The sequence below is a fragment of the Clavelina lepadiformis genome, chromosome 4 (genome assembly GCF_947623445.1).
Source record: "Clavelina lepadiformis chromosome 4, kaClaLepa1.1, whole genome shotgun sequence".
Classification (NCBI taxonomy): domain Eukaryota; kingdom Metazoa; phylum Chordata; class Ascidiacea; order Aplousobranchia; family Clavelinidae; genus Clavelina; species Clavelina lepadiformis.
Window position 1 is genome coordinate 1,008,955 of NC_135243.1, and position 72,089 is coordinate 1,081,043.

Below are 72,089 nucleotides of genomic sequence, written 5' to 3' on the forward strand. Positions count from 1 at the left end.
TTGTCACATAACTCTCCACCCGAGACCGGAACGTGACGTAGGAACGTTTTTGCAGAGGGAGCAGGCGACCGAAGCAAAAGGTCGAAATAAACAATGAATGGCGCAAGAGAAGAAATATCGCTCTGGAATCAGGGTTCCTTCACGATGTAGATGAACATTTAGGATACAATGTCTGAAACTCAAAAGCATATCGATTAATAATATCACAAACACAAGCAGATAATTACAGGTATAATACATAAGTGGAATATGATTAAAGTAATAAGACACGACATGATACATATTTGTGGAGTAACGTGAGCCGAGATCACAGCAATATACAAGCATAAGCAAAGTATGTACATCACATTTAATTGTCAGACAAGTTCAGAGTTCGTTTAAAACGAGAAAACGTAGTGCATGCCAATTTCACCAAAAAATGGATTGACAATTTGGAAAAGCCAAACAGTCCAAAGAATGGTTCAAACAAGTGATAAAATAAGCAAGATTGATAAAATGCCACTGATGACTGGGGAGTATATACTAAAAATCATTTGTAAAAAGGTGTGTTTAAAGGTATTAGAGACAGGATTCTGAATATAGGATAAATCGGCTTGGGTATTAGCTTGGGCCTGGGGTGTGCCGCCAAGAAAAGTGTAAAACTTAACCCGTATGAGGCGAGGTTGACTGACTGCTTCCAGGATGCCATTGAGATCATCATGTCCACCAATGTTGCCAGGAAACAAGTTAATGAGTGAAGAGAAATTAAGGGTGAACATTGGAGCTTCTACATTCACCAAGGACGAAGTAATGGAGTGAGGGTCATTATGACGTCTGGTCAGAGTGGAGTTATCGTATACATAGAAATTTCCATTAATAACAAAAGGAACTGTTTTTCCAGGAATATAATTTTCAACAAAACGCACATCTTTGTGTACAAATTCAAATTGCGCATGCTGGACGTCCAAGTAGATGGCTGAGGACTTCACTAGGGAACAAAGGGCCTATGACGTAGAAAATGTCAGCCAGAAATGATTGGATCTGGCATTCTAAGTAATGGATATCACTCGTCAGGTGATGAATTGTTTCTTTAGTGAGATCTGTTGCGTCATTCAACAAATAAGCTTCTGCAGCGTACATAGAAAAACTATGTAAAGGAAATGCAGTTGTTAAAGAATCCCAAGCAACTTGCAATGTGTTGATGCGATTGCAATTGAAAAGGGACAAGTGTAAGACCACCAGGTGTGCATTTTGCTGTGTCATGGAGGCATATCCTTACCGGTAGAGGACATGTCACCCGTTTGTGGATGGACACACCTAGTGACTTAATTTCAAGACGAAAAAGTTCATTGCGCTTATTGAAATGCATTAAAAGTGTCTCATTGTCTTGCCCTATGCGTTTGTATCGGCAATTTATTTTGCTACTTATGTAGTCCCATATGTAGCAACTTGTGCCCGAAACACAGGAGCCTTGAGTGATTTTGGCAAGAGGACATCGATCCGATTGGACTGCTCATTTTACCTCTCGCATGATCATAAATAGCTAAGTATTTAATAAGAATGACGTGGTATACAGTATTGGAAGATTCGGTAGGCCATTTGTAAGTTGTAACGTTTCTGGTGGAAGTCGTCCAAGTAATGCCATCGGTCGTCGCTAGTGGTCCGCAGCCAGCTGCGTGTTTTGTTCTTGCCCATTCTGCACATGCAGCAGGACTGGGCGCTGGTTCTATACGCGTTTGCGCATTATGGGTTTTCGCTCCAAAAAAGAAAAATGCAGACTTAACCGTGCTGCTGACAAGGTAACATTTGTGTATCGGGATGTGTACAGTATGGGGTGTGGGAAGGTTTCTTCATAAAATACTCATTGATAATAACATTGCGGTGACAGAGGTTCAGAGAAAAGGGATAATATTGCTCCTGGTAATGTCATGAGAATCACATATGAAATAAAATGCATGACTAACGATATCGGTGTGGTTTGCGGATTATTCTGCCTCGTCTAGTAGTATAGGTATCGGCCGGTAATTCATCAATGTCTTGAGGAATATCACTACTAGGAATATCCTCTTCTGTGTCTGACTCTGAGATATCGACAAAGTCAGTGAGCTGAAATGGAAGATTGGATTGTAAGTTGTCATTGAGAGAGGAAGGCATTTGCTCCTCTTGTTCAGTATTATGATCAGCGAAATCTAGGCCTGGTAAATAAGCTTGCTTTAAACGATCCAAAGAAACATTTGCAGGTTTGTTCTTAATTAATAGAGTGAAATATTTGTCTGATCGATCTAATACAAGGAATGGACCATCATAAAAGCGTGAAAGGGGCTTCCTATGCGCATCATGTCTCACAAAAACGTGAGAACAAGTCCAAAGGTCTTTGTGAACATACGTTTTAATGGGGTAGGGCTCACGCGGAGGAATGTATCTAAGTTTTTCCATGTCTTTACTGAGGGTAGTGACATACCTAGACAGGGGAAGGTAATCTTCAGCTGGTGGTTCAAAGAATTCTCCTGGGAGACGAATAGTGGTTCCAAAAGTTAATTCGGCAGGAGAAGTTTGTATATCAGCTTTCATCGTTGCGTGTAAGCCGAGTACAACCCAACCAAGGTTGTTTATCCAATCAGAATCTTGTGTGTGAGCTCTAAGAGCTCTCTTCAGTGTTTGTATTTTTCTTTCAACAGCGCCGTCACTACTCGCATGATAAGCTGTAGTGTGAATCAGATGAGTGCCCATGAAAGCCGCTAGATCGCGAAAAAGTACGGAGGTAAATTGGGAACCGCGATCAGTTGTTAATTTCATAGGAACACCAAAGTACGAGACCCAATTTAAAATCAATGCATTGGCAACCTCTTTAGCAGTGATATCTCGTAATGGAGCTGCAACCATAAACCTGGTAAATCTATCAGTGATCATCAGAATATAAGAGTAACCGTTACTGGGCGGTAAAGGGCCAAGTATATCAACGTGAATATGGGAAAACCTTCCATCTGGCTTCTTGAATTTCTGCAAAGGAGTTACGGCATGTCTATGTATTTTAGATTGTTGACAAGGTATACATCTTCGAACCCAATCTCTACAATCAAGAAGAAGTTGAGGCCACACGTATCGTGTGGACATCAATTTTTGCGTTGCTTTTATACCACCATGAGAAAGTCCGTGGATTTTATCAAATACCTGTCGACGAAACGACTGCGGCAGAAGGGGCCTAGGCTGACCTGTACTGATATCACATAAAATTGAAATATTCTGATTAGTCATTGGTATCTGACGAAGTTGTAATGACGTATCGCCTGCAATCAAATCTTGTAGTGTGGGGTCTGTGAATTGTTCAGACGCGATTCGCTTAAAATCAAGCGTTGGAGAATCTTCAACCATTCCAGCAATAGTTTGGTAGTGTTCTTCAGATTGTTCGTGCTGTTTGTCATCTGAAACAGGAGAGGCATCTTCAGCTGGATCAGTCACGGGCGAACGCGATAAGAGATCTGCAGTTAGGTTCTGATCCCCAGGTATGTATTGAAAGTCCGCTGTGAATTCTAAAACAAATGACAAGTATCTATACAAACGTGGGGATACTGATGACAAGTCACGCTTAACCATAGCCACTAAAGGCTTGTGGTCAGTCAAAAGAACAAAGTTTCTTCCCTCTAAATAATAGCGGAAATGACGTACAGCCATTGAAGCTGCTAAAGCTTCTCTCTCAATAGTGCTGTATTTCGATTGGCATTGGTTAAAATTCTTTGAGAAAAATGCAAGTGGCCGCTCAGTGTCGTCAACGATCTGTGTCAGTAAACCACCTGCTGCATATAGTGAGGCGTCAGTGTATAGGCGTGTCATTGAATTCCTGACAGGAAAATCCAAGGTCACAGTGTTTGCAAGCTCATCCTTCACTTTGTCGAAGGCTTCATTGGCTTCTGTTATCCAATCGATGGGCTTCTTTCCTCTTTGACTGGGTTTGATCATCTTATTTAATGGCGCTAAAAGAGTTGAGCATTTAGGAATAAATCTGCGATAAAAATTAATCATTCCCAAGAATCGGCGAAGATCTCTCATATTGGTTGGTTTTGGAAAATCAATAATAGCCTTGACCTTCGATTCCAGAGGCTGAACTCCATGTTTGGAAAGTTTGTGACCAAGAAATGTTAAAGAATCAGCTCCCAATATGCACTTATCTTTATTCACGATCATATCAAACTGCAAAAGCCTATCAAAAACTGCTGCGAGATGGGCTTTGTGATCTTTAGCTGAACTGGAAAAGATTATGATGTCATCACAATATACAAAACAGTTAGATAAACCTTGTAACACATGATCTATTGCTCGTTGGAAAGTGGCCATAGAATTTCGAAGTCCAAATGGCATTCGTTGGAAGCAATAAGTAGCTCCCTTAAAACTAAAGGCAGTTTTGGGGATATCTTCTGGAGCTACTTTAATTAGCCAATAAGCACTTTTCAAATCAAGGCGGGAATAAATACAACTCCCAGCCATGTGGTTAACAAAATCAGACAAAAACGGGGTAGAATAAGTATCCGGTGATGTGATAGCGTTCAAAAAACGATAATCAATACAAAGTCGGAATTCCCCTGGGGTTGACTTCTGTACTAACACAATATTGGAACGAAATGGGCTTGAGCTGGGAATTATTACACCCAAATCTAACATCCGGTCTAATTCCTTACGAATAATTGCTTCTTTTTCTGGCGAGAAACGAAACATTTTCTGCTTGATTGGTGCAGCTTGGGGATCGGTAACAATATGGTGAGTTACGCCCGGTATTGCACGTTGAGAAAATTTAGTGACGTCAAATACTTGAGAATATTTCTGATAAACAAAATCGAATTCAGTATTCGGTTGGCTCTGTTCAGCATCCGTAGAAAAATGCGAAATTTGTGACAAAAAGCTGTCTGGTGTACAGTAAGCCGTATTTGAGGCTTTTGTCAAACGCCTAAGACATAAATCCACAAGCAAACGTTTAGACGCTAAGAAATCACAGCCAATTATATTAGACGTAATGTTTTCGGCTACCAAAAATTCCCAAGTGAAATCATCCTCTAAACCCAAAGAAATAGTTAAACATTTCTTTCCAACAACTCTAATAGTAGAGCCATTTATTGCTTGAAAATTGTAATAACTCCCTTTTGTAAAATCAGAGCAATGTTTTGCACACACAAAAGATTTAGGCGATCCGGTATCAATCATAAAGTCAAGCTTAGTTTTATCATCATATATGTACATCAAAGAATTTGATTTTACGCCGCCGATAACTTGTGATGGACCTGTCGGCGGCGCTAGGCGTTTTTTGCCAATGAATCACGCCTCCAACCACAAGGTGATTGACATTTGAAAGCATTTCGGCCATATCTGCTATGATAAAAGCATAAATTGGGAGCATTCGATGTGCGATTAGGCGGATTACAATTGCGCCTAGTTCTTTGAGCCGAATCTATGGAACCAGGAAAGAAGCGTGGTCTTTCATTGTTAAAAGCTCTGCCTGAATATTCAGCACCTCGGCTATTAGGAGAAAAATTCGGCCGAAATTGATTGCTGTAAAAGCGGTCACGCTGGGGTGATCGACTCGATCGGCTGGGTCGGGCGAACGAGCGTTGGTTTGTATCAGGCTTATTATTGCTAATATGACGTTGCATTCGCAGCCTTGCGAGTTCGGTTTCTAACATGTCCACACGTTTGGTAAGAACTGCATTCATGGAAGAAAGATTGGAATTGACATTTTGGAGGCTGACTTCTGTTGGGTGAGTTTGATCAGAGTGCGACATGATTTCGTCCGCGCGCCAAGCAAGGACATCTAAATCAGCCTCTAAAGAGCCAGCAAGAATTTGACGGCAATGTAATGGCAATTTGTCAAGAAATAACTTTTTCAACAAAGACGTAACAACTGGATTATCATCAGAAAAGTTTCCAAGTAACTTTTTCATTTGAAATAAAAGTTCGGTAGGTTTTAAGTCACCCAGTTGGACATTATACAATAACTGATTTAACCTCTGAGATTCATCAAGTTCGAATTCCTTTAATAACGCTTCCTTCAACGCAGTATATGGCTTATCTTCTGGTTTATGACAAATAATATGTTCAACACGAGTCATATGTCTTGAATTTAGCGCACAAAGCACAAGGTCATACTTTTCATACTCAGAAATTATTCCGTTCTGTCTAAAGACTCCATCCGCTGATTGAAACCATACGCGCGGGGCGTCTGACCAAAATGGCGGTAAAGAAACTTTAATTCCAACGCGAGGAGGATAATAATCTAGAGTCGATTGGAAGAGATTGAAATCAGGATTTCGACTGCTAGTAGGGTAATCAGTGCCAAATTTCACTCGAGACGTTCGAGACGGTCCAATGCCATACATAAAAGAGTCAGTTTTAACACCTTCCGAGACTGGCGACGTGTTCGAGGAAGGGGTTAAAGTTTCTGAGGTTACTAGGTCATTATCAGTGGCAATATCGCTCATGGTTATTGGAGCACTTGTGGACATAACGCTCGATTGCGGTAATGTTTCAGGGGAAAAATGACTATCAATAACGTGTTCTAATGTGTTAAGAAAATTCAATTTTGAAAACATAAGAGAAGTTTAACATAAAGCCATTAACCATCAATGATAATATACAATAAAAAACACAGTACCAGTTAGAAGTATGAAGGGTGAAGTTCCGTAAAAATTAACAGCTGTAGAAAGTTGGATACAGGTATGACGAAATTCCGCTGAAGTCCCACGTTGTTAAGTTATTGCATACAAACTCTCACGTTGAAGGTCTTGGGTTCGAGTTATCGGGGCACCACTTATGACGTTTAGCTTATGACGTTTCGTCACTTCTAACTATTGATAAATCGCCTTATTCAAATAGAATACTCCGGCAGCAACAGAATACACTTTTTTATTCTTCTTCAGTCGCCCAACAACTCAAATTTTTGGTAAATCACGTTTTTTATGCACTCGTTTTTTTTACTGTCTCTCCATCCACTCTCCCAGATTCGCAACCAAACCATCCGCTTTTTTTTAGCATAAATCCTTTTTTCGTTCGTTGTTCTCTTCAAACGTTGCATCAGCCTGGCCAAGTTTGACCTCTGACATATTTGTTTTTCAATTTCCAACCAGTTCAATCAAGGTCATCATATTATCATTTCTGATGCAGATGTTTTTCTGCACGTATGCTATGACGTGACACAGAGTCACGTGGTTTGGTTGTCACAAGGCAACCCAAATTACTTTCCTCGAAATGTAAAAAGGTTTCTTTTTAATAATTTGGGAATACCAACGCGCACAAGTGCTACGATTATTTGATTCACTTTTCAAATACAAATACGACATTTATGCTAACAATCACAATAAATATCTTCAAAATAACATAAATTTAAGCTAAAATATGTGGTTCCTAACTATATACAGTCGAATCCGCTTAATTCGGACACCGGATAACCCGGACAACCGCTTTATTCGGCCAAAATGCTCGGGAACGGAACAAAAGTATAAATTGAACGTAAAAAACTCCTGTTAATTCGGACAATTCTCCGCTTAATTCTGACACATGTTCGCAATTCCATCGTTAGGTTATGACACAATAAACAGTACTTCGTTCGTTTTAAGACAAGATGCAATTGCATTATGAGCGATTATGGTGAAACAATGACGATCGATGCAGTAACAATCGACAATAAACTCATATAAGGCCGTGCCAGCTTCATAGTCGCTTTTACTTCGGTACAATCGCGTCCATCTTGTAGGACAAAATAATTGTGCAGAAAAGTTTAGGACAAAAAGTGAAATTGCTCACTAAAGTAAACGAAGACGTTTTATGCGATCAGTGCCAGTTACTGCAGTATAGCGCAGCTGCAATTCATTTATTACGCAACAGTACAGTATTTTAAATGCGTTGTTTGCCTTTATGCATTACCATGAAACGAACAATTGATTTTCCGCTTAAATCGGACCAAGCCGTTACTCCGCTTAATTCGGCCAAAAGTGAGCGGAACCAAAGTGTCCGAATTAAGCGGATTTGACTGTAATAACAAATGTTATGTACTTTGTTAGAACAAATTCAAACAGAAATAAAATCAAACAAACCCACTAAAATTGATTATTTGAGGTATTAAAAGTTTACTGTTCAACTTATAACATGAAAAACCTGTGGACTCACAATATGTGAATATTTAATTTCAAGCAGTTCATTTTGGCAATTTCGTAGCGTAAGTATTTAAGACCTCGTCCTCTGGAATCACTATACATACTTTCTAACAAGAGACACGTACATAGTTTCACACAACATTACCAATTCTAGTCTCCCAAAATCAGGAAGACCATCTTGAACATATGTAGCCACAAAACACCGAATGTTACATTATGTACCGTAAATTTCTATCCATCGAAAGTACGAACGATTGTGTGGCATGACGCTGAGAAAAGTCAACACATCGGCAGAAAAATTGTTAAACAGAAGAACTTTTGGTCCCAGAGTATACTTGGACGCAAATAAATTTTCGTCTTGCAACAACATACAGAGGTGGCGTTGGTGCTTTTCTGCCAAAAACTTTTGAGTGTTTTTGAATGAGGTTCTGCAAGTTAAAGACTTGAAAAGAGAGTGCTTCGCTTCAAACCACCGAAAGAGCTTTTTTTCGTTTACATTATAACCTAGAAAGTAAAGGAATTGTGGAGCAGCAACTGACAAGGGAATCCTGAGCATGGCAGAGGTAAGAAATTGAAGCTGCGTGAGGCCATTTGCTTTAAACGTTGATATAACCCTATGGCAGAATACGTTTTTATATTTATTGTAGTTCAGGTACTTGCTTATCTACTGTGTCTACCTAACCATGAGGTCTGAGAACACGACAGGGTAACGCAGCAAGAACGCGTAAGAAAATCGTGGCCTCATCCGGATCCTGTAAAACCCACCCAGCGCCACAGACATCGCCATTGACTCGAGAGTTTTACGTAGTTTTAATTCAGTAGTTTAATAGTACTGGTTTGCTGCCATGCTGGCGATGTAAGTTTGAATTTATTTCAACTTTTATCCATTGTTCTCCATTCTCTTTTGTCCAAATTGACGATATTTGTTTGAATCTGTTTCACGACTTTTCTCCATTGATGGCTGCCGGTCGACAGGATTGGAATCCGGTTGTTATTGTTGGAAAACAGCTTTTTTAACGCTTTTCCTTGGTTGGATTGTACCTTGGTCGCCTTTGGCAGGTTTATGTTGTTTTGTTGACTATACCTTGTGGAAAGGTGAGAGTTGGAGTACGCTTCCTTTGTTAATTGGCAAACAGACGTTCGCATGTTTTTTGTAGCTACCTAGTGCAGTGTATATCGTCTTGGTTGGAAACCTTTAAGTGTGCCTACCAATGAAGACGATTACCTTTGATTTTTTTGCTTCTTGTCCTTTTTTTGTTGGAGTAAAGGATCATCTCCTGATCAGTGAGCACAGCCCAGTTGTACCAGTCCTTGTCATCTAAGCCAATAGGATCAGGTTTATTTGTGTTAGCCTGGTGGCGTTATCAAGATGTTTCTTGTCTAGCATTAAGCTTTCCAACATCACTTACTTGAAAACAGAGGTAGTTATAAGGATGGTGTATTCTATATCTGACATCTGCTTAACGAAGATGGCTCGTGATAATAAATTACTTTATAACACGTTGTCTCTTTGCTTTATTGCATTTATGTTGCCCATGCACTTTAAATTGTAATTTGATTTTTATGTAGTCTACACAATTTTGTGAACTCGTGTCATGCCATATATTCTGGTGACTCCGACGACAAGTTGTTGAAGATGTCCTATCTCCAAGATATGCAAAACAACTTTTCAATTTTATCTCAAGGCCACGCCCAGGTTGCTCTTTCGCCGCTTGCCCTGGCCATAATTTTACCTGTGATTTGGCTTTTCGCGTGTCTGAGCCACCTCGGGCTGATAGATCTTGAAATCCTTTTGTTTGGTTTCTGCGGTGATTCCTTGCTTGATTTGCCGCAAAATTTAATTCACCCTCCTACACAGCGTCACTCTGTCCAGTTTTCATCCGAGAACCCGTTTCTTCTAGACGTTCAGTTCAACCCACTCAGTCATTTTCCGGAAACCAAAACCGTGAAACTCCCGTCGTTCTGACCAGAGCGCTTTCATTTCTTCTCCTTCGAAGAAATTTGCTGAAAACTAAGGTCATTTGCAAGATATTTCATCCTAGATACAGCATCTTGGATTTTTGTCCTATGTCGGTAGGCTTTTAGCTTTGAAACGCCTGATTTTCGATGGAATATTTTTAAAGCGGTAACACGGTGATTGTGACGAACAGCGCACGCAAAGCGTCGTTCAACAAGATGACAGTGGCTACACTACATTCAATCAAGATAACTGTAAAAGCATAAGCTATCATGCTATTTTAAGTAAAGTTCGTCCATTTAAATGCAGTTACTAATGTAGGCCTAATGTTCATTTTGTTTTTGAGTGTTTTCATTTTTAATTACAACTGTTACAACATAAGGTGTTACAACTTTACATTGGTTTACTTTACATTGCTGTTTCAGAGTGTAAAGCGTAGACATCTTACATTGCGGGATCACTCCTTATGCAAGTGATTTTGTTGGGTTTTGGTAAATATAAATGCCATTGCAGTTGTCTGAACAATCGTAATTCTCTCCATGGAGCAGAAATATTGATGAAAGGGAGCTAAGAACGGTGCAAAAATTCAACATCTATCAAGTTGAAAACTAAAGAAATTTTTAAAAAGTAATGAAATTGTTAAGTCGAAGTTTTTAAAAGGTATTTGTTGTCTGATTCAGAATTTTTAGGGGTGGTCCTAAACGTTTGGCCACGACTGTAAAGTAAGATTTAGGTTAGAAGGTAGATTTAGGTTAGGCTTATTATGTTTTAAATCTAAGTTTATAGGTTAACAAGAATCTGTGAAAAAGAGCAAAGCTTCGAACACACGATTTTTTCCGATGAAATAGCGGCAGCCAAGCTTTTTTCACAAAGGGCCAGATAAGCAGAGAACTGACGATCGCGCGCCGGATTGCCACTTTGTTTTAATAGACTTCAAAACAATAAGCTCTATTTTGCCACTATTTTGCAACAAGGTCCGCAGGTTGGAGCATAGTCGAATGTTCATTCTACATTACGTTAATTATGTTGTGCTAATTGTCATATAATTAGCTTTTATTCCTACGGAATTCTCCTGCAGATCTGATGATATATAACGTTATTTGTGTTCTATTTCGTGTGTTTACTAACAAGCGCTGTACTATATTTTGGCCATGTTTAGTATACAAGACTCAGTTTTGATTACTTCTGAATTACGTCATTCGCACTACAGCGCTCAATGCGTTAGTTCTGATATTTTCAGTCTGTTTTTGGACAGTCTGTTATTTGCAGTCTACCGAATACAGCTAGATTCTATGCTCTGAAAACAGTAAATATTTCGTTGAGAACCTATAATAAATTATTATTCATGACATTAACAGTTTGGTTCTGGTACTGTGATGCTTAACTGGCTATCACGGGTTAATGAACGCGATATCAATGGAGTCAGATTAGCGAACAATCGATCAGGAAATAATTAACAACAGTTCACAACCCTCAACAATACGTCCAGTTAGCAGAACGTCATAATCGCTTGGCGTAACAATAGAAGCTTTAGGAATCACTGTCTGGGTGGAATGTACTAAAAGTAATTCAGTTGGTATCTGCTGCCACATTTGTCTATTTTTTAAACTTTTGCTTAAAATACAAGGCAAAGTTACATGAATGCAGCGCCGTAGGTACCACGTAAAATTTGACGCATTTCACGTCACATGCGTAACGCTTCGAGATGTGTGCTGCATTACTGGGGATATTGCAATAACATCCGTCAATGCTACGTACTGAGTTGCGGATTTTATCATTCCTTTACCCGCACGTGATGGATGGTGAAGTTTGACGCTGTTTCAAGGTATTCCTCTGTCATTCCGGTAACTGAGCAAGAAGAACAGTATTCCTCGATGCTAACGAACCTCATCTCAATATGTGAATAATGCTAATTAGTAACTGTCCTAGGAGTGACTTGCATACGATCAGATGAACACATAATAACTTTTAGGTTGTTTTATTATTTCGACCGTCTGTGCTATAATAGCCCGACATTTTAGGTGGTCGTTAAAGCGAATACTACATCTGCATTAACTCTTCAACACTAGGTGTGTCAAGGCAGAGGTATGGTCATGTGTTCATAAAAATTGGCCTAGAGTAACTAGTGAACTAAGCAATAAATGTGGCGGTTACGTCACAGTCCGTTGAGAATTGTAATAATATTTTGACAATGTACAGTACAACGTGAAATATACAAATACAATTGAAAATTTGTAATATACATGCAAGCTCTACACTAAAGTAAAGAGTACCATGCTATAACGAATAAAGAGATTAAATAGTATTACTATTATTGTATTATTATTAGTACTGGCATTGACTAAGTATATATGTCGAGCTTTAATGCTCGAGCTCTGACAGATAATTACGGTTTATAGAAAATTGGTATAATTTGATGTAAATGCCTTGTCAAAATTAAAATGTATTTGAATTTTTTTAAGCCCTGCCAACTCATGGTCGACGAGTATCGACAACGAATTGTGAGAAATTTTGCTGTCGATGGTGACAACGTCGGAAATAAAGCCCACACTACAAAGCATGGCCGATGGGTTGATGAAGCGATGTGCGAAGGCCGGTGAGAGTCTTCTTAGCTTTTGTTTATCGGTGGAGATTGTTGCAGTCCAAAAAGATCTGTCAAAGCACAAATTACTTTTAGCTCAGCGGTCTGACCTTGCAGAATACTGGAGTGAGAATGCCATTGCAAGTGGCCGTCAGCAAAGCCATCACCAAAGCCGAGATGGCTTGGAATTGTCGTCGCAAAACCAGAGGCATCTCTGTCACGACTTCAAAGGTGGAAGCTTTGGTCGATCCTCCAGCTCCGCGATGGATGTCTTTGAAATTCTCATCCAGAAAGAGGAAATCTTTGAGATCTTACAAAAGCAAAAGGGGCAAATATTATGAAAAAGGGGGTTCCCCAACTCTTGAACAAGAGGGGCTAAAAGCAGGACAACAAGAGATAAATTGACACGGTCGTTGAGTGTAAAAGAATTCTGGTCCTGAGTAGGTTTATAAAGCGGTGACTACGTATGGTGCAAATATCTATTAAAAACCAAACAACAAGTAATTTCTCACATCAGCACAATGAACATGAAATATAATAACCTACGTTGGCTGGCTGCTGGCGAGACTCTGATGAATGGTTTCTGGTAGCCTATGCAGTTTCTAACTGCAATTTTGTAAAGCCTGGCAATCGTCCCTAATGTAATGGCGGAAAACTGGAATGATCTGTTGGTAGAGGTGCCATTTTGTTTGTTATATTTGTAATCTTTACAAATTTTCTGTCTGAATACTAGCAAGTAGACGACCAAAGTACGGGTACTAACTTATATTTCGATATCTCTATCACAAACAATGTGTCTATGTAAATGGTGTGTAAACTGGGTAGTCACAAAGGTTTTAACTGTGTCTGTATCAGGTCTAACAAGTGTGTTGGTAAACTCTGGGCTATCTTTTGATGACAAACCACTAAATATAAACAAAAAAATTTAACAAAATAAAAAGCTTAATACGTTTACTCAGAAATAAAGCTACACAAAGTACCCAGGACAACATAATAAATATAAAAATTACTTTCAAAGTAACCTTCAAATCAATTCAAACAAACCATAAACCATTTGCATCATGAACAAAACCAATAACACAACCCTGGTCTGGTAGGATATTATTCTCTTTAAATCTTGTAAAACTTCTATTGACTTTCTACGGATGCCAATAAGCTATCCACTTTTCCTTCATCGAACGTTACTTTTCTGAACAAACTTCTAACATTATCTAATCTATATTATTGTACAAAATCTCAACCCAGTGGTTCTCTCTAACTACAACACATATTTCTGCAATGTAGATATAAATTTGAAATTACATTATTAAATTTGGGTAATCTTAAACTGATCACTTTTGTTAAGAGTTTTAATGTAAAAATAGCGATGGTTGAAATTACCAGTACAATTCACATAGATCAGAGTCAAACTTATGACATTTCATAATTGCGTTACACTTATCTCAAAGTGAAATAGAATCAAGCATAATCAAGCATATAGAAAAACATAGGCCTATATACCGACACGCAATGAACATCAACTAACCTGTTGGCGACAGACCTTTCATGGAAAATGTGCTTCTTGTCTGCATGTTTGTTGACGACACTGGACCTCTGCCATGACAATCTTAAAGATGGACCAGTTAAAACATGTTACGCTAATACAATAACAGAACAAGTTTGCTATAAAGAAAGAAAACGATGTTTTTTTGTTGTAGAGTTGGCCAAAACATCAAGAATCAACGAATGTGTTCAGGAACTTCATTGATTTTAATTTATGAATCACCTACTTCTAAAGCAGATGTGTAATTGCTGAGCAACAGCAAATTATCAGCTAGTGCTTAAGATGACCAGTTTAATAAAGTGGACATACCTCGGAGCATATCTATTAACAAGCCACAAATGAATCGTCGAATGACTGACCACTTCTCATCAGCAAAAGCCTCGTTTGTAACAAAAATCTGAAATTCAGCCAGCGACATTTGGCTAATGAAGTACCAAGCCGTGAAACACTCTTGGAACATTTGATGTGAGAAGAAGTACTTCTGGTCGCCATCAAAAACGCGTTGTGACAATCCACTATAAGCACGAAGTGCCACTATGATATCCTGGACATCATCAGTTGAAAGACCTTCTTCTTCCATTTCGGTTGGTGTAATGACAACCGTTGACTTTTTAGTGGCATTGTAAGCCAACCTGCTAATCTGCAATGCAATAAAGACACATTATGATGAATACTTGCAACAAGCTTTGAATGACCAGTTATAATCTGAAAACCTGCAGTATGAGCGCAGTGATATCAGGGTGCCGTGTGCTATCACTACGTCTCAAACCCTCCAAAACGGTAGCAAAAACACGAGTTGTTGTGGTGATTTCTCCAACATCTTTTGAAGGATTTAGAGAAGCTGTGATAACTAACTGAAGCAATAACGGATTGTAACACAATGAAAACACAGCAGGAGCGTTTTGAGAAAGTTGAAACCACAAACTTTTAGCACGTGTACCAGTGTAAGCGTAAAATAGTGATTTCATGTTATCATAAGACAAATCACGAATAAAAATGGTATGGTTTGGTTGCAAGGTGTGAGAAAGATTAAGCATGCTATGAGGTCGTGAAGTAATTATGATTTTAACACCAGCAAGGTATTTTTCATTAAAAAGGCCAGCAATGATATTTTGCACAGATTGTTTAGTGTCATAAGTGCGTCTAGCAAACTTCTTAAATGTGAAATCGGCCTGGTCCAGCCCGTCAAAAACCAGTAGACACTGGCTTTGATTGTTTTTAACCCACTCAAATGCGTTTTTCCAGGTTTCCTCATCTAAATTAGGATAATTAATGTTAATTAGCATCTCAGGTAAAGTGAGCTTGTCATCATCGGGTAAATCCATTAAGTTGATGTGAAAGGTAGTGAACTCCTCAGTTTTCGCAAGACGCTTGGACAGGGTCGATTTCCCTGCACCGGGGTTCCCGATCACACCGGTGTAGCGTTTGTCTGACTTCACCAGGTCATCGAAGTCAATACTTCTTTCATGTGATATACCCTTTAAGTGATCAGTAGATGCAACAAATGTTTCTTGCTCAGGTGCTGCTCCTCCTTGATAAAACTTCACTTCGGCAAGGTTAAGATGCACCACAGGAAAGTTTTGTAGTGGTACGTTGATGCCAGCTTGGGGCCGAAGATCAGCTTCTCGGTGTTTCTTTTGCTCCTGCCTGACTTTTTCAATGGCTTCTTGTTCTTTAATCCTTCTTTCTGTGTCCTTTCTTTGTTCTAATAAATAACACAATAGAAAAAGTTTTATTGAACAATCAGCAACTACTTCGATAAAGCTGAAATAACTTACAAAGTTCCAAGCATTGTTTCCTAAAACCAAACTTTGATTTAATATTGTGCAAATTGGCAAATCATAAGGTATAGCGATTAAAATACTAAGTAAAGTAGCGTTATGTTTCAAAGGAATTATCACTAAATGTTTCTGTGCAATTAGGCCTACCGATTACTTTTCGGCCGGGACCTAAGAAAAAATGTTTCAACAGAAATGTCATTTAAATGGAGCTTTCTCGAAGCAAACTTTGGATGCATACTTGAGTTTTGGCCATGCAGTCAGCATAAATAGGGAAATCACATCTCTTTACTAGATCACTAAATCACTAGCTTCACTAGACATGGTTACATGGTTACATGGTTAGATGGTGACGGTGCGGTTAGAGCGCTTGACTCGTTGTACTTTAACCAGTGTTCGATACCCATTGCACTTTCGTTGTAATGCCATTGCATTTGTTTTTTGTCTACAGTCATTGAAAAAAGCATATTCACACAGAACTTTGGCAGAGTTTGACCTGAGTGGTATTATGAAGTCTACTTATAGGCTTAACTCGAGTAAAATGTTTAAACCGATGTATAAAGAATACTTTAAAAAGGTGCAATGTTGCACACTTCCAAAACATACCTGCAGATGAGGTCGTTGGTAGACTGGCAACTGAGGGACTGGTACTTGGTGCTGCCGTTTGTGAAGTTGATGTTGAAATTGGTTGTTTAGGTTGCGTAAAACCGGTTTGCTCTAAGAAACGAACACAGTTTATAAAGCATGAAGCTTTTAGTTGCAAGCAACAAATAATAACTTGCAAATAAAATTCATATAAATTTAAACCGTTGATTTTAACATCTTCATGAAAATTTGCAAATATATCAGATGTTGTCAAGATGGACAATTACAAGCCAAAACAAACGCAGCACACAATAATGACTACTGTAACAGTGGTATAGGTGTCTCAGATCATTTAGCAAATTGCTTCTTAAACAATGTTTGCGAGTGGTGTATGGTGTATTATTCATCAACAACCACGTTGCATTTTAACATGCGCTTGAAAGGTATGCCCCACATCCCCACAAAACAGAATTAACAGATGTGTAAAATCCAATCATGTCCCAAACAAGAGCAAGAACTTTTAATTTTAGTTAATAAATAAGCAAACATGATTAAGTTAACTTACCTAATACACCACTCGTGTTCCTATCTGCTTGATATATTGTTGGTTGAATGGCAACGTTTCCAGAAGCTGCGATAAAACAGAGATTAAAGTGTCTAAATTAATGTTACTGAAACCAGTTTAATGAAAATAGAAATAAGCACAATGAATGTTTGCAAAAGTAAAATAAATACAAAAACATTAAACTGTATTTTAAAGATAATATTTAATTGTACATTATTGCATTTTCTAAAAACCAAAGTGATGCATTTGAATAAGATTCAAACAGAAATTGAACGTATTGAATATACACGTTGTATTTCGGATTTTAATTAACTGTAGAATTTGTAACTTGTGTAAACAAAACATGATTTATACAAACAGTATTCACTGCTTTTCAGTCTATAATCTAATCATTACTTGTAGAAGGTATTTCAGTGTTCAAAGCATTGGATTGATTGGTCACTTCTGAGATGTCTGTGTGGCGCTCAACCTGTGGATTTGCTTCGATCGGTTGCTCTGGTTGGGTCACATCAGATGGATCTAGAGATGACCACGTGAGCAGGTGTATTACCATCACGTGTAACAAAAACCACTGACGTATAAATAATTAATACACATTATAAGTAGGCCTATAGTTAGCAAGTGGTTACATTCAGTTGCTTGCTAAACCAGTTCAATTGCCAACGAAAGTTTTAAACTGGTGATCAAAATTTGTTTTACTTTGTCAAGATATAAATTACAGACGGATATAAATGTAGAACATAACAAAGGTGATAGAACAAAAATTTCAGCATTGTTTCTTATACAGTGTTTGCAGCTGTTGCATGAAGTGTTATACATCATCATAAAGCAGCTTTGCATTGAAACTAATACTTAAAGTTAAGCCTTGCAAAACTCACAAATTAAGATGAACAATTTGTGTGAGATAGAATAAGTGAACAAGAGCACGGGGCAAGCTGGTGCACCTAATTGTACAAACAAGAGCAAGGGCTCTTGATTTTAGTTAATAAATAAGCAAACATCCATAAGTTAATTTACCTAATACCCGGCTCGTGTTCGTTTATGCACCAAAGTGCGCTGTGTTCCAAAAGTATAAATTAATGAAAGTATTCACAAACCAAGCAAATGCAGAGACATTTAACTTTACTTTACTTTACTTCGAAGGTAGTTTGTTATCGCACAGTATTACATTTCTTGAACACAAAAGCGATATCATTAGAGATGCGATTTCAATTAGCTTAAAACAAACGTTAGCGCATCTAATATACACCTTGTGATTGGGTGTTTGATTGTGGAGGATCAAAAGGATTATTTGCCGACTCTTGCTGCTCAATGCTCGGTTGAGATCTTTTTGCAGAATCTTTAAAACATCTTTTAAATTCAAGGAAAGAAATGCAATGTGATGTCATAATTAAAGACAAGAAGAATCTTACAAGGAAAAATTGCACGGTATTATAATGTTTACCTAAAAGATTTGTTTGTTTCACTTTAACTCGTGTTGGTGTTATATTTTTAGAATCCCTGATGTCCATTTGACTATATTCTCTGTTGTCTTGGTATTGCCTTTCATCGCGGAGATTAAATTGAGGAGCATTGATGATCATAACTGATCCTGCGTAACGCAATTAAAAGCAAAGACAGTCATTTGTAAACAAAGAAGTAAAATTATAAAAAAAAATCATATTAGAAAAAACACAAATACAGAAAAAAGGTATAAAGTATAAAAAGGCATCACAATAATATGGAAACATAATTTGATAAATGCAACTAATAGACTCTACCCCAAATATTTAACGACAATTACGTGCCTACGTATTCAGAAAATCAGTTTTAATAAAACTCACCAACTCTGCTTTGAGCCACTCTGCTTGCAAGCTCAATCAACTTTGGATCGATTGGACTTAAAGCACTCTGAGAAGCTTCAGAATTTTCCATTGTTTGCAAGACTTGATTTCCTGCATCTGCAGAATCTGGATCTCAAGCAAATAAAAAATAAAACTTTTTATACCAAGTAATATATTAAAAGGTTTTTATGTAATTACAGCAAAGTAGAAAGACTTAATCTTTTTAATCTCAAATTACTCACCATGAGGCATCCCCGCTTGTATTACAACAGCACGTGATGTTCCAGGTTGTTCATCACTTTCACCTGATGAGCTCTTTTCGTTGTCATCAGGTTGTACAAGTTGAGGTTTATCTTTGGTCAATCTTTGCTCTTCTGCCTTCGACATACTTCAACGTTGCAGTAATTATCTTAGCTTATGTTTTATACCTGGTCAAAATTGTTGATGACATAAAAGTTTTTCAAAACACACTGAAGCTGAAGTTGAAATTTTAACGTAATTAACAACATACGAGCTATTTTTGTACTATATACTTTTATAATAACTTGACCTCCGCCCCTTGCTAGTCTACGAACTTTTAGGCAGACTCTCTCTTTGAAGAAAGAAAATTTAATTATTAACTGTTGTTGTAGGTAACCAGACCTTATTGTTCTACACCCGGTGACACAGGGTTGTGTTTAATTTGATGATCTATACTCCCCAATTTAATTTGGGTGCCGACTTGGCTGAATTCCTGGAAAGTTTTCAATTTTTATTTGGACGGAATAAAATTTTACTAAAACCTAGATTTAAAAATCTTCTCAGAGTCTCAAACAGCAAGCAAGTTAAATTGGGGTGGCTGAGTTGCGAGTGTGTAAAAACTACATAATTGTTGTAAAAATTATAACCAGGGCCAGCCAGCGATCGACTGAATTGACTGAATTGATATTTTTAAACCAGGAATAGGCTATATTTCACTCAAAGCGGGGTTAATCTGCTTTATTCCAATAGATTATTTTATCTTACATCGGTAGCGTTCAAATATCTGAAGACGTCAAAAATATCTGTTCCTGGTTTATCTTGGCCTTATTCCACTATCATTATTCTATTGTGATAATACTACCCATATACGAAACTTACAGTAGCATCATTTTATTTACAGGTAATTTTACATGTTTGCAGTTTTCAGACATATTTATTAATCTCTTATTGGCCCTGACGAAGCTCACCGACATGGGTTTGTGAAATGTTGGTTCATAAAGAATTTATTCACCAGCTGAGCACCTTTAGTTATTGAACTTATGCCTGGTGGCAAACATGGTATTTTTACAGAAACATAGTTCACTCAGGTGGAACATTATATGATCAATATATGTCATATTATTATGTCATATTTACATGAAGGATGAGTTTATATTTCTTTACTTTACCGGTTTGGTGTGTTTTGCTCTAACCGTATAGATCAGGTTTGTTGTGTTGCCATTTGTGCTTTGTATTGATTTGTTTTATGAACCGTTGTTGTCAGTTTATTTGATTTCTTGGCATACTGTTCGTGACCTTCTCATTGCATTTGTGTGGTTGACCGGATTGCATGTCACTCGTCGCTCTCCTATTGGTTACCTAAAATAAGTCATCTGTATCAAGTTATGTTAATTTTAATCGACCTTACTCGTCAAACACTGCATTGTATATTTCATTTACTTGAAATGACTTAAGAATCATTTCTGAACTGCAACCAACGCTAGACGGAGGGACGTAGCAAATACACAGACTTCTAACTATGTCAGTTTAGTTCGCAGGATATGTCATTTACCATCCTAAATGCTATTACATGCTACCTACAGTGTTTTACAATCGTAAAACGTCATATTACTGTGGTTATCGGTATTTTAATATTTTCAAACAGACCCTGCTGTGTTAAATTTCCAATTCTTTACCGAAAAGTACCATCAGCTGGATAGACTAAGTCCATAAAGCTAAACTTGGAGAATATATGCCTAAATTACAACTTTATTGATGAATGTGCCTAAACAAACTGGGCCCCAGGGCATTGCACCACGTAAATCTGCGCCTGTGGAGCTTCAAAGCGTTGTGTTTTATTCTGATCTGCCAATCTATGTCAATGGGATGCCTATGCCTATACAAAAATGATCTTATTTCTAACAACAAGCTCTCATTTAGTCCATATCAACCATGTTATGTCAATGGCATGTCTATCCCGCCCAAATAAGACTGAAAGACAATAGGCCAACCACAGGCGCATCAAGATTTTTAATTCAAATGGAAACGCGGATTTAAAAAATGCTTACGGAATAGGGCAAGTTGTAAATCAATTCTCTTGAAAAGTAAAACAGGCGATCGTATCATAGGTCATCGTATCATCGTCAGGTTTCAGAAAATCAAAAAAATCTTCTATTGATGTGTTTGTGTTTCTGAGAAATTGATGAGGTCTTGTATCTGCGTCGTCATCACAGATGCGTCATTCGCACAAAATCGAAAAATCTCGAAGGTTGTTTGCGGTCTTTGTTTAAACTTTTATTGTCGCGAAAAACCTTCCTCAGGTTGAGCTGGAAATTTGACACTGTCCGAGTTCGAGATGTTCTTGGGTGGACAAGGACTTTATAAAACGATCGTTTTTAACTGTCTAAGGTTAAATAAGAAACTTGTCCCACCAGCCATTATAACGAGCAAGCTTACTCAGCGTCTACAAAATTTGTAGTAAAACAAGAAAATTAGGAACAACTCTGCCATCCAACATCGCTACATTGCATTTATGCTTTTATATAAATTTATATCATTGACTACTTTTACATTTGATATATACGATGTTGTATATGCGGTCGCGATAATTTTCAATAGAATCTATTACATGCAAATGCTATCTGCAATGATGGTCGACTATCGATAGCTATATTTCCAAATATATGAACAGCTTACAAAACATGAACTTTAATGCTGTACTGAGACAATAGTGGGCGCATATAATCACTAACAGCGTAGGTTTGCGTTGGCAAAATTTTAGTTAAATCTTTAAATTTCTTTCATTTTCTTGCAATGGCTGTTCGTCGATATTGAATTTTTTGCACAATTTTATTGACATATTTTCACAAATATTTCCTTCTGGCAGAAGTGATTTGGTTACTATAACTAGTTAATGTACGCCTCCTACGCTTAGACGGGTCACAATTCTCAGGTCAAATTATCAACGGTGGACATCGACAAAAAATGCGTGGAAAGTCGTATTTTTGTTGCTGCAACCTACAGACCCATGCGAAATATATAGGCCTACTTTTTCCCATATATAACTACATACGAACTACTGCTAAACATAGACATAATGTACACTACATCATTCATACTTTATTTGTTCTCATCTCGCTACACTCTACATCTACATGCCGGACACCGGTCGATAGAGACTTTCACTCGTAAAATATTTGCAGCATGGCTCGACCCTGGAAAAAAAGCTTCCTCACCAACGGCGGACTTTCAAACCACTGAGCGGTTAATCGGGCGGTTACAGGATAAGAATATGGAAAACAAAAGCACATGAAACTTCTTTCTTAAGCTATTTCTGCACAAAGCGGCTTCGTAACGTTCGCTCAGGTATCAGGTTTCCAGCGGTGAGCTGGTAGCTTTGACGTCATCATGCCCGGGTCCAGGTCATTCGAACAAAAGGGTAAATTTCAAACATTTTTAGATATCTCGATAATTTAGAAATCGCTTTCCAAATATCCGAATGCTTAGCAATATCGGTTGCCGATTACGTCGTAACAAATAAACTTTAAAGCTATAAAAATCTATTCACAGATCGATGCTGATATGCACAATACTTAAATGACTGCGTCACCTAATTTATTAATTAAGTCTTCTTGGTAGCCGAGTGGTTTGGGCGCTGTCCACGAAACATATGCGACTCGTGTTCCGTGACACCGAGTGGCATTATCCTTGACCACGCCAGTAATATGATATAATAAGGTTATACACTTATAACCACACTTGCTCCTGTTCAGTGGGCATGGTGGACAGTTCTAAATTCGGGAAATACTATGTAAAAAAAACATAAAACAAAATGTATATGTGCAATATTTGCACAGAAGCTAACTCGAAGATCAGAGCTCGAGCGATGAAGAATCATCGCCGGGATTAAGTAGCGTAAAAATTTCGTTATTCCGAAGATAAAGATGACCATAACATCACTATACCAATTTCTCTGTGCTACTCGTCAATTGTCCAAGCACAAATATTTAAGCGAGTTGTAGAAAGCAAAGTTAATTTTCCATCTATCGGGAGTTTAAAGTCTGGCTTGTTCTTTTGTTCATGCAGCCTTAATTGGAACGTTGAACCAACGGAAAAGCAAATCACTGACAATCGAACGATTTAAAATCATCAACAGAATTTAACTAATGTATAAAGCTTAGTGACGTATTTATGCTACACCCACTCGTTTGCCGAGTCGTAACTAAGTCATTAAACTCGAGTCCCGAGTCAAGTTTTTTGAAAGAAGTGACTCGAATCTGTCAAGTCGACTAATCCGGCAAATAAGACTCGAATGAAGTCATTTCACTGAATATCTAAAACCAAACCATACCGAAGGCAAAAAACACCGTCTCTGCCATCAAGAAACCTGCGCTTAGCGAGAGTGTAGCTACGACATTATTGATGGCAATTCTCCTGTTGTATTTCTCTCGAAGCGCAGACAGCTACAGGTAGATCTTTTGGCAAGCCTTGAGTCGGTTCACGTCGGAAAAGTAGAAGAAGACTTAATAAGATTCCAGATTGCTGGCCAGACTGGCCAATGCAAACACACAACCAGACTTAAACTTGACTGATCGAAACACAACGATTTAGTGCAACAGAATAGAGATTAAGCAACATCCGGAGAGAGACGCGAAGAAAGCGAATAAACCAACTAATTTATACCTGATGAGTTATTGCTTTTGTCTCTAAATTTATTCAATTATGATGGTCGGCTAACAATCACATTTTCCCAACACACCACATTACGCTGCCGCTCCAACTATAAAACCGCCTCAGAACCGCATTGACCAACATACACATTTGGCCACTTGATGCTGACAAAGCGCAATTGAGATAGCAATCTCCGCTCAATGAATCAACGCACAGACACAAAGGCCCAGACGTCCACCATAGTGGGGGGTTGTATCAGACATTCAGCAAATCAACGATTTCATTCAACCAAAACATATTATGACGTCGAACAATGTTGCTTTTTCTAATTAACAACGTAACACTTTATGAATACATTGCTTTCGACGGTAATTACCCTAATGCGGCACTAGAGGTCAAATTCTTAAATAAGTGAATTACAGCGTAGTTTACTCGACCTGTTGAAAATCGAAACATTTCAAAATGTTTTATCTGGTTGGTGTTGATAAACTTTGTAATAAAAAGAATTTTTACTACATGTTTAGAAGAATACCGTTTGTTTCAATACAATGGTCGTCGCTTTATACGTTCCGGTATATAATAAGCCCACCTGCCAATGAAACCCGATGTTGCACGGTTCAGACGCACTCCGTTCATTCCGGTAGTAAAATACCAAACTTAATAAACACGAAACCCCGTTTCATATGAGCCCGTGTTCCAAACACCGTCGCATAATATTGAGTGCAAAGACGGAGTGAGCAATTTGCGCAGTTTGCTTCAAGCCAAGTGCAGTCAAGCGAAGGGTCGTTTTATTTAACGCAAATATTTCAATTTTATTATTATATTATTATTATTATATTATTATATTATTATATTATTATATTATTATATTATTATATTATTATATTATTATATTATTATATTATTATATTATTATATTATTATATTATTATATTATTATATTATTATATTATTATATTATTATATTATTATATTATTATATTATTATATTATTATATTATTATATTATTATATTATTATATTATTATATTATTATATTATTATATTATTATATTATTATATTATTATATTATTATATTATTATATTATTATATTATTATATTATTATATTATTATATTATTATATTATTATATTATTATATTATTATATTATTATATTATTATATTATTATATTATTATATTATTATATTATTATATTATTATATTATTATATTATTATATTATTATATTATTATATTATTATATTATTATATTATTATATTATTATATTATTATATTATTATATTATTATATTATTATATTATTATATTATTATATTATTATATTATTATATTATTATATTATTATATTATTATATTATTATATTATTATATTATTATATTATTATATTATTATATTATTATATTATTATATTATTATATTATTATATTATTATATTATTATATTATTATATTATTATATTATTATATTATTATATTATTATATTATTATATTATTATATTATTATATTATTATATTATTATATTATTATATTATTATATTATTATATTATTATATTATTATATTATTATATTATTATATTATTATATTATTATATTATTATATTATTATATTATTATATTATTATATTATTATATTATTATATTATTATATTATTATATTATTATATTATTATATTATTATATTATTATATTATTATATTATTATATTATGCAAATATTTAAATATTAGTTCCGGGCGGAAAACTGTTGCGTCATAAACTCAGTTCAAGCCAGAAGGAGTTCACGGTTGATTGGTTTTGTGCAGTAGAAAGCACCGCACTGCAGGTCAATCAACCTTCAGGTGGTTTATAAAGCGGCGGCCATCGTGCATTTTGTTTTATTTTAAAGGTTGGAAACAAAATTCTGTGTGGGCTAAATATTTTGGTACCATTTATCCCTAAATAGACCTACCATGGTCATCGGACACGACACACCAAAAACAAACACATCGTCTGTGAAACCTTTTCATATGTTTTCGTTTCCGATCACTGGTTTCTCTATAAGATTTTTTCTGGGAAAAATTTAGAATTTAAAAATTTGATGAAAGCCCAAATTAATGACGTAGAATCTTTAAGAAGCGTGTTCTTCTACGTAGCAACGGTCACAATGAAGCGGCCGCATGAAACAAAAATTCAATTGAAGGAATAAAGATCGGGGAGAATCGGGAATAGATCAAACAATGGTTGGAATCTTAACTGTTGTAATTTAAGCTGAACCAGGTTTGACGACAAACTCATTAAGTACAAAGCATCTCTTTCCCTCTGTATTGTGGAAGGCTTCATACAAAAGTCTGTGATAACTACAAAGCTTTATGTCTAAAATCTAAAATCTTACTAAATTTAATCGAACTTTTTAAACTATTTTGTAAAACTGTTCCAGATATGAAAGTTACCAACCGACTTCTATTCAATGAGGCATAAAAGAAAGTCGTTAGGTGTGGGATTGGACCGATGCTAACTGACGTAATTAAAAAGTCAATTGTTGCGTTTGGTGCTTGGTCATGACAGGACCGGCAACTTTCCTTGTCTAACAAAGTTTGTTGAAAATTCAGCGGTTAAATAATTTGTAACCAAGCTCAGACCGCGCTTTGCGCTGGGATTGTTACGAACAAACGTCACAATGAAGAAATGACAAAAGGTCTCAGCTCAAACAAAGCTATACAGTTGGTAGCGTTATCAAAACATAAAATAATGTATGAAACCATTGTATTGACCAGACGTTTAAGTCAATACATCACTACAATGGATCCTCAATGTAATAGAATGCTGCAAAGTTACCTCGGTTCTAATATTTGCGACACAACCCAAGATAATTTCAGCTTTCCCATAACTGACAACATATTCGCAGTGACCCTTTGTAAAATATGTAGATGAAAATAAGCCTAAGTCCAACACATATTAAGCCTCAAATAATTGAAACTTTACCGCTACTAATTACCACGCGTTACATGCTCGTGAATTGATGAATCCCACTGCATACACAGAATAAGCCAGCAAGGAAACATGTCATTGTATTTGCTTGGACTGTTTAAACACAAATTAAGTAAATTGAACGGTCAATGTACGAGACAACATCAACGACTAGCAAGACAATCAACAAATTACTGCATTGTTTGATCATTAATAGACTCACCGATTGTGACGTCATCGTTTTTCCTCGGTTACGTAAGTTGTAACTCACAAATGAACTTAAAATTATGAGAGCTTTACTACCTTCAAATAAATTTAAAAACGATAAATGCTGGATTTGCAGCAGAATAAAATATTATCAAAATATAAAGTCCCTATAAAACAAATCAAATCCAGGGACGGCTTGAACTACCTCAAGCTGCAGTTAGTACACAGAGATAATGGCGACGAGATCTTATTTCTTTTATAATGAAGAACTTTTTCCTACAAGATGTGATACGATCTCACATAAAATTTGATACTGGTGTATTTACTTGCGCAGAAAGTTTCATTTGTCAAATGATGAAACAATAACCCTTGTGACGTAGCCTACATGGATTTACTGATAAACAGAGTTGTCATAAAATCAGACTTTAAAGCACTTGTATAAACATTGTATAAATGTTCGAAGGAAAATATGATACTTTCCAGATGATATCATGACCCTCATAGATATAACAATATAGAACAACACAACGTGCTTTCAACTAAATGCAACAAACTGGCGGGCGATGAAGAGAGTGAACGAAGTATGATGAGAAAAACTCGTTAATTACTACGATAAAGTTGTGGGAATATTTAAACCAATCAAATTACTGTTCACTGATAGGAGGCGACGAACGGATTTAGATTTGTTAGTTTCAGATTAGCATTAAGTTTTGTGTTGGTGTTACCGAGGATGACGGTAAAGCACCAGTTGCAGTGTTGTATTTTCTTAGGCTCTTTAAAACCTGCAGGTTTCCGAGCAATCAACGACCCGGATAAAATAAGTGAATAACATGTTAAAAGCACCAGATGAAAGAAGTGGCCGCTTTCCACAACAGCGCAGATAGAATGAATGAAACACGAGTCATGCGCATCAGTCACGCTTGAGCGACGTTCCCACAATTCCAAAGACCAAGACATGCTGTGGAATGGAAATTTTCCAAGGTCCATATCCAGCAAAATCTTTCATTTCATATTCCATACTTTGTACGATATTAACGCCTTCGAAAATGGAAGAAACAACACTGTTATAATTTTAAAAGTTTGTGGTGAACGCACTTGATTGTGTGAATGAGCGTGCGCGTGTACTGTTTTGGGCATGCGTGAACTTAGTTCAATTGTGTGAATGTGCATTCAACTTTATTATTGAAGATTCGTTCTATTCCATAAATGAAATCTTTCATTTCACTCCATGCTTTAACAATTCCATATTCCCTGCCAAAACAAAGACAACTCCGAGGAGCAAAGCACCAAGTTCACGGCCACACGGAAGTTGTGTCTGTGTGAGAGGAGACCGAGCAGCAGGTATAAAGCTTTTACTACGAAGGAGAAGTTTATTCAACTTATACGTCACGAAACCCTGCACAGAGATGTAAAGATTATTACTATCATAAAACTAGGAAAGGTTTGTTTAATGCTTGGTATGATAATTAATTAATCGTTGTCCTCGGACTGAGAACAGTAATTGCAAGTCTTAAACATGGTGATGGTTTTCTTAATTTCTTGGTGATGATTCATGGTGATGGTTTCTCATACCTCGAGTCCCGGTTACCGAGGTAGCCTTTGTGCATATTTTGATTCTCACACATTATTTATTAGTTTCTCTTTGACTTTTATATAATAAGTTATCGCCTGAATTACGGATTATCTACCAGGTCAACTGAACAGGAGCAAGTGTCATTAATGCCTTGTCCAAGTGCGTTACAACTGCGGGCTATAACGCCACCGTGTGTCGATAAGATAAACTCGCTGCCAGGAACAAAACGTTCCAGCAAAAATTCCTTAAAGCGGTCGAGGTTCTTATATGACTCCTATACACGAGGGCTGTAGGTTTTTATTGCTTTTGAAGAAAACGATGTTGGAAATCTGCTTTAATAGCTGCAGGGCGCCACCTTGAGACATACTTTACAGCAATAAACCTGCTGGATGTAGCAAATAAATATAAAATTCCTTCGCATTCTACTTGTCGCTCTTAATGTCTGTCCACTTGGCAAAATCTTTCTGCTGAATAACTTGCTTCAACAAAAGCGACGTTCTTAGCTTTATGTCCAGTTTGTGATGATTGTCTCATTTATTCCAAGTTGTCCGGTGGAAAGTGTCAACGTGGTTTCCGTTTTACCGAAGATGTTCCCATTTTAAGCAAAGAAACCCGGTTTAGAGTTATTTAATGTGGTTGAAGACTAGTCTTTGTTTTCTATTGTTCCTCCACCTGTACTCACGACTAAGAAGTTGGCAAAATAACCAAACAAGTAGCTAAAATTTTTAACAAACCAATAAAAACGATTACTGCTACTTGGCCATCGCCTCATTCGATGTTAAACGGTTGCAAAATGCGCGCGAAAGACGAACAATCTTTAAAGTTTCAAAAACTCAAAACTTTCATTTCTCTGCAAGAAACACGTACTTTGCTCGAAAAGGTAAAACTATGAGCAATGTAGTGGAAGACGTAATTCTTTCTCCAATAACACGTCACGCTTCAGAGGTGTTGTCCTTTATAACATAACGATGTTACATCGACTTCCAGATCCACCACCTGCATTATAAGAAGGTCAAGTTTAACGACATTTTAGCAAATTCTCCACCAGAGGTCGTGCGCTGGTGATGAGTCATATTTAAGGTTTATGAAGCAAAATGGTCAGAACTTTCGTAATATCTCTCTCATCCTCGTAACACCGGTTCCTGCATCGCCGCTTTTTCATCTTCCAAGATTATCAAATATTTCATCACAAACTGGTTGTAAGTGGGTACACGGGGAATCCCCTTTACCTTCAGCTCCATAGGGTTGGAAAACCCTCCTTTCACTCAACACTGACAGGGTTAAGTTCTTTCGAAAGAAAATCTTCTTCAGACCAGACATGCATCACCATTCACCACGCAAAGAAGAAGGTCGGTTGCAGCTATACACGCATACTGTGCATACATGGAATACTTGTGCGCATTCGCAACATGTTCCAGCTGTTCTCTGGACTTCCGCTTTGCTTTAAAAACTTTCAGGCTGTTTCCGTCTTTCAAAGTCATATTTATCGCCACTGATTCGATGAGTTTTGTCACGTGTACGTTACTTTGTCCTATTTCATCGATTTATTCTGGCTAATCTAGGCAAATATTTATGAATCGAAACAACTTTTATTACGTAATAATAGGTAATGCTAAAACGTATTGTTATCTAACAATATTACACTTTACTTTGTATAGAATAATCATTATTACAAAAACCACAGAAACCAACCATTGTTTTGCTTCGTGTACAAGCGATTACTTAACACCAGCGCAGCAAATAATATAAGATGTTCACATGAAAGCCAGGAATAGTTGTAGCGCACTAGCGCCAGGATGCGGTAGAAATAAAGGCGCAGGGATCGGTTGATGTTTCAGAATAAGGCGCAGGGCAGTCAAATGAGGTGATAAAAATTGCGTATTTGTGTGGTTAGACGAGTAGGTGTGAGCCGGGACCTTGGGTAGATACAAACTTGCCATGAAACATATTTTTACCTTGTGAGCCGTGTGTAATCGGTATCTACTGTAAGTTATCTGCCTCCGATTTTAAAACTGGATTCTTAGAAAAGATGCTGGCTCGAAACTTTCCTGCGTCGTTCTCCGCATCAGGCTTGTATGTGGAGTAAGGACGAGATTGCGATCTCTCCAATGATGGGCTGCAAGGTCACTCACAAGTAGTCGGGAAGCTTCAACAACACGCATGAGGCCGCATGGAGCTGGATTTAGTGTCTGGCTGGTGTTGGAATAAGCTGAATTCGCTTTCAGTGAATTATCTCGCAAAATTGTTTCAAAATTAAAACTTGTAGAAGCAGTGCTGAGGCTGATGCACGTGACAAGGTTTGAATAAGCGACAGCCAATAATACGACCAGATATTCTTTGAAACTACACCGCGGTTATTTTGCGAGTGACGTAAAAAATATTGTCTACGAGTGCATCAAAATGTGGCTTAAAAACGTAAATTTTTGAAAAAATTCAGTAACTTTAAAAAATCAAAACAGTTGCTAGAACAAGAGTTTAATAAACGACACTGACAGCGTTAAGTTGTTTCAAAAGAGAATCTTCCTCAAAACCCCGTCTCCGCCAGTGGAGGGGTTGCATGGAGGTTCTTGAGGACGACCGGATATCTGGATATCTGATAGTCGGGGTCGAGTATGGACCACTTGGGTATGCTGACGGGAATAGGGGCGAGGCAGCCCTGGTTAAGCGGGATGTCGTAGCCCACCATGCACCTGAGGGAGTAGATGATGGTAGACTTGCTGATCGCTCTCGGCGCGTTCAACTTGTTTATCACCACAGGGGATGTCCCTTCGAAATCGAATGTCGCGCTGCTCAATATGAGCTCCTGGACCAGGTGGATACCCTAAACTAAAAGCTTCGTTGAAATGTCTGTGATTGATACAGTTGTGACGTCACAAAGACACTTACCTTCTGGTTAGCGGCAACTAGCGTTCTCAAGTCAGCCAGGTTGCCATGGAGATTGTGGGTCCGGTTGCAACTAGTGAATTCTCCTGGGAGCATGAGAACCGCTGTTACTTCTGTGAGGTAACAAGTAAAAACAAGTTCAATAGGGTTTAAAGGTAATTCTGATACATTAGAAAACCAGAAACCAATTCGTTATTTCACACAACAACTACCATGAAACTTTTCAGCATCATATGATACGAGAAAGCACATCATTCACAACATTGATAATATGGCAACCTTCTGATAATACTTCAGTAGCGGTTAGTTATCACAAACACCGTTGCTATACAACTATGAAATTTTTGAACATCATATGATAAACTTTGTGATTAGATCTATAACATTTATCACATCACCAAGCAAATCACATGATCATACTCACAGGAGTGATCACAGTTAGATAAAAAATATGAAGTCCTCCAGCCCATAGATATTTAGAGAGGATGTAATCACCCTCCTTATTCTGTATCACCATCATCTGGTACTGCACGACATCCTGCATGACCCCTAGGTGGCCTGGGATGTGAGGAGCGTTGGAAACAAGACCACCATCGGGTCCGAAAAGAGCGCACGAGAAGTCAAGTCGTTCCTGTCGATTCATGTAATGTTATATTTAAAAATACTGAGCGTTCTAATGACACACAATGATCATAATAGAACTACACCTACTCAGTTATCAAGAACATATTTACACAAGCAAGTCTTGAAATATACACAAGACTATACTGGACTTTCAACGACTGAACCACAGATAAAATGTCAAGAGCTGAGAAATCTTGGTGCAATAAATTCGCAGAAATTAGACTAAACAAGTAAATGCAGTGCTGGACAATTATCTAGACCAGTAATCTCCAGCTTAAGTGCGCAACAGGTAGGTGCGCGTACTTAGCAATGTTTTCGTTTTTTCTTCCCTTGAAATGTGTACGGTGACAGTACTGCGCATCACAATCAACTCTTTTAAGCCGTAACAATTACACAAGTATAATTTCGTCTGCTGGGTTTACGGTTATGACAACACATGCACAGCTTGGTCCTTGAGATGAACTTTTTAATTTAGATTAGTAAAGTAGTTCAAAGCATCAAACTTGTAATCGCGAATAAGTTACCAGGTCAGTGGATTCAAATCTGCATGCACTATATACAACGCTTGCACGAGATAGGTGCAGTAGTGAGCTAGCCTGCAGTAAAATTGTACAAGTTTTTGTAGATGAAATTATTGTGTTAGGTGGTGAGTATAATTGCACAGTAGCTTACTCCTAGTAATCTTGTACTTTTAACTGCGCATGATGTCAAGCATTTAAGTCAGTGTTTCTCAAACTTTTTGCGATCGCGTACCATTCATTCGTTTTTTTTTGCTACACTGTGTACCACCTGGCTCCTGAATGACTTATTTTACTCAAATATACCGGTATTTATTAGTTATTAACGTTATTACTATACCATGAATCCAATGAATAGCAAGAAAACACAATTTAATTTGATAGATGCAACTGTTTCTTCTGCACAAGCTTGTCTATCCGGGGCAACACATTATTCACAGCACATCAAAAATAATGTTCAGCGGTACGCGGTACCACTTAAAAAGCTCTCACGCACCGCTAGTGATACGCGTACCACAGTTTGAGAACCACTGATTTAAGTGAATCTCAGAGATTAGAAGTTATCACCGGGTTGAGGGAGCCAGCTCCTCCAAGTAAGTATAGTTTTGCTCGGAAGGACGAAGTGAGTGAAGACATTATTCCAAAGGTTTAGAAGAATCATCAAGAAGTTATTCGAAAATGATATCCTTTGATGTCTGAAGAGACCAAAACAAAACAATTTCAAGCATCTGTTGGTCAATTTTCTGAACTGGAGGATATGTTGTATGTTTGGATTGATAGCAAGCGTCGCACAAGCCTTCCACTTCCGCCCTCATTGGCCATTTTTAAAGCAATACAAATCGCTGAACAGCTATTGATATCAGAGGATGACTTGAAAGCTTCATGGCAGTGGCCGATTCCGATCACGTCGTGGATTGCAGAAAATTCTTCTCCACGATGAGAAGATCCCGAGAATGTTTATAACATGGAGCAAACTGGGTTATTTTTTCAGCTCTTGCTCATGCCATCTGGAGATTTCAGCACTATCCGAGGAAAAAGAAAGCTAAAGAACGAGTGTCACTGGTTGCTTGCACAAATGCCACAGGAACGCATAAAGTTCCTTGTACATTGATTGGGAAACCAAAATTTCCGGCTTGTGTCAACAATCGAGAATGGCCTCTAAAGTACTATGTCAGGGTAAAGCATGGATGGACGTTGACAGGTGTTGGAAATGGTTCAATAAAGTTTTTCATCCTGAAGTGAAGAAGAGAACAGAACGCTGGGTTCTCCTGTAGATGGACACTGGCCCTGGTCATTCTTCTGCTTTTGAGAGAAACAACGTCAAGGTGGCATTTTCCCTTCCAACTGCACTAGCTGGAAGCAACCATGCGATATGGGTATAATTGCAGCACTAAAGAAAAGTTGAGATATTTGTATGTTAAGGATGTTCTTAGCCTTTATGAGCTAAAAGAGACTTTGAAGTTACGCAAACAAGAGCAAGCAAAAAGGTTACCCAGAGGGGCAGCGGGTGTTGCCTATGGCAACCATCATCTGCTAGATGCAGCGAATTACGTCAACTATGCATGGGATGCGATATCAGAATCAGCGATAGAAAACGTGTTTAAAAGGGCTGAATTATTTCCATTAGAAGGTGGCATTGTTGATGGATGAAATCTGATATGATCTTATGTCCAGGATACGAGAACTAGATATGAAAAAACTGTTTAATTTTTCGACATGTGGTGGCTTACCACTCGATGTCACTAGAGCATGATCTTCAATCCCAGAAAGTTCGATACCTCCAACTCTGCCACCATCGTTGATGATGTCACGTCCTGGACTGGCAAAACCAAATCCTTTCTTGTATCTGCAGATGCGTGAATGAGTTTGATGTTAGTGAACTAAATAATAATGTTTGAAGAATCTAAAAATTTGAATGCTAAGTTTTAATAAAACGACAGCGTAGCTGTTGCATAGTAATTGGTTGTGAACATTCTACAAATATCATTCGACAAGTACTTATACATGGACGAGGTTCTTTGCAACTAAATGTTGAAAATACTTCAACTGCACCAGTGTTGATCTTAGCACCCACCTGGCTTAGAAACTCCGCAAAAAGTCACCAAACTTTGATGCGACAAAATCTAGTTTTTCACCGTGGAAGGCTGACACATGAGGGCGCAGTCGGTCCGCTCATACCTCGGATTCAAATAAAGATCGGTTTTGATGCTTTCAGGGGAAACCCTGATCTGATAATGCTTGCACACACTCGACTATAAGCTCATCAATAGTGACATCTAGTGCAGATATGGGCTCTGTGATCGAAATGCAACGAAATTGTTCTCAAAAGATTTATATCAAACAAATCAGAAAAGAACAAATTATTAGGTAATTGCAATCATCCAATTTACCAATACGAGATTATCAATTAACATATGTATATTGAGATGTTTATATGACATTTTATTATCCAACCATTACAGCGAGATGATGATTTAAACTGTGATAATACACTGTGATGTAACAAATTGGTAATAATGAAGTAAAATAACTGTCGCAAACTGTTAATTAAAAAAAAAGACACCCAAATGAATTAAATAAGTAAAAACATTCGGTAAAGACGTAACTATTTAATCTTGTTTAAATAAGAGACAGCCTTTGTTGTAGAGAGAAGAGATTGCCAAGTTGCCTGAGCTACCGCAAAACTAGCACTAAATACACATGGACCACGAACGGAATGGCAAATTTTTCGTGGCAATTCGCCGTGAAAAATATCGGCTTCGTGTGCTCAGGGATGAAAACCTGGTGTGTGGTTGGAAATAATGAAGCAATGTTGCATAATGTTGTCTGATATAATCAGGTAATTTCATATGATATGATACCAACTAAACAAATGATTGTTGGTAACCACATAAATTACCACATCGGCAACTAAATTGCCAAATAACCACATAGCTGGTAAATTAGGTAACCACATAATGGTGGTGGTCCCAGCATAAATCGCAAACTTCTGATAATGTTTTAGTAGCGGTTGGTTAACATAAACACCGTTGTGAAACAACCATGAAATTTTTGAACATCGTATGGCAAACTTCATGTTCAGATCTATAACATTTATCACATCACCAAGCAAATCACATGATCATACTCACGAGATTGATCAGGAAGATGAACTCCTCCAGTACATGGATGGTTGGAGAGGATGCAATCTCCTTCATTAATATCTATCGCCCTCATCTGGTACTGCACGGCATCCTGCATGGCCCCTAGGTGGCCTAGGATGTGAGAAGCGTTGGAAACAAGACCACCATCATGTCCGAAAAGAGCGCACGAGAAGTCAACTCGTTCCTGTCGATTCATGTAATGTTACACAATAAACAATGAGTGTTCTAATGACACAGAATGATCATAATAGAAATACACCTACTCAGCTATCAACAACGTATTTACACAAGCAAGTCTTGCAATATACAAAGACTAGACAGGACTTTCAACGACTGAGCCACAGATAAAATGTCAAGGGCTGAGAAATCTTGGTGCAATAAATTCGCAGAAATTAGAACAAACAAGTAAAAGCACTGTTGGACGATTATCTAGACCAGTAATATAAAATAACAAACATGTATAAATATGACAAGTTCAAGCCAGACCTTAATGTTAGTGGATATCGCTGTCCGTTGTAGAATCCTACCCATCTGTTCTGCAATGCTCATGAACCTTTGATGTCAAAGGTCAGAGGTTATAATATAGTGATGGGGTCAGTGATCCCAGTATAGCACATAACCCATAAAAGTTAATTGGGAATGACAAAAAACCCAACCACGCCAGTTACAGCTACCCCAATAATAATTGTATGCATGGGCGCCGAAGTTTACAAAATGTAGGGCGGAAAAGCTAATGGGTTCTTATGTTTGGGAATTCCCCATATGTTCATATGTTTGGGAATACTTCTAATCAACGTTATTTGCGACAACAGCCATGCTACAAGTTTTTGCTTTTTATAAAAATTCTAGACTTGTTGGTTATGCTAACCTAACACTTATAGCTCAATTGTATTTATCGTCCGTGATTTTCTGCACCTCTTCTAGTTCTGCTCTCCCTATTCTCTTTAAACTCTTCGCGTGCTTCGTCCCAAGGTTATTTTTGGTCATTATGTTTGTCTGTACAGACGTAACACCAAAGATAGGAAAACACTTCCAACAAAAGAATATCAGTCGAATCCGGTTAATTGCATAGTCAATTTGCCAAGCCTTTTTATGCGATTAAACGAATTATGCGTTTATGCAAAAGTGCAAATTCCACTTATTTACTTGACGTGCGACGCTGGTCACGTGTAAAGAAGTCAACACTAACATTTATTGTGTATTGCCATCATCCATTCATTCAAGCACGCAAAAGATGAAAACATGCTTTCTTGCATTTGTGTTTTTAAGCGAACAAATGTGGCCATGTCTGCCCCTTCAAACTGTAGTCGTTGGCGAATTGTATGAAGTACATGCAGAACTTCTTTATTTTTTGGTGTTGTCACAACGATTGCGTCAGCAGAGCTTTCTTTATTGTTGTCGTCTTTTTCAACTTGTTTGTTTCGTAAAACGTCTTCACATATTACGGCATCATCTTAACGCAACGCTTAAATGAAACTAAAACAGTGCGAATGTTAATGTGAGCCTATTGACAGCCACGTGTTAATGCTCAAATTGAGCATTGTTGGTTTCATTGTTTCATAACAAAGCGCAGTACAAGTCACAAAGCTTACGCATTGCGTGTGCGCTCCCAGTGCGCGTTGTTTTTAATTTTATCTTTTAAAAACTTTTGAATAAATAATCGAATAAATCACCAATTTTTATTCAATTAACCGGATTATGCAATAAACCGTTATGCGATAAACCGAAGTATTGTCTTTACAAATGATAGACTATGCCTACGGTTTGGGACTTGCGCCCTTTATGCGATAAAACGAATTATGTGATTATCCAGAATGCAATTAACCGGATTTGACTGTATAACCTTTTGAACATAAAATCGCTATTATTTGTTAGAAAAATCCAGGGTGGAAAAATCCACCCTGTCCACCCAAGTTCGGCGCCCGTGATTGTATGCATTTGGTATTCAATTTCCCAGTTATTGTCTTTTGGGTAAATTGTCAGTCATAAAAATCGCTTCGAGAAATTCAGTCCACCAAATAACACTTATATATTTAAAATAACGGAGAATGACAAAGAACCCAGCCGCACCTTACAACTACCCCAATGGTCATTGCATGCATTTGATATTCAATTTTCCAGTTATTGTCAGTTATAAACTTGCTTCCAAAAACTGTATCTACGAAATAACACTGACCTGTGTGAAAATATAGAGAGTTGGATGGCGTCCAATTCCTTGCCAATATGCCTCGGCTTTCCCTTCCCTATCATGATGGTCACGTCACCTGAATAAGCGAATTTTCACAAAATTACAATTTCTAATCGCGGCAAGGTACAATGATGTTGTCAGTCTATCATGTAACAAAAAGACAACCCTCAACACAATCTAAAGTGATGTTACCATGATGTCATAATGCAATACATAGTCATACGCAACCATGATGTCATAATGCAATACATAGTCATACGCAACCATGATGTCATAATGCAATACCTTTCTTAGTCATCTTTCCCTTGCAGTCAGGTTCCACCAAGATTGTGCTGATTTTGTCGATGATAATCGCTGGACCGTGAATCACCTGACAGATCCTCTATGAAAGTCACAAAGTCACAATATTTTACAAAAGGTAAAGATAAAATATCTCAAAAAGATCAAAAGAAAACAAGATACTCAATACTATAATGTACAGTCGAAATCGGTTAATCGCATATCGGTTAAAGGCATAAATCGCTTTATAGCATAGCATTGCATAATCCCAAACCATTCCCATTCACTTGTGAAGAAAATTCAACGGTTAATCGCATAAGGGTTAATCGCATAAATCGGTTAATCGAATAGGTTTTCTTGATTGATTTGTAGACTTGTATCACTTAACCGCATATATCCTTTGATGAAGTGTTAAGTCGCTGAAGATTATCTTCACCAATAAACAAAAATCATCGTCAGATCTCTCGCAAGGCTATAGAGACAGTAGCACGTAAATGATTTGAACAATAAAGTAAAACTTCACGAAAAAAAGCCTTCTCTACAGTGATTATGAACCACAAAACTACGTTTCATTTAAGGATTGTTACGGATGGTTACATCACAATAGAACAACAAGACTAATTTTTATTTAAGCATTGTTACGTCGCAAAGCGCAAACCACTGCAAAAACGTAGAATACCTGTACTGTACTGCAGCCTACGTATACGATATAAAATGCCAGGAAATAGTAAGCCAGCAAAGCGAAAAGATTTACGTCTGTCCGATAGAATCCTTGTTATTGAAAAATTTTTTGTGTCGAAATCGAAAAGCTCACTTGTTGTGTCATAATGCAATGTGTCATTCCAAAAATCGGCGGAGGAGCAAGAATGCGTGCGCCTGTGTTTAAAAGAGAATAACGGAAAAAATGTAAGAACACATACACCGATTAATCGCATAAAAAAGCTTGGAAAATTGACTATGCAATTAACCGATTTCGACTGTATACACAAAAATATAACGAAGCATGTAGAGTCCAAACAACACATATAAGCACATATCAGCACATTGAAATAAAAAACACACTTTGTTCTGTTGTTGAGATTAACAGGAAAATTTGTGCCATTGTTGAAGTTTTGTCTTAATTTAAGATTTGCAAACAAAATACCTGTGGTGCTTGTATGGTGACACCAGCTGTAGTAGACTTGAACACATGCTCATATTCCCTGTCGTATCGACTTAGATCTGTTGATGTTCCTGTGTAAATAGTGTCATAAATTTCACGATGACAACACAAGGACATAATTTACGTAATCTTATTAATATTTACCTAGCTTGCGCATGCATGCAACATACATGCAACATACATGCTCATACTGATACTGGATATCCTAGCGGCACCATACCTCCCATGTTGTACACAATGCTGGGTTGGTCTTCAAATGATGTCATAGTGTACCCCACTACGTCACCTGCTGGGCCGGATAATATTGTTCTATTTCCATCGAACCTGAGCATTGAGGAGTGTGAGATGTTGTATTTCATATCAGAAGACGTAAACATTTGATGAATCTTTTCCAACTCAAGGGCTGTTTGAGTGTTGAGTTTTTACAGGCGGACCAGATCATAGGCACAAACGATGTCATAATTAGTTGGAGCTGTTACTTGCTCCTATATCTACGTTCCTCAATCTACAACACAGTTTGCAATGATAAATGTCACTTCGTTGGTAGCTTGCTTATCGCTGATTTAAATGAATATGACGATCTGTTGTTATACTTCATGTTAATATAATAATATAATCACAGCCTTACGAACAAACTTACTTATCAATAGGAGTGAGGCCACCATCAGACTGCATAAAGAACGCGTTGATGTCTATTTGCTGACGTCAGACTGAAAGCTTCTATATATTCTTTAACTCACAGTGTGAGGTAGGCATCTACGCATGCAGCGAAGTCGTGCGAGACAATCTTGACCATGGACTTGAGATGATAGTTAAAACTTGTTTAAATCTCATCTCCATGGCAATCTTTTTAACTGCTACTTCATACTCGGAAAAGCTGCATACATAGACATCTGATGTCACAGTTGAACGTTAAATATATTAAATTAAACTTGATTATGCAATAGCATAATGACTAATCAATATATAAACACAATAGACCAGCATCAAAAAGTGAACAATAACCATTAACCAAACAATCGATGATGCAAAGTTTTGCCACGACAACTTAAAGCAATCGAGCTTAAACAAGACTCAAACTCAGCATTCTTTTACTTTTGCTGCCAAACAAAGCAAAACAGTTGTAAGCACCAAAACATATGCATTGCCAAGCTGTATGTAATTTCATTGTAACAACAGCATAGACTCACATGTATGAATGCATGACAGCATCAAACAAATAAACTACTACAATTACGCAGAGAAATGAGGCTTACTTGAGCTCTTGCCTGACACTAACATAAGCGTAGGTGCAGTTCTACAACCAACAGAAAACTAGGATATAATTAGGAATAGGAAAGCAGATCAAAAAGGTTAAGAACCGCTGATTTAAATCAAAGTAAAAAGTAATAATAAACTCATCTCTGACGAAATATTAAACACCATGAAAACTATAAAATAAGCAAAGACGAAAAATACAAAACCCACATTTAAAGTCACCAGTAGGTAGTAGCTGAATACAACTGCATTGTCAACTGGAAATATCAGAGTTAATAAACTTACGAGGTTCAACATTTTTGGTCTTGATTGGTTTCCAAGAGGATCTCTCCAACCCTCAGTGAGAGCAAGTGCCATTCTTTCACCTTTCCTCTCGAGGAGAACATTTGTGGCAACGGTCGTTCCCATCCGGATGAAATCGATCTTAATCAAGTCGAGTGATTAACGCATTATAATTTTCAACTCTTCAAAACAAAAATAAACTATGTAGGCTATACATAATTAGGCGGTCTATAGATTTAAACAGCATTTCATAGCAGTGGTTTTAGCCAAGTTGACAAATGGTTAAACTTGTGGAGATGATGAGAAACTAACATTAATTACAGACAAAATTACAGGCATATTTGTAATTAAACACCAACAATAAAATCAAACTACATTTGATAATAATCTTTTTAGCCTTGTCAACAAAGCTACAAATTAAACTTGAAGCAACAATGAGAAATAAAATTATTCACAAAATTATGATAAACTTTTCCATATATATAGGCTTTATTTATGTTTATTTTTGTAACATACCTTTTCCATAATGCTTCGAATTCCTTCCCTGGGAGCATCACAGTAATTTTGTGGATCGACAGACAACAGCTTCATCACTTCGACGCATAGGTCAGTCAAATTGGCAGATCTGTGAACTACTTCTGCTGCATTTGCAATGAATGCTTTCAATATCGATAATGAAGTTAGGACTAGCATTTTTCATGTCTAGGCTATGTAGCATAGGCCTAGGCCTACTACACTGGAAAAAAAGTGACCGTCATCAGTCCAAAATTTTTATCATTGACTATTAAGACGTTGATTTCGTTGAAAAAACATTGCCCATACCTTATTGTGGTCCAAGTAATACCCATAAATCTGCCTGCATACAGTTTGCAACTCCTTTTTATGGCTGACTAGGGCTACGCACCACCGATGCACTGGAAACAATGATGGCTACAACTAAACCCAGTGTACGATGTGATTGGCATTTACTTCGTTATATGTGAAAGATTAGTGGCTTAATCTCATTCGTGCCATGTAATATACGAAGCCACTTGACACAGTCAGAGTTTCTTACCTAACAGTTGCTGTTATCGCGATAAATATCACATTAATATTGAGATGGTGGCATTTCGTCACTGTTTAAAAACTTTCTCATTCGTGCAATGCCGTAAGTTTATAAACGTTTCCACTAAATGCAAGGTTAAACAAGGACGAAACAACTTAAAAGTATAACTGTGTAAGTACAATAGGCAGACATTTAATACAAATTTCATTACCCTAATTACTTTCCTCGAAATATAAAGACCTTTTTTAACAATCAGGGAATGCTAACGTGCACAAGTGCTACGATTCTTTGATTTATTTTTCACATAAAAACACGGCATTTATGCTAACAATCACAACGAATATGTTCAAGATAACCTTAATTTAAGCTAAAATATGTGGTTCCTAACTATATAATAACAAATGTTATGCACTTTGTTAGAACAAATTCAAACAGAATTACAATCAAACAATCCCACTAATATCGATTATTTGAGGTATTAAAATTTTACTGTTCAACTTGTAAAATGGAAAATCCTGTATACTTACAACATGTAAATATTTAATTTCAAACAGTTCACGGCTCCCGGCCGGCAGGATTGGAATCCGATTGAAAAGATATTTTTTAACGCTTTTCCTTGGTTGGATTGTACCTTGGTCACCTTTGGCAGGTTTATGTTTTTTTGTTGACTCTACCTTGTGGAAAGGTGAGGGTTGGAGTACGCTTCCTTTGTTAATTGGCAAACAGACGTTCACATGTTTTTTGTAGCTACCTAGTGAAGTGTATATCGTCTTGGTTGGAAACCTTTAAGTGTGCCTACCAATGAAGACGATTACTTTTGATTTTTTTGCTTCTTGTCCTTTTTTGTTGGAGTAAAGGAGCATCTCCTGAGCAGTGAGCACAGCCCAGTTGTACCAGTCTTTGTCATCTAAGCCAATAGAATCAGGTTTATTTGTGTTAGCCTGGTAGCATTATCACGATATTGCTTGTCAAGCATTAAACTTTTCAACATCACTTACTTGAAAACAGAGGTAGTTATAAGGATGGTGTATTCTATATCTGACATCTGCTTAACGAAGATAGCTCGTGATAATAAATTCCTTTATAACGCGTTGTCTTCTCTCTTTATTGCATTTATATTGTTCGTGCGCTTTAAATTATAATTTGATTTTTATGTAGTCCACACAATTTTGTGAACTCATGTCATGCCATATAATCTGGTGACTCCGACGACAAGTTGTTGAAGATGTCCTATCTCCAAGATATGCAAAACAACTTTTCAACTTTACGTCATGGTCAAGGCCACGCCCAGGTTGCTCCTTCGCCGCCTGCTCCGGCCATAATCTTACCTGTGATTTGGCTTTTCGCGTGTCTGAGCCACCTCGGGCTGATAGATCTTGAAAACCTTTTGTTTGGTTTCTGCGGTGATTCCTTGCTTGATTTGCCGCAAATTTTAATTCACCGTCCTACACAGCGTCACTCTGTCCAGTTTTCAGCCACGAACCCATGCAGAATCTTCCCCTTCTAGAATCTTGACGTTTAGTTCACCGCACTCAGTCATTTTGCCGGTGGATTATATTTTTTATTTTGTTTACACTATGAAAATTTTTAGTTCGTTGTTGTATTACTTGTGTGAGGCATTAAACAACAAACATATTCGCCATAAAGACCGCATACACTGGCGGCTATTGTTACTATATGAGTGAGGACGATTGATGGTTGATAACTTGTTGACGTGAAACTCCCGTCGTTCTGGCCAATCCGCGCTAACCTATGATTTGAGTTGAGATAAACGTTTGAGTGCTCGTTTGGACAGCAAGACTTTTCAAGGCAAATAGCCGAGTGACAATTTAAAATACATGAAGTCACTCTTAGGCTCGTACAATTTTGACGACGAGATGGCGTATAATATATGGCGCAAATTGTTCTTGGACAGTTTCGATTTATCAAGCGCAATTAATATTAAAAATTGATCCAGAAAGAAACTTGGACAAGCTTTCGCTTAAGGGGGTCAAACAACAAAAAATGCCATAAAATCTTTTTTTGTTTTATTATACAGTAAATTTACTAAAAGACAGATTACTTGAAAAATCCTCCATGGGGCTCTCTGAAATTTTGCATGTCAATTTCAATCCAGCACTTACACGTGGTAGAATCTATCGGCTTTAGCCCCATATCACGTTATTGCGGAATTAAAAATACTGCCCGAAGTGAAAGCTGTAACTGTCTGCTTTCGTAGGCTTACCGTCTTTTGCAATGCATACACGGGAATAACTAGCAACAATGCGCATTATGACGTCGCGATCGTTACTGTAATTTGAATTACAGTGTGTGTCGTACTGTCGCGTCAAAACTATTCAGGTTATTTAATGGCGATGGATGATACAAATGCATGCAACTTTGACCAACTCTTCGAGACGAGCACAGCTAAAATTGAGGCTGAAATGAAGTCGATCGGTATGGGTAGCCTATAGCTGAATACTGAAGGGGAATGTACCCATCTACCGATCAAATGTAAAGACGATATCTTAATGCATAAAGAGGTTAGGAAACGCTAAAAATGCCGATTTTTCAAGGCTTTCGGCGAGTTCCGGTCAAATTAGTCACGCGATTCAGGTGGCTTCAAACACCAAAAAATGCTATAAAATCTTTGTTTGTTTTGTTATACAGTAAACTTATTAAAATACTGATTACTTGAAAAATACTCCATATGGAGCTCTCTGAAATTTTGCATGTCAATTTAGTATGCTTTGGATTACCGCCTCGCTCACTAAAGCCACTACAGACAGTACAGAGTATGACCAATACTTAATCATATTCTGGCAGTAATCGCAGATATATTTTCAGAGATCTTACTGAATTAGGCTTTGCTAGTTGAAACGGAGGATGCAAGTCATGCAATAAGTCGGACAGTTTTGTAAGCGTCACAAACTGGCTGGCTTGCGGATCGTATTTGCCCCATACCATGTAAAATGTTTCAAAATCTCCCTGTGATACGCCGCTTTCGTCCTGCTTCAATATTTCGTCAAAATTGTCCAAAATAATGGCGATGTACATATTAACAATAACTGCAAATAAGAAAAGATGGTGGATTGTTCAGAGAAAAACTGCAAATATCAAGTGAAAGGTTACTTACCTAAAAACACAATAAATATATAAAACACGAAATAAAGAACAGCAATAATTGGGTCGCCGCAGCCTTGGGGGTTGGTGCTCGGAAGCCCAGTGTCTGTGCAGTTGCGAGTATTCATAAAAGGGTCAAGCACATCATTCCACCCAACGTACATCATTACAAAACTACCATTCCATAAAATGTCATCAAAAAACCATGATTCAAACTTTTTTTACAGAGGCGCAAAATAAAAACACTAGAATGCTTGGTCTAAAAAACCCAATTTTAGCTACTTTCGTGCTAATTTTTAGCCTAATTCTGCACGCGACTTGGGACATTGAAGCACACCAACTGCTAGGGTAATTCCCAGGCTAGAAAACCACACCAACCATGCTGCCTTCTGATTGGTCTAAACATGTTTTTTAAAACCCTACGTAGGACGTCCAACAATACCATAGAGATCTAAGTTTTCGGTCTTTGACGCCCCCTCACGGAGGACAAGATCATGGCTGTCGCAAAACCAGTCTCTTCAAATTCATTTCCACGCCAAAGTGTCATTAATGAGTTGGTTAGATGCACTTTCCGAGAAATTAAAAAAACTGGAACAGCCAATGACATCGAGAGCTTCAACCATGTCCCATTCAGCGCCACAAGCTGCGTCCGGGGAAAATCATCAACGTGACCGTTTTAATGGATTTCATGATTTTCGCAAATCTGGGCCAGTTAATTGTTTCGGTCACCGATTCAATAGGAAATACTCTGGTCACGAGTAGGACACTGGTTTTCCTGGGTTGTGTTTTCACCATTCCAAGTTTGTTCATCGAGCTTTTCACTGCAAGCCACCTTGCAACTGGAATAGTCGGCTAAATGCTGCAAAAAATGCTTAGGTCGGAATTTTTACGTGGTCACAATTCCGACAGACCTATCAGTGAGCAAAACTTAAACTCAACTCAACCATAATTTTTTTTATCATTGACAGGTTGTCAAGTTAGTTTGTTCCTTTTGTCTCGTACTTGTTACGATAATGCACAACTAACTGCATTTCTTTCCATCTTAAATAGTAGTCGCATGCAAACTTATGGTTACAAATCCATTGGGGTCTGTCTTCATGAGTTGACTTCAGAGTTCATGACTTCTTGCACGTTTCAATTTACTTTCGCCTTGGTGGACATCCTTTATCTGATTCTTGGTGCGGAATTCTTGAAGCGTTTTAATTTGTTGGTTGACCAATTTGTCGGTCGGTTGACGTCGGAAGCAAGCGCTAAACTTGTTGTTAAACTTGACGAGGCCAGGCTAAGTACATTCGACGCCAGATAAAATTCATCTTTTTCAGCAAAAGCGCTTAGCGCACCATCTGATAAGAGTTTGGCCGAATTTCGCGGCATTCACCCGGAAATATTTCATGCGTCTTTATGTTGGTGAGTAATTAAGGACAAGGATCAGCACAAAATCAAAACGACCGGACCGCCAGTTCATTTTCCCGCGAGGCGTTTATCTTTCGAGAAACTTCGTGCAGCTAAAGAAGAACTTGTTAAAATGATTAGTCAGGGCATTATTGAGCTCAACAAGTCCACATGGTCTAGTCCCATCTCCCATGCACTTGGAAAAATTCAAACGGTGGTGTGAAAATTGTAGGTGACTTCCGTAATTTCAAACTTGTCACCAAATCTGACCGTTACAAATTTCCGAACTTGTGAGATTTCACTAGTGAGTTACACGATGCAACGATCTTTTCCAAGTGTGACTTATTAAAAGCATTCTTTCAAATCCCCATTGCCTCCGAAGATAAAGCAAAGTCGGCTTTCAGCTTCTGTTCAAAGCTTTGAATGTTTTATGGATTCAATTACGAGAGATGTAAATTTTTGTTTCTTATACCTTAATGACGTCTTATTGTTATCTCGTCATCAAGAAGAACATTTACAACATTTACAACATTTACAAATATTATTTAAACGTTTATATGCTCATGGCGATGTTGCCCTGCGCTCGACATGGAAAAAATATGTCAATGGTTCAATGGCAGATTAATTATCTTTATGACACTGTAGTGGCCTGGGAGGCATTTTTAATACCATTATATCATTCGTGGGAACGTATTCGCCAGTTAATTATTGAAATATTGCAATTGTCGTCTAATATTTGGAAACTTGCTCTAAATAACTTTATGTGAAAACGCCGTTTAGTACGTTACCAAGTGATTTCATAACAACCCTAGTTTTAACTGAATTTAATTCCCATTGCCAACGCTTTGTGTTTATCGTTCGCACGTTTTGAAATGTTCGTGTATTTTGTGTCGAACATTTCCGTTCACACCGCTCCACGCTGTTATAAGCTCAAACGTCTGTGCGAGTAACCGCTCAGACAGAGATACAGAATCGTACGAACGTATTACGTTATTTGCGTTAATTGTAATTCGTTAGACTTGTTTTAAATCGTGAATGATAAGTTTGTGATTGTGTCATATTTGGAATCTGTACAGTTCCTACAATAAAGGATCGTTTATGATAAACTGTATCTGTAATAACGTAAGAGCTTTCGGCTAGTAAAAGGTTGGAGGATTCTAACCGCACGGAACCATGGAGTCAGATCATTAAATCGGCAGGTAAATTAAGTCCGAAATCACAAGTTAAGACTGACAAGCAGTGCAAGACCTCTGCATTTTGGTGACCCCGACGTTCACCCGACGTGTTTCAATCCTTACAGCCATACTTCACTGGTAAGTGGATTTTGCATGTTTTTTTACAACTAGCTGAAACCCTAGTTTGTAATGCACGCTCATCAGCTTGGAATGCATGCTCACCTAGCTTAGGCTATCATTTTCACATCGCGCTGTAGTATGAAATAAAAGTTTTTGTTGAAAAATATTTCTTCGGGTTCTCTTGGGACCGAAATGTTTTTCGTGGTGTCGTCGAAATTTTTATCGGTTTTGATAAATGTCAAAACCGTTGCAGATACAACGAAAAGTTACTTCAATACCAGGCAAAACTAAGTCAAAGTACCACGTTAGCACACGATTAACCCCGCGGCCCGACGAGTCAATTCAGGATACGACCATGTCGAGCGAAAACGGAGAACAGTCGTCAGATCCCCCCAGCAATGAGGCGGCTGGAACCTCTGGTCTGGGTGCTGACATTAAATTACTGACAAGTGTGCGGACACAGGACAATGCCTCGCGAAACGATTTGTTTTCATTTTGTCAAGCTTCCTACCTTTTTGGAAATTCAATCCCGAAGCATGGATCTCCCACCTGGAACACAAATTTTCTCTGTATCGCATCTCTTCCCAAACAAACCGTTACTTGTTAGCAGTAGAAACAATACCGGCTAAAGACGACGCGTTACTTCGTTTGCCTTCTGCGTCGGCTCATGACTGTTACGACTCCTTGATCAACGAAATTTCGAGGAACTTTGATAAACGTGAGGATCATTTGGATTTTTTGCTGGCTGACCTCACGCTGCATGATCAGTCGACCAAACATTTAATGCGGGAATTAATGAGTGCAGTAGGTCAAGAGAATGTTACTCCCCCCAGTGGTTAAACTAATTCGTGCAAAATTTCTCAAAGCGTTACCGCCAGACGTCGCAATTGCGCTAGCCAGCGTGGAACATGTCATTCTCCAAAGCCTTGCAAGCAAAGCACACGAAGTATTGTTGCTTAAACAACTTTAAGCTCCTCGGAACAACCTTTCGCTTGCTATCAATAATACGGATGGACAACAACATGCAACAAAGAGTTTCGGACAAAGAAATCCTTACTTCACCAATCAGAATCCAGCAACCCTACTTTCAAGCATTCAACCCTACTTGGCAACAACGGTAGGCCACACGAAAACAATGGACGGTTCCACGAATCAGTTAACAATAACGTCTTTTATCGAGATAATAAACGACCATTCGGTCCTTCCTTTCTTAACAAACGCAATGACAAGTTTTTAAATTCGTCTACCACCTTTCCGGAACGAGAATATCAACGCAACAATTACCATGGTGATTACCCTGGTGCTTCCCATGGTTCTAATGGCTTATGTTATTATCACGCACGCTTCGGAAGAGATGCGCGCCGCTGTCACCCGTCATGCTCCCTGTGGGAAAATAATTCGCAACCGACAAAAAACGTTTGGCGGTCGACGCAACATTTGAACGCTCAGCCCCGTCGATCGCAGCTATTGCCACAAGAGGCTGCCCTTTGTTGACTGTTTATGATCACTGCAATGATATTTATTTTTATGTAGATAGCGCGGCCGCAACTTCTCTGTTATCGGCCAGTTCAGCTGACAAGTCAAGGTCTCACAATGTAGCACCTGACATTAATGCCATTTCCAATTTTCTGCCGCCTTTAGAGTATGAGAAAATAACACAAGCTCAAACCACTGATCCTGTTATTCAAAAACTACGCACCGCAACAGCAGCACTCAAACTCCAACACTGCAAGCTGCCCAATAACGACGTAACCATTCTTTGTGACGTGTCCGCTGACGCAGAGCGTGTTCTGGTTCCTTCCTCCTTCCGGCGTCAAGTCTTTCTTCACTTACATAACTTATCGCATCCTGGAAAGAAAGCCACCATTAAGCTCATCAAGGAACGATTTATCTGGACAGGAATGTGTAAAAAAATCGCTACCTGGGTCCAACAATGCCCAAACTGCCAAGAAGGAAAAATTTTCCGCCACACCAAAACCGCACCCGTCACATTTAAAATTCCTGAAGGTCGATTTCCGATGTTTCAATTGACCTGATTGGACCACTTCCAACCTCACACGGTTATAAATACATCCTTACTTGTATTGACCGATATACTCGTTTCTTTCAAGCCATACCACTTCCTGATGCCACTACAGAAACCGTTGCCGCTTACTTTGTAAATCACTGGTGTTCCTTGGTCGGCGTTCCAATCATCCTCACAAGCGATCGTGGACCGTGTTTCACAAGTTCTGCCTGGGCGGAAATTATGCGCTCTCTTGGTGTTCAACATAATCTGACTACAGCTTATCACCCCATTTCCAATGGAATTACAGAACGTGCAAATGCAGAAATCAAGCGCGCCATCAAGTGTTCCGATGAACCTGAGCGTTGGTTTCACAAATTGGGTTTTATTGTCCTTGCTCTGCGCAATCGCTATCTTCAGGACCTGAAATGTACACCTGCTGAGTTAGCTTTTGAACACACCTTACGTCTCCCAGGTGATTTCTTTTCTGACTCCAAGCTTGCCTCTGCAGTTCCTACATCCAGCTACCTCGGTGCCTACCGAGACTTCATCAACGACCTTCAGTTTAGTCCAACGACCGCTCATACAAAATTCATACAGTCCTACGTTCATCCGGATTTGTAACGTTGTGACCGCGTCTATGTTCGCTGTGACCATGTCAAACGAGCGTTGGAACGCCCTTATGTTGGTCCATTTCCAGAATTGGAAAGATCCGAAAAGTATTATGTTATTTCCCGTCAGGGCAAACCGGACCGCGTCTCCCTCGACCGTCTTAAGTCTAGCTATACTATCGATATTGATGTCCCTTTACCATAACCACCTTCGCATCAACAACAAAATTTTTCTTTGCAGATCCAAGATCCTGCTCCGCCGTCATTGCCTTCCACCTCAGCGAGACAACAAACAGTACCAACTACTGTCATTGCTTCTGAATCAACAAAACCTCCGGCGGCTATAAAGACGTCTCGAACTGGTCGCAAAATCATTCCACCGAAACGTTTAACGAATTATAAAAAACAACATGTTCGTTTGCTTGTTGCTTACATGCTTTTTCTTGTTCTCATCAGCCGATCAGGTGAACCTTTATCAGGGCAACCAACAATTTCTATTATATCAACGTTCGCATTCACTCGGGTTGTACACCTTTGATGACGACATGCATTGCCAAAAGCAGACACCTTTCACAATACACAACTGCTCTGCTAACGTGTTTGCTCCAGATCTGCATCTCCAGAAGATTCCTGCAACCGTTTGCACTTCACAAATTACGTCCTGGAGCACCATTTACTTCTTTTTTGGGAGTTATTAAAAATCGGCCGATACCATTGACGCACACCCACCTTACAATCAAAAATGTACGTCTTGAAATGAAACCAAAGTTTCATCAAATGTTCCACTCATTCGATCTAACCCTGCTGCGTACTCCACACGGAATGCCGTCCATTACAAGTTTGTCTGGCCGACTTCAGCCTCAGGGACTGTAACCAACGACTTCTTGTTTCACACTACAATTTACTACGATTACGTCACCGACACAATGACATCGTCGCTTGGATCGCTTGCATCGTGCTCAATGGAGCGTGGATATTGCTTAACGGGCAATCGTATGTTTATATGGCGAGAACCTTTGCATATCAACTGCCCCCCAACGAAGCCTCTGGTATCGCATAAGATGCTACTCCATTACAACTCTACATCTTTATATAGAATTTCCTTACCTGACCTCAGGATCTCCGTACATCACTGGAGAAAGTGTTCCACACGTGCGAAAAGCTGCTATGGCGAGCACATTCACTGCGACAACAACAACTTTATCTATCGCTACCAGCAATGTACAGAGCTCGACAGACTCGCTCTTTTTCGTCCTAACCTACCAAGGCGTGTATCTGATCAAACGCCACACTCTCAATTCTCGCAACTTCTTGCAACCTTTGACGGACAACAGGACGATTTCATTTCCGAAGTTCTCACTACGTTCAACGAAGAGAACAAGTTCCTACATTGTCAACTCACGAAGCTGATTGGCACACTCTACAAAGCAGTTAGGAAGATCTACCCTACTGAGATACTGTCTTCCACTCTTGGACATCAAACCATGGGTTCCAGCCTTGGAGATTTTATGTCCAGAGCAACATGTCACTCTATCAACGGTACCGTCTTACCGTCACTTGCGTACCGCAACGCGTTTAGCCAACGTCCTCTCATCCAGTATCGCGATCAAAACGGCCACAGTCAATACGGCCAACTCATTTCCGACAACATTGTCCTACCGGGAGTACATCTGCTGGAATCGTATCGTCCATATCTGTCAGACTTTGTGAATGATTTTATCAAGACGTGATATCATAAAATATGGTGCAGGTATGTTTGGTAATTATACACACGATATGTATGACACATAGTATGTATATGATGTCACTAAACTGTCGTATTGAAATACAACTTTACATATGTCATCTTTAAAACAGTTTTCCGTGCAACGAACAACCATTTGCGCTGATAACAAGCAAAAAAGGTTTCTTAACTTTCAAAAAATTTCACAAAGAAGATGCCACGAAAAAAAATGTTTATATTTATTTTTTATATTTAATTGCTAATATTTTTTTGTCACTTTATTTAATCGTCTTTTTGCACGTTACATAACAATTCAGTTTCTATACGGTCTTGTTTAAAACACTGAAAATTAGTTACAGTGGTCGTTTCAAAGGCTGTGGCACCTGAATAGTGCATAATGCATTGATAATTGTCAAACTTGCTTAACGATATGTCATTATCACAGTGTTGGTCATTGTTGGATATCTGTGCCATTCATAAATATTTACCGACCTGCATAGGTCAAAGTTGGACCAGCTCTAAAGGCTTGCTACAAGACAAGATTTGCGCAATCTTCCGGCTCCTACTCTGCGGAGGGCTCCAATTTTTGCATCACAAACTTTCGCCAACGCTTCAATGAGTGTTACAACCCCCTCGTGTGGATAGGATGCTTTCCGTGTATGCTGCTGTGCGGACCGCCTTACTGTGTAAGTCTGATATTTCTTCCAACATTAGATTTTAATGGAGTTATGGAAATCACAATTCGTCTAAACGTAACTAAGCACTCCGTATTTTGATCTTGAAATATTTCTTTTACTTTTCAAAGTTACTGGTAAGTTTGCTTTGTGTGGCCGCCACATGTCGGATGTTTAATGTAGGAAGCAACCAACCATATATTTCTGCTAAAGCAGGGTTTGAAATTAAAATATGCGGACAACAAACTAAAGCAAGATTATGATTTCTTTGTTATTTCTGCTTTTTATTGTGCTTTAAACTTCTTGACTCTTCTCGTCTTTTTTGAGACATAATTGAAAGCGGAAGTGATAATGTGTGGGATACAGTTATGATTATATTTCGTGAGTGTCAAGGCAACTCTAAGCATTTGTTTCAGCTTCTCAGTTTCGACGACTGGACTTCACTATTTTTCATGGAATTCTGCTTTGCTTTAATTTGCACATTTATTCCATCACAGATTTATAGAGCGATGAACTCAAATGACTTTGACTGCCCAATTCGAGCGATGGTCACTTATATTGAAGGTGTCAATCAAGCGGAACGACAACAATTGGCGCAGATGCTGGTACGAGCTTACGTGGACGGCATGAATGCAGTCTCCAACGTCCAACCACCAGGTAATTATTTGGGTTCAATCCCATGAAAATGAATTCTGGATTGGGATATTCCTTCTACCAAAAGTCGAGGCTTAACGTGATACTTTAAGTTGAATTTACAGGTTTTCACTGGAGTTCTAAAGTTCATGATTCTTATTTAGTTGTATGACAAATATGGTACATTTTGAGTATTATTTACTTTCCAATTATCTTAAGCTGTTCTCTGCGGTTGGGCAAGAGTGTTGGCTCAGTGTTTCTATGATTCAATTTGATTTGTATATTTCAGTCCCACCACCGTACACAGAACAGCCTGCCCCTCCACCATACTTTCCCAGTGTTTGATTTCTATGGAAGGATCATGGCAATTTGATTCTTAGATTTTTAAATTTTTTATTCAAAATGTTGAAATCAAATTGTCACAACTTGTCCAACTAAGATCTGGTCAAACTTGACAATACTTTATGTGTTTTGCTCATTTGGTGGCACAACAAAGTCAAAGGTTGCATCATGTTTGAGGAAATAGATCTTGTTTTTCAGACTTTGAGAGTTGAGTTGATTTCTTTTGTTTATAGATTGTGACTTGTATTTATTTCTAGAGTTTGTCTTTCCTCATTCTCTTCCTAGCATTGCCTTCTTACCTTGTATATTTGCATATTTTTTATTGGATTTTCCGAGTAAATTTTTTTTCCTTTGTCATTGCCAATTTGATAATCACCAACCAACCAAGAGCTAAATTCTTAACCAAATCATTGGCTTTGTTGGTTATGTTCAAACTATTGATGATTGGTAACATGATGTTATGGTTGTTAATAATGTTTCTATGTGCATATAACCGCTAATATAGTATCATTGAATCTAATCCAATACCACACTGCATTGTTATTTTAGCATTTTCTACTTTTCTTTCTCGCCTTGTAATTACTTGCTTATGACGTGTAACAGCGTCTGCTATGTTGGCAAGGTGTGACGTCATCGAAGCTTGTCATTGGTGGTTTTGTAATACAGTGACATAACAACTTACATAAAAGGCATTTAGTTTAGGGTTGCCATGCGTCCGGATTTCCCCCGACATGTCCGGCATTTTAGTGTTCAAAAGGGGTCCGGGGGGGAATGCTAAAATATGCTTAAATGTCCGGAATTTCACCCCATTCGTCTACTTTCCGCCTATAAAAATGGTCCAGAGTACGGGAATTTCTTCCCATTGTAATGGTTGAAAGTATGCCTTTCTAACCCTAGAGTAAGATATATGCTTTTGGAATGGGAGAATTTTACGTCGGCACAAGTATGGTTTGTGAACGCCATTAGTCTATTTTTCTGCCCATTAAAATGGACCTGCTTTCAGCAACGGGGTTTCCAACAAACGATATTTCCGCCGAAGTAAACATCTCCCCATTCCAAATGCACATTTCTTACTCTATAGTAAGAAAGGCATACTTCCTGCCATTCGAATGCGAGAATATTACCGCATTTCCACCCATTTTAATGGGCGGAGAGCAGACGAATCGGGTGGGAATTTGTTAAAATTGTTTGTTGCGTTACGGGTAATAATTTCATCGTTACGTGATAAAGGACAATACAGCGCTCTATTTGGGATACAATCATAGATGGATAAGTGGAGCTGGGCTAGTAGCTGAAGGCCTTATATCTTGGTCGATATTGCAAAATTTAGAACATGTCTGAAACGATAAGAGCGTATATTCGCTGAAGAAAATTATAAAGCAGTGAAAGCAGTGGAAAAATAGCTCAACAAGAAGTCTGTTGCAGGCCAAATTAAAATACCAAGGAAATTGTCGTTTGTTTAATTCTTAATGATTTCGAAGTAGGCCGCGGGTTTTGTTTGCACCGTCAAGGTGGGGCATTGCTATTGTGACGTCATATTGACAGACAATGTGTTCATACCTCATTTTAAAAATCGCTAGTGGGCATCAAAGAGTGTCCGGATTTAAGGCCCCGAAAGTATGGTAACCCTAATTTAGTTAGTATATGGTATTAAACAGGGATGGTGCTACAAAGTAATACACTGTGCTCCTATAAATCGTTTTCCGCTGGATGGAGCGTCGGAGCACTCGTTTCATGCAAAATGACCAAGCGCAATTGGTGGGAAGGAAATGGTACTGGTCTTTCAGTTCCGGATTCGTCACAATGCCTGTCTAGCTTGACGGTTACGTGCAAATGAGTGGTCGGTGATGTGGATTGAGTCGAGTGACGTCTCACTAAATTTAATCATAATCATGCTTTAATATGTGACTGTTACGTCATAAGCGAAACAAGCCGAGCAAATCGAGTAATAACATGATATCTTTAAATTGTGGCTGGATGGGGGGAACCTTCATTTATTAAAAAATATTTAATAAGTTGCAGATCAAACATCAGCCAATACCACGGAGGTCTTTCACGAAGCAGGCCACTCTTGTATTGTGACGCCATTTCCGCCAATTCCTTCCAATCGCGTTCAGAATTTCCGAGTTGCTCAAGCAATAAATCAAACAGACCAAGAAACCCTGCCGTGTCATAGAAAACAATAAGTTGTCTGAAATTCGTCAGAAATGTATTAATCAAAACATTTATGGCTCCGTCAGTGAAACGCCAGAGTGCTATGACGTCAATACACAAATGGTAGAGAAGCGCAATTATGTGCAGATCGCGATTGCAAAACATGTAATTAAAGGTGCCAGTTGCATTCCGGAGATGAAAAACAATTCTGACCGCACAATCGAAGGAATCAACAAATTTACCTGAAATGACTGAAAGATGGCGTTGACGTAGAAGAAAGCGATTTCACCAGCGCCATCTCCCGGACTGAGAAAAAACAAGATGTAAGTAATTCCAAGAAGGTTGAAAAGAAAGAAAGCCGCCTTCACTGCTTTTGAATAGGTCACTGCACTTTCCAGCGAGTTCTGCTTGATGAGTTTAGTGACCAAAATTCGGACGACATTCACCATTATCAACGCGTTGATCTGTTTAGAAGGAAATAAATGTTTTAATTCCAAAGCGTCATAAATTACTTGGTTGATGGTGGATGAACCGTGTTGACCCAGTAGATAGCAAAAAAAACAAGATATAAGGTGGTCGCACTCTGAAGGTTAACTTTATTTTTGATTCTTCTACACGAGCTTTCGCAAGCATAAGTTTCTTCTTCAGGTTTACTGAGAGATGGCAAAAAGTATTTCAAATAAGTTACTCCGAACGACTGGTAGTTCTGATCCTGACTGCTATACCCAATACTTAATTCTGATCATTGTTATAATGTGACGTCATAAAAAACTTACCGCGAACAAGACAAAGATGGGAATCTGGTAGAAATATTCGACCCAGGTATCTGTCGGGTTCTGCATCCAGCATTCTTTGTCCTCATAAACCGCTTTAAGCACCGCCCATAAAACCGTGATTGGAATCGGTGTGCCTGCGTCATAGACATCTTGAGTTATTAGTAACTACAGTGAGACCTCGTTAATCCGGACCACTTCGTTTCGTCAAAAAATGTCGGTTTAGCGGGGTATCCGGATAATCGGAAAGTAAAAAATCAATCAATCTTGCAAATGCAGCACCGTGTTCAAAACGCAGTATGCACCTTACTCCAATTATAAGTGCCGAGTTTCTGGCTGGACAGCAAATAAAATAAAATTATATTTATTGTATGATCCGACCCAGTGTCGAACCCCAGAACCACCGTATTAAAGACGAATGCTCTCCAAGTGACGAACATTTGGTTGCAAATCGCTCTTGCGTGGCGAAGCATTCCGGTGGGACCAACTGTCTTGAACTTTCTTTGACCTGTTTCCAATCTTTGCGCAATGCGATATCAAAAGCTGATAGCACGATTGAGTTGCAGCAGTATGTCTTCAATAGATTGCCGCACTCAACCGATGTAATGTACGTATTTTTTTGCGACCGCGGAAGCGTTGTTTGTTACTGTTGATGAACAATTTATTTTTTCGTTTCTAAAATACTGTACAGTACTGTACTTTTGAATCAATAAAGACCGCAACGTTATTATGCGTAGATAATCGGCAATGGTTTCGTCAACAAACTAACATAGTGTATTAGGACAGTCGTGAATCATTTTCGCTTAACTGTTAATAATCCGGTTTATCGGATTTTATTGCTATTGATTGAGCACATTTGTTCCGAAACTTTAGTGTCGGAGTCGGACAGCGGGGTTTCCGGATTAAAGGGGTAAAATGCATAGGAAGAAATCCGTTCCCGGCAGTTTTGTGTCGGATAGCGGGGATTCCGGTTCATCGGGGTCCGGATTATCGAGGTCCCACTGTAATTAACATATTTTCGATGAAATTTTGTGCTGAACATATCTGATAAAACAGCTTAATGAAACAGGTATAAGCTTTGGTTTATGCAACATCTCAGAATCACGTATAAAAACGCAAAAGACTCCTTTATCTCCTACAGCGTTATTAACAAAACGTTCTTAACGCAATAAAAAGAGTTGGGACAAGTTGTAAGATGTCAGCGTACTGGAAACGCGAACCCAATAAAAGATGAATGTCAATATTCGGCCCATTTTTAAGTTAATTGCGTGACATAAATGACATTAAATAACCTGACTAAGTCTGTTGTTTGGAAAGGATTTTGTAGAAGTCAAAGACAATGGCGGTAACAATGGACTTATCTGACATCACAAAATAAACTATGTGTGTAGGTAGCGTTGATATTACCACGTGACCATGATACCCTGTCACCAAACTTTGGCAAAAATAAATAAATGTATGATGAAGAATAATTATTTCTTCAAACCGACCGACTCGTAAAATGGGAATCGAAATATTGATCAAAGCAACTGTAATTAATCCTGACTTACCCCAACCTAGCGCCATGTATAGCTTTATGCTGAACCTGTCGTACGTGTAAGCCATGGCCACCATCATGTGAAGGTAGACGCCCTCCACGAACATCCAGCAGTAGGTGGCCACTTGAGAGTAGATGGAGATGGCGGCCAGGACGCGACATAGAACCTGGAACCAAACCTGGGCGATTGTGTGAAAAAGAAGTGGCGTAAACAATTGTGCAGACTTGCACATATTATATAAAGATATTACTTTTACCAAAAAATGTCGATACAACAAACCGTAAATTTGTAATTAAACTTAAACTTAAACATTTTAATTAGCTTCGTTGTAATAGTACTGGTAAAAATAAGATATCGTTTACGTCATACTAATTACGTCAAAATACCTCATTGTTTTTTCTTGCATGGTAGCTGGTGGAGAAACTATGAATTAACCAGATGACGTTTTGTAGAATGAGTGACGTAGCAAGATTCCAATGAATGATATTTCTCCAACACCAGATGCTTCTACAACGTGATGACGTAAACAAAATGACGTATGCGTGCCGTAATAAAGCCGAAATAACCTATTTTAGCCAAGAGAACAATAGAATTGGATTTCACTTAATGCTTTGTATAAAGTGTTAGCATAGAGTTTATGCCATAGAGTCCTCCCTATGCAAGAGATATTTTTCTCACATTAGTCTTTTAACTTTCAACATACAAACCAAACACTTTCTTATAACCAGTTTATTATAATTAAATCGTTGCAGAACTTCCATCGCGTAAAGCCGCGAATTTTCGTCATCACCTCTCTGTGAATTTTCCCAAACTACGTTTAGGTCATAATTGAATTTATTTTGAAGTCAAAGTATAATTATGACTCAAGGTCTTAAATGGCTAAGACTGAGATCAAAGAATACGGGGTCAATGACCTCTAAATCGAGTTATCGCGATGTTTTAAAATCGATGTCATCCGCCATAGATGTACATGAGTCTCCAGAAGAGTAAAAAAGCGATGATCAATGTGAAGAGGGAAAGTCCCCTGCCTACGTAAGTTATCATGACGACAATCTTGAGATGGGTATTGACGTAATTTTCGGCAGGGTCACTCTGAAATTTAAAAATCGTGTAAATCAATTTTTAGATTTAAAAATTTCTATTCCATCCCAAGCGATGTTAGTATTGAATCATATAATTCGAAACAAGCAATCTTGATCATATAAGTTGATAAAGTTTGTTGACTCCAGATTGAATTTATTTAAAATTAATTGAATGTAAGTTCTATTTGTTGTTATTCTGGAATTATTAAATCTATCCATGCAGGTTATAAAATTTTTATGTAAACGCATTTATGCAGAACTGACCGAGTCAGGTATGGGACGACAAGCAGTAAAATTAATGCGAGACCATCTTCCGTCCGATTCACACTTGCGAGTCGCGTTAACTGGATTTCAAAGAAAGTAACTCATAAATGTTCCATTTATTTTCATCGATAACCTTGTAGACTATCGAATGTCATATAAAGTTCTAAGTTTATCTATTTGTAAACAGTAACATAGGCAGCTCCTTTGCAATGAGAATATAAAAAGTATACTGCAAATGACTTAATGTTGTCCAATTTACAACCCTCATACATGAATTGTTGTAATGAACTCCATTGAGCATCTTAAAACATCTCGTGTAGGCAATGCCACCACCAAGCGTCTGGGAAAAGCAGACATCCGGGGGATTCATGTTGGTCACGTGAGTGTTGACGTAAGGGCAGTGACCTTTATCAAGGAAAGTAAGGTGAGGATTTTGTGGAAATATCGAGTATTTCTAGTTTTGTGAAAAATTGGAATTGTTTCCGTGTTTGTTAGTTGAGATTGAGACAAGTGATTGTTTCGTCATAATATTACCGGGTACTTTGGTGTAATTTTGACAGAATTTGGCAATGATGATGCAACTCGTCTGTTTCTCTCCCAGAAACTCAATTTCTTTGTCATGGGGTTCTTGGCTGGGTCGAATAGGAAAAATAAATACATTAGTAGCATGTTCGACTAAAGTAAGACGTCACAGAAAACTATTATAACATCATTTTGGATATATAGCGAATACCTATAATTGGCGCACATCTTGTCCAAATTTGTTGAAGTGATTCTACTGACCATCAACTAAGAAAAGAATAAAAGTGACGAAAAATACAAAAATTAAAATCAATCAACTCTGTACAACTCACCAGAAGTGTTGTTGATATTTGAAAGTGACGTAAGAAAAGAAGACTCGCTTTCTCACAGCGGTGATACATAGTCCACGTTACTTCCGATCCTTGTTACGTCATTGCGGCTTAAATCGTATTTCAGTTCGAATGAACGACAGGTTTTTCTGGTTTTGTTTTTTATATGACTCGGTTTCAACTAGTTTTACTTACTTCAGAATAAAATATGAAAAATCTTTTATAAACAACAATTCTATTTCCATCAATTCTATATCTCGCTCTGAATATTTCACATTTATTTAAAGATTTAGTCAAAGTCGCCAACATTATGGCAGACTTAATGAAACATTAAGACACTCATGACTACTAAAAAGTTGAAAATAAAGCGTTGAATCTCTGAAAGAACTTTTCCGTTGAAAACTATAAGCAGCAGAAAATGACACTTGGTTTTGTTTTGGTGGAAAGTTTGATTGATCAAAAATAAACGTAGAGTTATAAACTACAGCAATTGTTAAGTCATAACCACATTGATAAACAGCTCTACATATCTATACATATCTTAGTTTAGTTACTTGACAACGTCAAAATGCAAGTTACAGCGACGTGGCCCGGTAATTAGGCATAAGACGTCATATTTTATGACCTATCTTGTACTTTTACTTAATACCTGTGCGGCCAAGTTCATTTTTACGAGAATGACATCATTTTCATTGACGTCATTACTTGAACAACCTATTAATTGAAACTTTTCTTATACAAGCCTATAGCTGATGCAGAAAAAAGCGAAAAAATGTGTTTAATTTTATCCCAACTAATTTTATTAACAAAAGCATACCCATTAATTCCTGAACATATCTTCTGCTCTGGTTATAAATCAGACACCTCGCACTACAATTTTGCATTTATTGCAACGGCATATGGGCTTTCTATGGCTATAACTATAACTTTATAAATCTTTCATTATACCTTACTTATAAATCTTTCTTAGACGACAGAAAGCGAAAACAGTCATGAGTGAAACATGCAAGTCTAACATTAAAAGTTCGAGTAAAACAACTGACCGCAAACATAAAAGAAACAACTGAGCAGAGATTTCCATAAACACGGCAAGGTCCATCAATGCGAGTGGTTTTATAAATCCACCACGACACCGCGTCACTCTACAGTCCTGCACTGAACTAACTACCCAAGCATATGGCAAACTACATTATGAAGAAAATTTAATTTTGTGCGATGCCATTTCTTCTGAAGTTGGACTTTATCCAATTAGAGTGTAAATTCGAGGCCATATTTAGTACTTATAACTCAATAATATCATTTTTCTATTCATTTGTCTTGCTGCAATCCTGCCAATAAATCTTGATTTTCAAAACCTGGATTGTAATTTTGTACAATTAAGTCATCTTTTTTTTATAAACCACTATTTCTGAGTGTCTAGTTGCGAATTTCTTGCAAACGAGAAATTTTCAAGTCTATAATTGTAAAAGAGCTCGTTTGTTGTTGTCATCTGGAAAGTTTTTTTTTTACCAGCTACGAGTGAAAATTACAGAAGGAAATTAAACAAAATCGTTAAGTACAGTACGAAAGTTATCGCGAAGTTAAATTAACGCCTTAGTGTCAGATTTCGTCCGCACTTGCTTGTAGAAGTCTTGTATTTTTACATTCTTCTATACTGTGGGAAATTAAGTGGCAATAAAACCATTCCTCTACTCCATTAGAAAAATTTCGTAGCTAAATTTAACGATTTTGGAAAATTTGTAAGTTATGCAAGGACAGCATTTTAATGTTGATTTATCTGTTCCTGTTAACCTCATCAAAGACACAACTGTTTCGAAGCATTCGTCATATATACTCCCCTAAGCAGCCAACTTTCTATAAAATGCAATATTTAAAAAAAACATTCACAAGAAATTCACCGTATCCTAGACGTCAAGCAGACGTCAAGCAGCGTATCCTGACGTCAAGCAGATCCTACATCAAACTATGTATAAATCAACAACCAACTTTCTATAAAAATGAAATATTTAAAAAAACATTTACAAGAAAATTGCGTATTAACATGAATACGTAGAAAGGCTGAAGCTTCCCATTGTTTGTTGTTATTGTTAAGTAACGATTCATTTGGTAACAGATTCATTGTAGGTTTAGTCCCCGCATGTTGGCGCTGTGTTGGATTTTCACCAGAACCAACCCTGTATTGACGGTCAAACAAATTCCTCCCCAATTCCAACAATATTAACTTTGTTCGAATCGATACATCGTGAACAGACTGACGGTGCACTTCTGCACTAAGTGCAAGAATAGCAATTGATGTTTTAATGAAAGGCCGTTTGCGACATGTTTTGAGCAGACTACCTCTCGAAGAATTATATCTTTTTTTCCTATTAATATATTATCATAGCCATATTATCGTATTATCATATATATTATCATAATATATTATCATTAATATTTTCCCCTAATTATATTATCATTAGCCGTTAGTTGGCGGTAGCTGTGATATTTGCTGTAATTGTCAGGCCACGTTAGTAAATGCAGGCAAAACCATGCACTATTTATCTCAAGAATCTTAACGGGAAGTGTTGTGTTTGCAACATATGTCATGATAGACTCCAAAATTAATCAGAAGAACAGAATAGGTGTACATACACTTAATCACCGACACATAATTACTTGGACAGTTAATCACGCAACATTTAATCACGCGACACATAGTTGATTAGTGATTAAGTGTTAGTGTGATTAGTTATTAAGTTATTATTAGTTACTAGATTAGTTATTAAGTTAGTGTAATTAGTCATTAAGTGATTAAGTGTCACCAAACAAACAAAATATTGACGCTATTAAATGCAGCAATAACTACGGAATAGGGCCTATTTTCAAGGTGGGACATGTCTCAACTTTCGAAAAATGGGGTTCCCCAACTCTTGAACAAGAGGGGTTAAAAACAGGACAACAAGTAAGATAAATTGACACGGTCGTTGAGTGTAAAAGAATTCTGGTCCTGAGCTGGTTTATAAAGCGGTGACTACGTTTGGTACAAATATCTATTAAAAACTTTACACGGAAAATTTTGTTTCATTTCGTATCAAAACTTTTAACTTTCTACTTTAACTAACTGACTTAATCCTTTTTGTCACCTTGGCGTTTCTCCCTTGCAGGTACACCGTACCGGCAATAACTCATTTGCGGGAACTGTGTTCCGGACCTTTCCGGTTTGTTTTCACCACTGTGTATACGTCATGCGTCATCACGCGTCATCATGTGTATACGTCATGCAAAGCAGTCGCATTGCTACGATGGACGCGAGGCAGACTCAAATAAGCCATTGGCAGATGATGATGATGATGAAGTGATAGTTAGCTCTTTAAATCGTGGAGATTCATTTTCACCGCGTCATAGTTATTCTGAAACAGCGGCGTAACCAAGGTTTTAGCTGGTTGACCATCCAGGCCAAAACGCGAGGGACGCAAATTTTTTTATTTTTACACCTTACATAAAAGGAAGAAGCTTTGGTCAATACTTCCGCTCCGCAATGGATGTCTTTGGAGTTCTCATACTGAAAAAGGAAATTTTTGAGGTCTTACAAAAGCAAACGTATCAATTATATTATGCATCCAGGGCCCGCCGTGTTTCGCTTTTCACCTAAACCGGCCATCAAGAAAAGGTCGGGGAATAACTGCCAGTTTTTCGCTGCGCAAGAGAATCAACTTTCCTGGAGAGTTTTCAATTGCACCTCAATAGGTTTATACCAAGTGTGTGTTCCCGCTAATGTTGCACGAAATTATCAATAAATACGCATCGTACGAAACCACGTAACGGAGCTCCTGTTAAAAACATTTGCTACAAATTATGTTATTTCGCAAACTACTTTTTGGTACATTCTATGCACACAAACCATCGTTAAATAGCTTTTTATCTATATTCATTCTCTGCGTAAATGCGATTGAAATGCAGCATCTGCACTCGGCTCTTTGCCCACTTTGCCGTTTTTCAAAGCCGGGCAATATCAGAAAACGATGTTGATGACGTGTCGTCATAACCATCCTTTGATAACTATCGCTACAACCATAAACCGAGTATGAAAGTATGGCAGTGACACTGCTAAGCTGTTCAAGTGATATCAGACTGCACAAAGCCCACGATAAATATCGCTTTTGCGTCTCATGCAAAAGTAGATCACGCACGACATCGACAAAATTACGAGTCTCGACACAATGATGTCAGCTTAAAAACAAAGCGTTTATATCGAACCTCTAAAACAATGTTCTGACGTGCTGCTGTGCATTGTGTTGCGTATTAAGTTGTATCCTTTTCACCGTTTTGTTGTTGAATTAGTCTCAAAGCTATAATTTTTAGTCACTACATAAAATGATGTTTTTACAGCAGTCCTTAAACCTAGCGTTGCTTGTGCAAAAAAAGAGCGAAGAGCGAATAATCGCTAAAAGGGAGCGCGTTCGTGGTTCCGTTCCAACGTTGACACAAGAGCGACCTCTCCAGATCGTTTCTAAAGAATAGGAGCGTGTTCGAATGCTAGATGTAATAGACTAATAGAATATGCAGTACATCTCGAATCGTTAAGCAGTTTATCAAGCATAACAAGGAAAACGTTTTCACTCCCCGCATTTTGATAGGGGCATACAGTGGGCAGACGCTGGTATTTTAAAGCGGGCTTTAAACAATTTTCCCCGCACCTCAAGGCAATTCAAAATACGTCACTGCTTGCTAACCTGGTTGTCATAAGCACGGAGTGTAAGCAAAGACGCAGTTCCTTTCCGCATCTCAGGAACGCATAACAGCGACTGTTTTCGTAAATTTCCAGCCGAACAACTCGTAGCGAAAGTTGCAGCAGGAAGCTAATCCCCTGATATAACTCTGTGTGTTTGATGTCTTGCCCCAACTACACGCCGCATTGTTATTATTATTACTGCTGTTATTTGTCTGCGTCAAGTTGATATAAAATTTGGTAGCTTATATTTCTGTTAATCATTGGTTACAAGGTAGAGGCAGCATTCGAGGCGGATGCTTTAGCCTACAAGCCATAGTACCAGTCTCATTAGATTTGAGCAAATATAAGCAATTTAGAGCTGAACTCTACAAAGCAATTAGCGATGATAAAAACCTACTTATAACGCTTGGGCAGAAAAGTGACGCTGAAAATATTGACACAAAACCAATTTCTGTCTTACAACAAACTTTATTTCCACAAAACTCACTCTGAATATTTCAAATCACAAAAATCAGCAAATCTAAAATATTACAGCAAATTCACCATTTAACATAATGCAGTGAATATTTATTTCAATAAACATGTCAAACAACTATAATTATGACATCACTATTAGTTTATGTCCAAATATAAATCAATTTTATCAATGAATTAGTAAATCTGTAGATGGCGCATCGGGTTGAGCGATCGCTCGATGTCGCAGAAGTTTTTGGTTCGAATCCCGGCCACGACGCAATTCCTTTTAAACAAGTGAATCGATGTGAGGAAGGAATTTTTATAAATTTGAGTAAATAATGAATTTCAGTTTAAAAATGAAACCTACTTACCATTATTACGTCAGCAGCGCTTGCGCGGAGTGAGATAGACGCCAACACCAACATAAACTCGCAACCGCTATAAATTAAAAATTTGGATAAAAGTTAAATTTCTGTGCAAAGTTCAAGTTGACACAAAAATGACAAGATATAAAGAATACCGAGTCATGAAGCTGGTCAAGGACGAGTTGAATTTTTTGTTTCTCGCTCGAATTTGCGTCTCTTCTTCCATCTTCGAAGCAACCAGCCATGCCCAGATCTTCTTCAATTTTAGTGCAAAATTCTGGTCCTGGAATGTCTTTGATTTCGTTGCCCATGATGTTCAACCATTTTACCTGCAGATGAAATGTTTGTAAACTACAACCTGGTGTATTGGTGAAGCTAATATATAACTACATACAAGTTAATATTACCATTAATTGGTTAATAACTAACCAGCACCACTTGGTCAGATTTAGGCCTAGCCTACTGGTTCAACACAAATTCTTGGTTTTTGAATTAAATAGAAATAATTTTGAGCGGCCAATTAAAACAAGTATCGAGTATTAGTTGTAAAAACAAATTCTGATAATAAGTTTGCAAAAATATTTTTAGTTTTAAAAAAATTGAAACTTTTCTGTTGACCCAAAAATTAACCTGCACATGTCAGGCTAAAACTGATCCAACAAAATTTTGTCATTTTTTTCATTAAAAAGAAGAAATTTAAGCGACCAAGTTTATCGCAGATTCCACATTCCTTGTAGATTCAAGTAATCGCTAAACCATCGCAAAATTATTCTGCAATTTTATATAAATTAGCACAAAATATCCGACCTACACTGCCCAGTAATCTCAACAAACTGCCTTGAAAATATCTTCGTACTAGCGATTATGACGTCATAAGCGTAAAAGTAAGCAAACAATTATGACGTCATATGCTGTTCTAAGCAAACGATAAAAAGTTGAATAAATCGTCAAACCTTTCCAGGCATCTCAGAGATCGCCGAAATTAATCTTTCCACATCACCAGGGGAGAAGCAGCTGCTCAGATGAAGCTTCTTTAACTCCTTTCGTTGTTTCCTTAAAACGTCACAAAAGATCGCGGCTTCCGATGATGACAAATTCAAATAATTCAGACTCATCTCTGTTGGAAAGCGCAGTGACGCCATATTGAAGAGTTCCATGTCGCTGGATTCGTTTAATTCGCATAAAAGCGAAATATATCTGCGTTGGTTGTCGTCATCTAAACAAATATAATAGTTACTTATATACCGGTTGTAGTTCGCCGCGTTATAAAAATAAATTTAAGACGGAAATTTTTCATGTTTAGGCAACAAAGTCAAGTTGAAATTAAATTAAATTATCTGTTTGGGACGAATTAAAAAAAGAATCAGGCATTTTAAACTGAAGATAAACTTAATACAACAACCAGAATTGATCTATATGACATGTGGCCTATTTAGCCGGTAAATTATTTCACCAGAATTACCGGCAGCCTACTAAGCTAGGCTCTGTACACTAGCACTAGCAATATGTTTGCAATAGACATGTAAATTACAAAACTTACTTTTACTTGGCCTAGTAGGCTGTTGTATTAATCTACCAGTGATTATGTGGAAATATTTCCCGGCTAAATAGGCTACATGTCATTTCAATCAAGTTTCACAAAATATTATCACACAAATATTTTCACAGCATCACCAGTCTGCCAGCAGCCTTACTGTACTAGGCCAAGTAAAGGTAAGTTTTGAAATTCAACATAAATGTGTGTTCTGCTGCACATAATGCATGTCTATGGCAAATAATACTTAACACGCACATGCAGTTTATTCAATTATTCGCAGATTTAGGACAAAGTCAGAAAATAAACTTACCTGACCAATCATCCCACTGCAGTTTCTCAAATCGTACCAGCTGTGACTTTAGTGCTTCTGTCCAAATCCTCCTCTTCTCAGCAATATCTGGAAATAAATTATTATCCAACTTAATACTGACAGGTGACAAATATAGTGTAGGCCTAGACGAAATGGCTTGCAATGAAATGTAGGCTAGAATGCAGTAAATTGTACTAATTTTAAATATCGCACATTTTTTGAATATGCTTGCTGTATACCACCAAATTTTCATTTTTCTGACTGAGTGGCTGCCATTTACTGAAGTTGCATTTTTGATTTACCAAACTGTGCGAATGGCTGCTCATAAAACAGACAATTATTTTATCGTTTTGATGCTAATTACTACAGTTTGAAAACACTATTTTCATCCAAATTTGATAAACAGTAGTCTTCGAAATAGGCACAGTATATATATTGCTAAAAACAAAAAAATGGGTTGCAGTAATATTTTCAGACTGCATGTCAAGAGCAGTTGCTAGATCATCTTTTATTTTATAACGGTTATATATAACAAATAGAACGCATTGTTTTAAATCAGTGTTTCTCAACCCCGAGTCCGCGGACTCATTTGAGTCCGCGTAAGGTTTTTGTGAGTCCGCAAGCCCATTAATTTACTGTATATAATTAGGCATAGGTCATAATTAAGGCCATTTAAAGTCATATTTTTTTCTATGCATCAGTAAGTTGTGAAATCAATTTTAACGCAAAAACCGCATCCCTATGAGGTATATTAAGAAAGTTATGAAGTCATATAAAGTCATATTTTCCTGGTTAGGTCATAAATCAGCCTTTTAAGTTATATAGTCATATTTTTTAGTTATAAAGTCATATCGTTGTATACTTTAAATAAAAAGTACCAATTTAAGCGGTGAAGCAATTAAGCAATAAGAAAGTAAGGCAATTTCTGATTGAACGAAGGCAAACTGTAGGATTAGCCTACATAACACTTACAGTCACAGACCTATATTTTATGAGGTCACACATTGCATTGTGTTGCAACACAATCTGTTCTACGTCTGTGGATTGAAGTGGGACGTAATGTGAAGTTCAGTCAGTGGGTAGGCACGCTAAAAAGTCCAACCTTGGTTTACTTATATACAAATACAGTACAGGACAGTTGTACGTACACCATCAAAGAGGCCCATGCTGATCTAAATGCCCTTGATTTCGGAAAAGATCCGCTTGAGCTCAAAAATTACATTAAGAAGCGATTGGACAAAAACGATGTTAAACAAATTATGGAGCTACAAAGACAAGACACTCTAACATTCCGCACTACATGAAACTGTACTAAAACAGTGGTTTAAAATAAAAATGGATGTGTATTACTGTTATGTTGCGTATGTTTTACTCTTTAGTTCCGTGAGTGACGTTGTTCGCATGTAAAAATACACGATTTTCACATAAAGTCATATTTTCCAAAAAAAATAAAGTCATATTATTGATTTTTTAAGGTCATATAAAAATGGCCCTAGTCATAATTTTCGCGACGGCTTTTCACCTCAAAAAGTAGGGGTCGCAAGAGATACCTTGGTGTGTTGGATATTTCAGAATAGTCTGACAAAGAAGAGCCTTGCTTATTTCTCTTGTTACGCTGGTGGCAATCCAAATCCTAAATTGTTTTGTTCTCTACTCCTTCCAACTACTGTCGCGCGAATCAACTTCTTTTTTCTCTTTTTTAAAAGGAGTCAGGGCCTTTTTTGTTTCTTTCCAGATATCGGGAATGATGCACAGCTCATGGTTTTTGTGCGTTATATTGACACAAATGGCTATGAGAAGCAGTTTTGCTTTGTCGTGCACTTGCAAAAAATACCACTGGAGAACAAATATTTAAGAAAGTGGATTCGTTATTTAAAGTACATCAGCTTGAGTGGTTTGACTGTGTGTCTGTTTGCGCTGATGAAGGGTTTTAAAAAAGTCGACAGATGTGTAGAGACAAGTTCAAAATTGCTTCTCTGAGTCAATTTTGGACGAATGTTCTGTCGAAGAAACCTAATCTATCTGACCTCTGCAAACAAACAACAATAGCTCTTTTGCCTTTTCCGACTACATACTTGTGTGAAGCTGGATTTTCAACTTTGGCTATGGTTAAAACCAAGTACCAGAACCAACTTCAACCGGAAGATGATATCAGATGTGCATTAACGACCATAATTCCTGATTTCGACAAATTTGCGAAACAAGTTTAACTTCAAGAGCAAAGATTTTTAGTGCATATGTGCCCAATATACAAATCGGTTCTGCTTTTTTATCTTACTGTTTAAGTGTTGAACTAACTTATTTTTGTTCCTATTACCTGAGTCCGCGAATACTTATGCTAATGAGAAAATAGTCCGTGGGCAAAAAAGGTGTCAGGGGTGGGCAGTCAGCACGTAGAAAGTACCGTCAGTAACGGTACTTGGCAAAAAATGTACCAACGGTTCCGGTATTTGGTAGTATTTCAAAAAAGTAGTTCAGTACTTTGCCAGTACTCGGTACCAAACTGCTTTTCGTGCAGTGGATCATGTTACAAGTGCAACTTTTGCTGATATTATGGCCCCGCTAAAGGTTACTTCAGGTAAAAAACAATGTGAACTCACTCTATGTGACTTTATTAGACATTCGTAGATTAAAAAAGAGCAAAAAGCACTAAAATTGAAATCAAGTTTCAATCAAAATGAAATTTCAAAAAACAAACTTCCTAAAACCTTGAAGTAATCATTTTAGAAGTTCCAAGCACTGGGACCGACTTATATTTCTCGAAAAAAGTAATTCAGTACAGGGATTCGGTACTGTTCTCTTAAAGTACCGATGGTATCGGTACTGAATAAACTACCGCAATAAAAAAATTTGGTACTATAGTACTGCTGTACTGCTCACCTCTGCGAACTGTACTAAGTCTTGCTCAATAACCGATGCTTGATTGGTGGAGAATCATCTCTGAGGTCGTGTAAAAACTATCTTCTAAAACCATATTAGCAAAGAGAAATGAGCGAAATTATTACACTGCATGTTAATGCAGTAGACTTCGCTTATTATGACTCTCTTGACCAAACCATTCTGGTCACAACATCGGAATTAGTCATAATAACCAAAGCTGGAAACCCGATACAGCACCACGCACCAAGCAGTAACAACACAGTCAGAAACAAATTGACTAAACTTTCTAAAATCTCATACATTTCTTACATGGTGCGAAAGAAAACTCACATGGCACAATCATTCCTGTCATATTGCATAATTGACAAAGAAATATTGGGTGAATAAAATTGAAAAAGTGGTCGTAATACTCAAACACAGGTCATAGTATACAGAGTCATTTGTATGGCAAAATTTGGGACTATATCAACATGGTCATATAAAGCGGGTGGTCATATTCAGTCGACTTTATTGCATATAAATGTGTAGCACACCATATGGTGGCTATCATTTTTTTATATTAGTTGGTAGGGGCGGCCAGAGTAAAATAGCATAAGTGTTAGCCTAAACTATATTTCAGCTATATTTTTTTCTGTTGGCCGAGACACCAAACAGAAACAGGTTTTGCTTGCTTTAGTAGTAGTGCTGTAATTGCTTTTGTAATAATAAGTAGAGGAGTACTGAATCAGTTTCAAAACTAAATTTTTGAAAAAACAATCGAAACATTGCGACCAAACCATGTATTATAGTATTGTAAACGTTTGTATTATACAGATGACTGTAACTGTGCTTATGCTCCAAATTAGTTTATTCAAATTTTCTACTAGTATGTTTAGTTGTGATTTTCAGTGCCAAAATACTTGTATATAGGAAAATGGCAATATAAATGCTTTCCAGCTGTGACACAAAAACTTGTAAATTAGTAACTACTAGTAAGTAGTAATTAAATTGCAATACATTTGCTCTGTTTTAAATTTAATGAAATTCATATTCTTAGAATGACAACTCATGTGCAAAACAGCCACTGATGTATTCCTCCACAACCTGCACTCAACCTCCGAGACATGCGCAACAAATACGATGTCTATCATAAGGAGCAACCATATCACGAATATCACATGCATTTGTTTGACGTGAATACCACCTTGTGCTGCTTGCAACATGCTATCAAACTACAACAGACCAGAGTGAACTGTGTGTCAAACCAAAACTGATGAAAATCAATGAAAAGCCTCATTTAAGTACAGGCTTATAACAGCAGTTACAATGCTGAAACTGATCAATAGTCAACCACTGACTCTTACTCCAGTAACAGCTACAGACTAAACTGCAACAGACCTTTGAGTGAACTGTGTGTCAAAACAAAACCTGCAAAAGTTAATGAATAGATTTAAGTATGGGCTT

At 37.7% G+C, this 72,089-nt stretch overlaps 4 protein-coding genes across 5 annotated transcripts; 1 reads left to right on the forward strand and 3 right to left on the reverse strand.

Moving 5' to 3' along the window:
* Positions 1-18,361: 18,361 nt before the first annotated feature.
* LOC143451737 (uncharacterized) lies at positions 18,362-19,333 on the reverse strand. The gene is made up of 4 exons (XM_076952459.1): positions 19,189-19,333; positions 18,947-19,078; positions 18,568-18,714; positions 18,362-18,462 (listed from the first exon to the last, which is right to left on the reverse strand). The coding sequence occupies exons 1-4, from the start codon at positions 19,331-19,333 to the stop codon at positions 18,362-18,364; spliced, it is 525 nt and encodes a 174-aa protein (XP_076808574.1).
* A 12,155-nt stretch (positions 19,334-31,488) lies between these two features.
* LOC143452360 (5-oxoprolinase-like) lies at positions 31,489-34,435 on the reverse strand. Its single transcript, XM_076953309.1, has 2 exons — positions 31,875-34,435; positions 31,489-31,563 (listed from the first exon to the last, which is right to left on the reverse strand). The coding sequence occupies exons 1-2, from the start codon at positions 32,091-32,093 to the stop codon at positions 31,558-31,560; spliced, it is 225 nt and encodes a 74-aa protein (XP_076809424.1). The 5' UTR covers positions 32,094-34,435; the 3' UTR covers positions 31,489-31,557.
* A 5,639-nt stretch (positions 34,436-40,074) lies between these two features.
* Positions 40,075-42,009, reverse strand: LOC143452352 (uncharacterized). 2 transcript variants are annotated; one of them, XM_076953299.1, is made up of 4 exons: positions 41,726-42,009; positions 41,420-41,639; positions 40,907-41,044; positions 40,075-40,241 (listed from the first exon to the last, which is right to left on the reverse strand). In XM_076953299.1, the coding sequence occupies exons 2-4, from the start codon at positions 41,594-41,596 to the stop codon at positions 40,227-40,229; spliced, it is 330 nt and encodes a 109-aa protein (XP_076809414.1). In that variant the 5' UTR covers positions 41,597-41,639; positions 41,726-42,009; the 3' UTR covers positions 40,075-40,226. The 2 variants fall into 2 exon arrangements, with proteins under 2 accessions (XP_076809414.1, XP_076809416.1); XM_076953301.1 differs by having other exon boundaries at positions 41,420-42,009.
* Positions 42,010-51,279: 9,270 nt separating this feature from the next.
* LOC143451738 (uncharacterized) lies at positions 51,280-53,728 on the forward strand. The gene is made up of 5 exons (XM_076952460.1): positions 51,280-51,346; positions 51,450-51,574; positions 52,577-52,762; positions 53,248-53,407; positions 53,673-53,728. The coding sequence occupies exons 1-5, from the start codon at positions 51,280-51,282 to the stop codon at positions 53,726-53,728; spliced, it is 594 nt and encodes a 197-aa protein (XP_076808575.1).
* Positions 53,729-72,089: the final 18,361 nt, after the last annotated feature.

What these genes read in the sequence shown, in the direction of transcription:
- LOC143451737 (XM_076952459.1), bottom strand. Translation starts at nt 19,333, where the DNA reads ATGTCGAAGGCAGAAGAGCAAAGATTGACCAAAGATAAACCTCAACTT. An exon ending in ACAAGCGGGGATGCCTCATG is followed by an intron (nt 19,079 to 19,188) that starts GTGAGTAATTTG and finishes TATTTGCTTGAG; the next exon opens with ATCCAGATTCTGCAGATGCA. An exon ending in AGTGGCTCAAAGCAGAGTTG is followed by an intron (nt 18,715 to 18,946) that starts GTGAGTTTTATT and finishes TGCGTTACGCAG; the next exon opens with GATCAGTTATGATCATCAAT.
- LOC143452360 (XM_076953309.1), bottom strand. Translation starts at nt 32,093, where the DNA reads ATGAATCGACAGGAACGACTTGACTTCTCGTGCGCTCTTTTCGGACCC.
- LOC143452352 (XM_076953299.1), bottom strand. Translation starts at nt 41,596, where the DNA reads ATGCTAGTCCTAACTTCATTATCGATATTGAAAGCATTCATTGCAAAT. An exon ending in TTCGAAGCATTATGGAAAAG is followed by an intron (nt 41,045 to 41,419) that starts GTATGTTACAAA and finishes GACTTGATTAAG; the next exon opens with ATCGATTTCATCCGGATGGG.
- LOC143451738 (XM_076952460.1), top strand. Translation starts at nt 51,280, where the DNA reads ATGACATCGTCGCTTGGATCGCTTGCATCGTGCTCAATGGAGCGTGGA. An exon ending in ATATTGCTTAACGGGCAATC is followed by an intron (nt 51,347 to 51,449) that starts GTATGTTTATAT and finishes ATCTTTATATAG; the next exon opens with AATTTCCTTACCTGACCTCA. An exon ending in TATCTATCGCTACCAGCAAT is followed by an intron (nt 51,575 to 52,576) that starts GTACAGAGCTCG and finishes CGACCTGCATAG; the next exon opens with GTCAAAGTTGGACCAGCTCT.